Source organism: Filicampus tigris, chromosome 6 (assembly GCF_054856515.1).
Source record: "Filicampus tigris isolate MCC_2025a chromosome 6, RoL_Ftig_1.0, whole genome shotgun sequence".
Classification (NCBI taxonomy): domain Eukaryota; kingdom Metazoa; phylum Chordata; class Actinopteri; order Syngnathiformes; family Syngnathidae; genus Filicampus; species Filicampus tigris.
Window position 1 is genome coordinate 8,000,351 of NC_141222.1, and position 72,089 is coordinate 8,072,439.

The window sequence follows — 72,089 nt, forward strand, 5'->3', positions numbered from 1 at the left end:
CACAGCAGTTTTGCTACGGCGTATTTCCGGACGTAGGACAGTGCATGATGTGCCAGTGTCATACTTGAGTGCTGCGCGCATCTTGAATATAATCCCGGACACAAGTTGTTTTGAAAGAAGCCTAAAAAAAAGCCTTTCACCAAGTAGGCTGGGATTAAATTTGGCCGCCTCACGAGCACGCCACACGCATGAGGGCCGATTAGTGGGCCGCACTAACTAAAATACACTTCCGGCCATGCTTAGTCCAGCCATTTTTTAAAATGTGTCACCCCCCCACCCCTTCGCCCCAAAAATGAGCATCCGCCTGGGCCGGAGGGTCCGACCGGTCCGTCCCAGGGACGGACTGCCCAGCTCTGTGTTATTTATATATATATATATATATATATATATATATATATATATATTTTTTTTTTTTTTTTAAGCAAATAAATATTTTTAAGCATATTGTAGCTATATTGTGTAAATATGTTGTCACTGCCATGATGTAATGTATATCATATGCAGTACATACTGTATATACAAACAGTGCATTATATGATCCAGTCGTAATGTTGCCATTATAAAGTATTCTACATTTTCAATATCTAGACTCAATTTACTACTCAAATAATGCACAGACATAAAACCAGCTGGTAACTGCCAAACTCAAAATGAGTTTAAACTTAAGGTACCATACTTAAAATAAAAAAATAAAAAATCTGGAAACAGTTGAGTAAATCTGAGTGAAGGTGCACAGACATCTTAATTTGTGCCATCTGTGGTATAGCAACATCTTTGAAAACCTTTAGTGTAAATTATGCACGATTTTCCACTCATTTCATAAGTCTCCTAAGTTCTTGGTGGATAATGTTCAAAAGCTGACACATACACGTGAACAGAAATGGATGAAGTACTTTCCTCTTTCTAAGTGTGTCTCTTCATTTATCTCAAAGGTTGTTTTTTTAATTGAAAATGGCAATTATGGTTCAAACGGCTTGTGTTGCTCTCATATGTTTCTTATGTTCCTTCTCACTTGTTCGTATTTGCATGTGTCTGTGTTTGTGTGCATGCTCGTGTGTAGGAAAGTAGTCTGTCCTCTGACACACTGTGCAGTGGGAGCTTTGTACTAGGGAATCATGACATGGCTGCAGATGTCACAGGGGTTTGCTCTGAGGAAGGACCAGAGCTGGGTATTCCATCTATGTGACGGACCGATCCATCTATCCGTCAATGACGGACGCCAGTTTTGCATGACGAATGACGGGATCAATTTTAAAATAGGTGGACGAAGCATAGTCGGAAGCCCATGTAATCTGTCTTTTGCCTGTAGTCCGTCTTAAGTCTATTTTTCACAGCGAGTCTTCGATGGCCGCGCCGAGCGCGACGATGAACAATAGTGAGTTGTTGTTGCTTGGGGTACAGATTTGAGTGAGGGACCAAGCTGTGAGCAGGCTTCCATGACGCAGTGAGTCAATCTTTCTGTTCAAATATCAGCCAGCGCCGGGTGGTCTGGGGGGTTTGGTGCACTATTGAAGTTTGCAGTCGGAATCGCTGACGGAATCCCTGAAAAAAAGGTGAATGACGGACGACTGAAGACTTGTGATGAATAATGGCCGCTCATTTTTTAGTAAAATGCCCAGCTCTGGGAAGGACATGCACAAATGTACACATATACAGTAAATACTGTATGCACATTACAGACTAGCCAAGACATCAACACGTTTTTTTACAGCATCAAGTCTACGGGGGATTCAGGGATTAAATACAACATGCAACCTTGGAGACTTTGCCTTTTGTATGGATGAGGCATTTTCACTCCCAGCACTCCTGCGGGGTTGCTCGATAAAACCTAGAATGCTTGATTATGTTTAAAAGGCTTGAAGAATGCGACTCTAATTCTCCGGCCGAGGTAAGGACACACTTGTTGGATCATTCTGTCACAGTTGTGGCAGCGAGAGATCAGAGGAACGAGAAGAAAGGTTGTTAGTTTCATTTCAAGGTTTTGTATTTATGTATTCATTACAAAGACGACAAGGCCACACGAAAACACACACACACGCACACACAGTTGATACGAAGAAAATACTTACTTACTTAAGACTAACATATTACATAGAATTGCTTCACAGAGCTTCTTTGGCCTTGTCACCTTATATCTGCTTGTGATATACATTATTTATATTAATGTTGTGTTGACATACAGCACTATAACATGGGGAAACAACATGGGAGAAGTACCGGTATGCTTACTTTGATGAAGGACTCTTTTGATATAATGCCTTAATGTGCTGGTTTTAGTATTACAGGTATTACTTACATCGAATTCCTTCTCTCTGTTTACCATATTTTAATGTGTGGGATGCTATTGACATTCAATAAATTATGAAGCAAACATTACCGGGTTAATTTCAGGTAAAACAGGCAAATATACTCAATATGTTCCTTCATACCATTTTTTACCACTTATTTAAGGATATTGTTTGAGAATTAACTTTGCAAATGTTGAAATTTGTTTTTTTTGTAGTAAATATGGCAAATATACAAAACGGCATTTCCAATGAGCTCCACTAAGCATAGTGTTTACAACACAGGGTTCAAACGTTGTGTTGTCTTTGTAGTTGTTGCATGTGATTCGTGTACAGTCTACTGTAGCCTACTGTGTATTCCTGCCGCTCATGGGATCCACACAATTGTAAAATGGTGAGATTTGGCACCCGCTTGTGTCACACTGTCCTGATGATGTCAGCTGCAGTGGAGCCAGTTATGGCTCATGTTGCAGAGGGTGTTGCATGTGTCTGTTTTATTGAGTTTTGGGCACAGATGTAGTGTTGCTTTTAACATTAGAGTCCACAGCCAGCAAAATGTCTTCTTCTTAATTAACTTTGACAGTTTGGAACAATTTAAAATGTGTGACAACTACAGCAACAGGACTTGAAGTGGAACAGGGAAGGCGCTAATGTGCAGTAAGCAGTAAAGTTCTGTCGTGAGAACTTCTCTCATTCTGCACATCTGCAAAAGTTGACAAATCACCACAGGAAAAATCATTTCAGCCAAAATCGAAGAACTAACTGTTTGTTGCTCTATATATTTCTATTTTGGGAATTGTTTTTTTTTCCCTTGCATAAATACAGGTGCAAATTAGGTTTTCAATGAATCGTCTGTTCGCATCTAGTGAATCGCGAATAGGCAACGCATATACATTTTGTATTAAGTATTTATCTATTCATCCATCCATTATCTGAACCGTGTATCCTAACTAGGGTCACAGGTGTGCTGGAGCCTATCCCAGCCATCTTCGGGCAGTAGGTGAGGTACATCTTGAACTGGTTGCCATCCAAACGTAGGGCACAAATAGACGAACAACCATTCCAAGTCACAATCACACCTTTGGACAATTTAGTGTTTTCAATTAACCCATTATGCATGTTTTTTTGAATGTAGGAGGAAACCAGAGTATCCAGAGAACCTCTCTGAACTGAACTGTGAGGCCTGTGTCTAACCAGTTACCCAGTCAATCATGTGCCACCCCTACATAAAGATAGATAGATAGACGGATGGATGGATGGATGGATGGATGGATGGATGGATGGATGGATGGATGGATGGATAGATAGATAGATAGATAGATAGATAGATAGATAGATAGATAGATAGATAGATAGATAGATAGATAGATAGATAGATAGATAGATAGAAAGAAATTGTATGTATTTCAGTTCAGTCTGCCTGTGGTTTTAATGTTGTGGCCACTCGTTAAATACTCGCCATGAGGAGGGTGTCACTATAAATATGCTCAAGAGATTTTGCAGAGCAGTATTTTTTTTCTTATCAGTTGCAGTGTTACCTGACTTAACGACACTTTAAATTATGTCAAGGAAGCAGAGTAGCTTTGATCAGCTGTTGGGCATCTATTATAATTATTATTACATCAGTTTGGACAGGACTTTTATTATCAATAATGCAAATGGATAGTCTGGTTACTTGCTTACAAAGCACAGTGACTGAACTTAAAACCCCAGAGTCTGAAAAAACTTGTGGAACAAAGTTCATATTCAGTATGTCTTTGATCTTGTCAGCAAATCAGTGTATAAAAGAGGCTGCAAGCTGAGTGCCGACTTAACATAACAGCTTGATGTGATAAATCACAGCTGATTTGTCATTTATGACAACATTGCTCCATTACTGTAAATATGTTCATATATGTACATATATATGTTCAGGTTGGATCTACAGAACGACATAAACCATTTTTCACACACACACGCACACACACAAAAAAATAAAATACATCATTTTAGAAGGTCAAATAGCACACATAGTTATGGTATCTCAAACTCAACATCAAGGTTTTGAGTGCAATCACTTGCTTCTCCATTTCTATATACAGTACACATGGTTTGTTTAGGCATCAGTGTTGAGAGTCTGTTAATGGGTAAACGTTTTATGATTCTGCATGAATTCTACCTCCCTCAACTAGCTCCCTAGGCAGAAGACCCTTGTCTCAAGTGTGACAGCTGAGTGCATTCACAAGAAGGAGAGGAGGACAGTGACAGAACGAAAGAACGAGACGGAGTCTGAGTTGAAGGAAGGTGAAAATAGATTTGAAGAAATACGTACAATATTCATCACTCGATCAACATCTACCCTGTGCAACATGTGAACAAATCCTTAGTTTTTAGACGAAAAGCTTTCCTTCTGAAGGGATTATGCTCCAGTGTCTCACTTTGTATCATTGGAGGATTGAGAGGTTGAAGGGCATCAGTTAAGATTCGTCTCTCAAGAGGAATGCATTTGTTGGTATAACCCTCTGAAGGATGCTATCAGTTTCTCAGAGGGGGATTTCATTATACAGTATATATATATATATATATATATATATATATATATATATATATATATATATATATATATATATATATATATATATATATATATATATATATATATATATATATATATATATATATATATATATATATATACCATCCGCCGCATCCGAGGTCGGGTCATGGAGGCAGCAGCAGCTTCATCAGGGAAGCCCAGACTTCCATCTCCCCAGCCACGTTTTCCAGCTCTTCCGGAGGGATCCTAAGGCGTTCCCAGGCCAGCCGGGAGACATAGTCTCTCCAGCGTGTCCTGGGTCGTCCTCGGAGCCTCCTGCCGGTGGGACATGCCCGTAACACCTCACCAGGGAGGCCACCAGGAGGCATTCTAATCAGATGCATCTCAGATGGCTCCTCTCAATGTGGAGGAACAACGGCTTGACTCTGAGTCCCTCCCAAATGACCGAACTTCTCACCCTATCTCTAAGGGAGAGCCTGGACACCTTGCAGAGGAAACCCATTTCGGCCGCTTGTATCCGAGATCTTGCTCTTTTGGTCACGACCCAAATCTCATGACCAATGGTGGGTGTAGATTGACTGGTAAATCGAGAGCTTCGCCTTTCGGCTCCGCTCTTTCCTCAGCACAACGGACCGATTGGCTGGCCATCAGTTCAGGGTGTACCCCGCCTGCGGATCGGATGATGGATGGAGGGGTATGTATATATATATATATATATATATATATATATATATATATATATACTGTATATGCTCCCTCTGTGTAGGACTTAGGAGGCGGGGGGTGTGGCCGACAATTTGTATGTCTCTTCTAACCAATTAGGGAAGAGAGCTCTTGTCTCGTGTGAGCCTGCCTTTGTGCCGAAATGAAGCCTGGCACGTGCCGCTAATCATACAGAGGCTATATGTTTAGCCGAAAGAAGGTTTTACTAACATACAAAGGTGAATTACTTTTTTCTATTTCAAAAAATCAATAAATAAAAATATGTGGATGTGAACTTGATAGGGTGCACAAACTTTAGCGCACATTAACACAAAATATATAACAATAATAATAATAATAATAATAATAATAATAATAATAATAATAATAATAATAATAACATGCAGTCCACAGTCTACCAGTTAAGATCGACTGGTTGGGCCCTCATGTTTTAAACCATTTTCTAGTAACAGAATGTTCGTTTTTCTTTTCATGCATTTGTTTGCCACGGAAATATTTGCTCCTTTAAATCGTTCATTGTGGCTGTGTACTTAGTCTGTTTTGTCTTTGTCAATCAAGTTGTTAGCTCAATGCTGGAGGCTGAGGTCTGTCCTCTCCTGGGTTGTTTCTTCCTTGAGGGGGTCAGGGCATGAATCAGAGGCCTAATTCCGTCACCCCAGGTTACCAACTCACTACTTCCTATCCAGAATGGTGGAATGAGAGGGGATGGTGGCTGAGGGCAAAATGTTTCAGGCCTAATGAGTGAGTGCATAAGTACATGGGTGTGCGTGTGTGTGTGCGTGTGTGGGTGTGTTGGGGTGTGTGCGCGCATGCTATTTTTTTTTGTGTGCTAAAGTGGAGTAATTGTAAAGTAGGACAAAATGACTGAGCCCCGATGAGGGACAGATCCCGTTCTAGATTCAGAGTTGCCATTTTACCGACAGTATGCCATGTCATTTTTGCTTACTTAGGAATTGTATTATCAGGAGGTTATCTCATCATCTGACTATTATCAATGTGCACTGTATATACAGTCTGGGCTGCCAAACCCTTTTATTTCTGGCATCCTTGAAGTCGTTCATTTGGATGTGAGTTCTGTGGTCTGTGATGAATGTAGAAAAAATCTTTATACTAAATGATCGTTCTTGTTTTCGACTTCTGAGGGAGATATTGAGCTTTTCAGCTGCTCGGTGCGCCTCCTTGGTTTTAATCTTTTTTCAAAATTGGTCTGTTTTCCAATTTACAGGCATATGGGCAGGATGTGAACAGTGGATTAATGTAGGTCTGTCTTTGGAAGAGCTTTCTCCTATAGAGTTGACCTCAATGAACTATATTTAGATCTATGTTGCATGTAGATAGCTCCCTGCTTTATATGTAGCCCTGGCGGTGACACTGAGTCAGGCAAGAATAAAGCATTAAAAAGCTCAATATTACTGAGAGAACACTTTAAGTAAAATTGGAAAAATAATGGGTTTGTCAAGAGGAGAAACTCTGCATTATGTGAACATCTTGCAAGACTTGACTGTGTGAAACAAAGTAGATGGTACAATGTTGCCATCATTGGTTTAGAGATACTCTTTACAAACTCCAAACTACCTTACTATGTTTTTCAGGAGAGCAGATAAGGTAAAAAAAACAATCCAGCTAATTATGGCCTTGTCCACATTGTAGTGCAGCTATCACAGTAAAAGATGCTGTTAACAGCATCTTTCGTGAGATCTGGGATGGATGCAGACCACAATAAAAGCAACTTCTGCTTTGAACACTGTTAACTTTGTATCCACTCGAAGGGCTGATTAATTTGCCACATTTTATTTCATCAAACGAGTAATGAAAATGTTCTTTAAGAGTATTCACATTGAGTCCGGACAGTTATTTTGAGAACTGATTTAATTAAAAATTAATCTTTGGATTCAATATGCCTTGTCGTATCACTGCAACAAGTAGTTTTTCTAAAGGTTAAGAAGTGAGAAGGAAGTGTTGTTGTGGTTGTTTTTTATTAATCTTCGCGATTTCATGTGAATTGAGGATTTGAGGCCAATTCACACTGACTAATTAATTATCTTTGACATGATATTGTGGCATCTTCCAGACAATCGTAAGTATGTCCATGTCTTAAAGTGGAGCAAAATTACTCAGGTAAATGGTTGTTGTTGCAGGCCAACAAAATAGGAGGAGGATGTGAGGATGATTGTGCATTCGAGCACACACTGTAATAGCTGTCTGCTGGTGTCCGATGAGGTGGCGAGTTGATGTCGACCAGCAGTGTGTCTGTGAAAGGCTGTGCATGTGTGTTGACTGATGGGCCTGTAAAAAGATAAGGCAGCAGAAGAGGGGGGAGAGTAGAACATGTGTGACTGCGTGGGCGTGTCATGTTACGCGAGTGTGTGCGTATGGCACAGCGCGTATGTCTGATGAGGTGTCTGTGTTGAAAGGTGATAGGGCTGATGGGGTCTCTTGAAAGTCTATTTAGCCAGAGTAATGAAGTGCGTCTGCCAGGGATGAATATGAGGGAAAGGCTCGGAGGCTCAGACTGACAGCTAGGTCACCTCACTCAACCTTGTATAGTGAAAAGAAGTGAGACAGACACGATGATTCAGCTCCAATGACTTAGTCTGCTATGGAGGCGCCTTAAGATCAGGTCAACTCAGGGTCATTGATTAAAATGTCCGGCTCCACTTTAAGGTCATCTGTATTTGACTAAACAAGATGCTTACCTCGTCCTTCCTTTTTATGATTGTGCCTGTCGTGATTGGCCTTAATTAAGTAGCGGTATGTTGAACTTTTATTCTTAAAAAAAAAACAAAAACATGAATTCTATTCAAATGTACTACGTGGAAAAATGTATTGGAATGAAAGGCAAGCATATTCTTTCGACAAGATTTTGGAGTTTGTTTTTGCAGGGTAGGACCTTTAGGGGTGCCCCAATCAGAACGTCAAACATCCAGGACCTTGCAATTAGGACAGTCATAAAAAATCAAAATAGGAAATAATAGCCTTCGTAAATGTTCACCCAATGTTTAAAGCATAAAATGTTCACAAGTGTCTCTGTAAATAAAATTTAAATTTACATGATGGACAATTTGAACCAACTTGTTATGACAAAGGCATTATTTTCGAAACAAGAGTCAAAGGTGATAACGCCATTTCCTGCTAACGGAGTACAGATCTTTATCACGAATCAAAAATGACAACATAGCAATTAATACAGCACATGTTGTAGAAATACGGTACGTGAAAAGCAACACATTATGAATTATTACCATACGTATATCCCTTTTGGGTTTAGAGTTACTATAACCTGTCCACTTGCAGTCTTCAGTCTCATGCATTAGCTTTTGATTGAACGTTTCTTGATGAGAAGCTAATCCAAAAGCTAAAGGCCATTCATTCCTGCAGCAAACCATGGGATTAGTCACATGCGGCAGTCACATGAATCTCTGCTTCGAAAAGAAGGCAATCTTGTGATGGACACAAACAGATCATCTCTGTTTGCAGTCAGCCAATTGACTGAATCCTCCACGCCTTCCGATGACCTCAAATTCAAGAGCTCTCTCTCTCCTCTTGTAAACATCTACAAGGCCATGTGAGAATCACATTGGACTGAGGAGATGATGGAATGTGAGGGGGGAGGAGTTGGCGCCACAGAATTTTGGGGGATAGGCGTAAGCGGAGAGTGACAGGCACCTTAACTTTTCTTTTTTTTTTTTTACTTCATAGGAAGGTTACATCTTTAAAGTCCATAAGATTCATCAGGGATAATTCAGTGTCTCATGAAAATCCAAGCACTAAAAATAACAGCGAAAGCAGAAAAGGTGTTCTCTGATAAAACCAAGAAAAGAACAGGTTTCCCAGTGGACTTCTGGCAAATTATTCCCGACAAAACACACATTAGAGAACTTCAATACACGGTTTATTTATTACTTGACCTGTGTGTATGTGTGTGTGTGTGTATGTGTATGTATTTGTGAGCATATGATTGTAAAATCTCAGTAGTAATAGCCCCTCCCCTTCCTGTACATGAGCATATACTGAGTTAAAAATACACAGGCGACCAAGATCTCAGCGACATGGTGAAAATAATCAAATAAAAAAGTCAACCAATGCTCAGTTGACGTGAACGGGGTTTGCTTGTTTCTTTGTTTTGTTTTTTAAGTTAAAGCATTCCTCCTTTCCAATCAGAACAACGCTCCATTTTTTAGCACTTGGAATTCTTGATTGAATGAGGTGTACAAACCAATGGTTACACAGTTTTCGGGAAAACAAAACTTTTTGTTTGTATATATTTATATATATATATGTATATATATATAGTTATATATGTATAGATTTATATTCATTTCAACGCTTTTTAAAATAGCACAGTAAACACTTTTCACACATGATAAAAACCACTGAATGTGTCTGATTGTTTATGTATAGGCCAAAGGCATTAAAAGAATCACATCCTGGTAATTCATAACTTCACTTCCATTAATCATCACTAGTTCAGAAGTTCAGAACATTCTCATAATACGTAATGTGACCTTTCAGCTCACTTTCTGTAGTAAAAAGTCTTCCAGAAGAGGGCTGAACCTCTATGTTGCTGTTTGCATCTATATGTTGTAATAGGTATGCATCTATATTTCTCCACACGTGAACCACACAGAAAGAACTGAAACAAAAAAGTTATATAAAGACAGTCAGTCAAAAAACGAAAACACAGAATTTGTAGTCCGTTCTCCGCGTCCTTTTCGTCTGTGCCATCAAATACCTGAATAGCACCTGTGGCCCTCTCGCACACTGTATGCCACTCATTATTTAGACCCAGATAGTCTTTGTACAGTACCCTCACTGGTGACCAAAGAAATAGCTCAAGGGCTCCACATCACGTTGGTCCAAGTTAATAACACTTCATGTATGTAAACAGGCACACACAACTCTTCAGAGTCCAAACCACATATGGGAGTGAGCAGGTCCTTCATGGTCTGTTGTATTCCTGTTTCACTACTTCTCTTCCCTTTGCGGATAACTTTAAAATCTCCACAATGTCAAGAGTGTTTGAAGCCCAGATCTCAGTCCTGCTGAGAGGAATAAGGCCTTGGAATGCTCCTCAGATACCGAAAGGTTGACAGCTACTCAGAATTTCATTCTCCTTGCCTCTTGTTGGCAATTGCCACCCGAGAAAATGGCATTTATCCAGAGTTGTTGTCCAGTTTTCTGTTTATTTAGTCTTAGTTTGAGGTCTCTATCATCAGTGTGGTGGTCTGTAACGGAACTTCACGCTGTCTCTGACAGGTCCACATGGAATGAGCTAGCAAATCCTCTTGCGGGCTGTAAGACAGAGAAGAGTCATTAAGACAAATGACACTGTTTCTCATGTGGCTTTTTAGTAACTGCTCCAAATACAGCTCGTTGAAGGATACATGCCACTAAGGACTTTCTGTGAAGTTATTTATACACCATAAAAGTGCCTCCACACTGTGTGATACTAAACCTAAGGAATGTGATTAAAAACAACGGCAAAGATTACTATTTCAAATATGATGCCTGCATTATGCAAAAAAAATACACTTTGCATAATCTTTGTATGTATCCATAAATGGATTGATAAAGAATTATATATTATTTACTAATAAAATAATATTACTATGGCCAGAGGTGGGCATCGTCAGTCAATCACTAAATTCCCGTCAGTATTTCAGGCCACGTGGGCCCAGTCCGTCCCTTGTCGGCGACAGCCAGTCAGCGTCGAGAGCACAATTTCCACGTCAGTCACACGCACGCGCCGCACAAGCAGACACGCAGTCAAATAAAGAAAATAAATAAAAATAACAGACACTCACACACGTAGTGTGGTGATCGTTGCAATAAAAACAATGAGACACGCCATTGCGGTCTGTGGTACCAAAAAGTAAGCAACACTGTTTTATCTTATTTTGGCTGCGTGTCAAGTGTGCGGCACCTGCATGTGACGCGGTACCTTAAAAGTCCGTTCTGACTTGGACCGAGTGGCCGGGCCTGAAATACTGACGAGAGCTCACAGCGGTCTAACGTACTGACAAATGCCCACCTCTGGCTATCGCTACAACCAAAAAAGGTGCAACTTTAGCATAGCATCAACCTCTGGAGATGTTCTCCTTGTTTTTACACCCTAGTGAGCAACACACCGTCTGCTGTTCCAGTATGAAGCCCGATTTGAAAAAGACCAAAATCACAAATCCAAAGTGTATAAAATATAGTTCCATATTGCACATTTCTCATTACCCTGTGAGGCAGAAGACATGAGCAACCTGCTATATTTAGAGCAGGCTACCTAAAGGCTAAATAGCATTTTTTTTTCTTCCCACACAGGCAATTGTTGTACAGGAGAGAAATTGCTTGGCACAGTTTGCTAGGTGAAAAACAATCCTTTACCTGAGAGACAGTCCCCAGTCGGCATGCAGTTTCATGGAGGATGGTGGTGTGCATGCTAGTGACTTGATTGGAAATGACCTCTCTACTGAGTGTGTATATCGAATCCATTCTCTACTCTTAGAGCTAATAGATTATTCATGCTATGTGGGAGCACGGAAATGATTTGTTATCCTCTCCTAATGAATGCTGTAGAACTCTTTGGAGCTGGAAATTCCCTTTTATGTTCCAATTGATATCAATATGATGCAGCTCAACTTTCCGAACTGTAGATTTTTGAGTGTTGTTTGTCAGCATTGTTAGCTAACCCTTTTCCAGAATAGAGTAGAATGACGACTTCTTCCCGTGGATTTAAAGTCACATGGGGATTCATTCAAGTAACAATAAATCAGATTCAGATGAACGTGTGAGGTGATGAAACAAATAAAAACATGAGATGAGCTTGATGTAGATGACCTTTACTTATATGAGCATCAGATAAAAAAGATAGCTAGGCAAAAGATTTGTGAGACTTCCAGTGGGTGGGAGGGAGACAAATGGGCCACAGCAGATTCATAGGAGTCCAATTCTTCTTTCTTTTTATTAGTATTTTTGTATGTCACATTATTACAGACAGTAGGTAAAATTAGTGGGGAAGTCTATTTCGTGGATTTTGGAGAAAAAGGGGGTAAGCAATAATGGATTGCATTTTCCATTTGACAAAAAAATTATAAATTACAAGAGAACAATACAACAAACTAAAGTTGCACTTGTAAACTCCTTAAAAACAGGAGAACTAAAAGTTTATTGTCCAGATTAGAAAAAAGAGGCATATTCAGCACCCCCTCCTTTAGTATCTGTACTGGATCAGACCAAAGTCAAAGGGTCCGAGGGATTTTTCATACTGATACTCACAGAAAAAAGTGGATTTGTACGGAAGGGTCCCCCTATCATACTCTTTCCTCTCTAGCGTGCCGGAGCTGTACTGCTGCTGTTGCGGATGGAGGTGATGGTGAAGACTGTTGTGTGACTGTGACCTTTGACCATCCTTGCCAAAGGTGAAGAATGACCTATTGCTGGACGAAGCGGTGGACGATGTCAAGGCGACTTGGTCGGAGAGGTTGACAGAGGAGGGTACCTCAGTGTCTGGCAGTGTAGCATCCATTCCGGGCACATGGAGGTTGCTGCGATAGTCTGGCCCCTGGCGTCCATCGGATGGGACGAAAGATGGCATCCAGCAGCGGTCTGAGTGGCCCAGGGCCTTGCACTCTTCTGTGCAGTTGGAGAACAGATCAGCACCTGCAGTCATGTCAGTAAAAATACAAGGAGAAGATTGTAAGCACAACGGGAATGAAATAGGAAAAGGTGGTAATAGAGGACGCCAAATAACAGTGACACCAAGTAAGGAAAAAAGGAGTCCAAAGTGGATGACAGAGAGAAATGGCAAAGTTGTGGAAGAGGACAAGCAAGATGGGAGAAAAGACCAGGGGATGACAGGAATTAAGAATCATTCATGTGATGAAAACACAAAAAGTGTATGAAAACTATTAATCAAAGAACAAAGCCAACACTGATGAAACAAATAGTTTGTTTTCCTCTGAACCTTGTTCATTCTGTATGAAATGTGCAATCAAAGTGAGGCAGCATTTAAAAAAACATGCCCTCAAAGCACCATCACCACCACATGTAAACAAAAACTTGACAAATTATCCCAAGAAATGTGACATGAAAAGCAACAAAGTATTCACTTGACTAGCAAATTATACGTCAGTGTCAATCATCCCAATACAAGCAGACAGTCTGTAATTGACCTAGAGTTACTACCAAAAACAAAACAGCCACATAAAAAAGATTATATGAATATGGGAAATGATATAATAGAAGAAGAGGCATGAAAGGGATCCAACCTATGTTAATTACACTCTCTTAGAGAGAATAAAGAGAAGAGGGTGGTGGGATAAGTGTATGAGTGAGATTATAAAGTGGGAAAAAAATCAGAAAAAAGAAACATGAACAGAGTCATCATAATAATTACACCCTGCAGACAATTTTCTCCCGTGCAGATTGGATTTGTGTTTCCCCTGTAGCTGGTGAAATGTGAGAAAGCAATGGAATGGTGTGATCAAAGAAGGAGATGGGAGGTTGAGGGCTTACATCAGAAGGCAAAGGGGTAGAGTGAGAAAAAGAAAAGGGGACACTCTACGACCCCTCCACTCCATCCCCCCGAGGCCAAAATTGGTTTACTATGAAAGTGCCTGCAGTTGCAGAAACACACCCTTGTGACGCGTAACATATTCTGAATAGTATTATTATCCACAATGCAGGTGTACCTAATGTTTTGACCAGTTAATGCATTCAAATAACATTTTCATAAGATAAACACATGCCGAGCACTCCAAGTGTACAGGCAGGAACACGTAATATATTCAGACACTAACATATCCGAATGCATAAATTAGATAGATAAATAAATAAATACTATTACTATAAATTATGGTTTGAATGGCTATCCCTCCCGTTTTTTCCTCTTTACCTTTTCTCTTGCTTGGACAGAGAAATAAATCTCAAAGTAGCTGACCATTGTACTGTGAATTATATTTACCCACCATGAACGAAGAAAGCACAAAGAAAGTAGGACATGTCATAAACGCACCTTGTCAAATGTTCTATTTCACTTATGTTTGCTTTGACAGGATAATACTGCTCTTCTGTGCTGTGCACCTATCACAAAAATTTGATCTCCCTTAAACAGGTCACACTGCTAGAAATAAATGAATAAGAGACAGGCAAAGCATTGGATTATTATTGCGTGGGGAGGTGCGAAGATTTCAGGATAATGTTGTGCTTGAGCCCAATCCTCTCTCACTTTATGTTTACCCGTTTACAATGTGTGATGTCAGTGTGGGTGTTGTAAAGTTTTGTGGTATTTGTTTGTGATTTTATCCGACACTAACTTCATAAATTAGTCAACACTCCGTTATTTTGTTCTTTCTATTTTAAACATATTCTTTTAGTTATTGTTTGTCATCTGGAATCAGGGAGGCATAAAACAGTTGCATAGTTCTCCTTCAGAAAATTACAAAAGACACAAGCAAACCATTTCTTTTGAACGGTACATTATAACTAAAGCTGGGTGCACACATGTAAACATGTAATGGGACCTAATTTGAGCAATTTCCGATCTTCTGATCAAAGTTAGCAAGGGCCCAATTGTTGGATGTCTGTAAAAGATTATCTTTACTAATGGTTCCCGTGGTGTTATGAATGATCTTTTGGCCAAGGCTGAAAGACTTCAGAAAAAGAGGAGCAATTGTTTCTGCTGAGTATCAAGTCTCCCAAGTAATTAACAACAACGAAGATGACAAGGAAAGTGTTTCCAACTGTAATATAGGAGGAATAAAAGATGTATTTCACAAAAGATGTATTTCCAATCCAAACTTCAAAATGTTCTTTTTGGAAGTAATCCCCTTAAAGTCGAACACCCTTCCTCAGCCTTCTCTGCCACACCTTCATGCACTGTTGGAACAAGGCTGTTTCTGTGATCCTCTGCAGCTCCGTCGTCACGGCCATCATGATGTCGTCCATGCGCGTTGTCCACGGTGAAGCAGCCTCGAGTATTCCTCTCTCAACTCATGCCTCTTCCCACACACTGAATGAAAAAAACGCTACAGGATCTCTTTGATGGCGTGCTGGTTGATCGTCTGGCCCGCATTGAAGGGGAAAACTCATAGTTTGGTTTTGAAATATATCTATTGTGACATCAGTCTTCTGACACACCTCAGTGAATGTTTGCCAAGCTTCTTGAATTTCTTCTTCTATTACTACTTGTGTATTTTCTGTTTGGATGCCATCTTACCTCTCACTATGTGGTTTAGGTGAATGTTAGAGTGAATGGTTGTCTGTCTAAACTGAATGTGTCAGCCCTGTGACTGACTGATGACCGTTCCAGGGTGTACCCTGCTTCTTGTCCAAACATCAGCTTTGATAAGGTCCATCTCACCTGTGACCATGCTCAGGACAAGGAGTTTAAAATGTATTCATTAATAAATAAGCCAACAGTGTTTTGTGGGGATTTTTTTTTTACATACAAGTAACCTCTGACATTACAATGACCATTGCATGACATAGTTAAAATTTTAATTTGAGATGGTTTAAATTTAAAATTGAATGTACTCAACTTGCATTCATCTGACTCTGATTCCAACAAAAAATGTCATCCATGCTCATGTGAGTAACACTGGTCATAGCTGAGGCAGGCCCTTGTGTGTGTGTGCATTATGTTTGCAATAATGCTGCTACTGTAATTCTGGACACAAGGGGAGCACGGCAGGCCATGCGACCGCAGTGACCATGAAGTCAGATGAGACACAAGGCTCCCAGACAATAAACAGGGCGGGCCAAACAGAAGCGGGAGTCACAGATTTCTGGGGCAGCAAAGCTGCAAGAGCCATAAGGAACAGAGAGGAGGAGTGCAGAAAACACAGATGGGGAGAGCAATGGCCAAAAACAGACAGGGGGACACCGCAGATGGAACAGGGAGAGTGGTTAAATGCATACAGAAGTGGAGGGTTTATACACAAGAAAATACACTTGTCTTGATTTTCTCTTGTTAAATAATTGGCTTACAAATATTCAAATGGTACTGTTTTATATTACAATGACCTTTTTATCCCCATTACAAAAATGACTTGGGGGATGAAAACTCACATTTACAGGGATGCTATTTTCATCATTTCAGTATTACCAAATGAATTATTATTATTATTATTATTATTATTATTGTTATTATTAACTCTTTAACACTACTGCAAACCATCTATGCAGAGGCAACTAAATCAACGAGTGTCCTGGAGCCTTTTAACGATTTGTTGACATTTGCCAGTGCTGACCTCAGGCATTCTAATCTTCGCTAGGCCATTGTGGAGATAAGTGATTGACAGTCACAGTGCTCATTCATCTTAAAATATATACGTTTTAATCAAATCAAAGGCGACAATGGGCTATTGTGCTCTGGAGAAGAAGAGTAAATATAGTGTGCAAAGCCTCGGCAACCTGAGAGGGGTCTTTGCCTGTCAGCTTGCTCTTATCCAACAGCGACATCAACACATATGTTTGCAAACACGCAGGCTTAAAAGTACTCTTATGCCAAGTTATGTAAATGCTTGGAAGCAAACAGACAGACAGGCCATGTGCGCATGACACCCAGTGGCTGTTGATCCTCATGAAGCACCTTCACTTCCTCGGGCAGGAAGCAAACAACAACCAAAACAGTGAGTGGCAATGACAGTCCCTGCCAACAGCGCTCTCCCTCATCATGACCTCATCCGGCAGGCAAACACACACACACACATGCACACACGCACACACACACACACACACACACCCCAACACACACGCACACCCCCACGCACACGCACACACATTCACACAAGTATGCAAACTTGAGCACATGCAAGGGGGTAAACAATGCTACACAATGCAAAGACAATCTACTTTCTAATAAGCCATCAGCACATTTCCCCCTGACTATTTTGTTTTTCATTACATTGCTGCGCGTTTCAGAAATCCCATGTTAGAGTGATTTGACTAATTGTGCTGCATGACATACAATCAGCAAGTGGGAGCTGGAGGAAATGAGGGAAAACAAATCCTGTGGAAAAAAAAATGAGCCAAATGTTTGAATGCTCTGTGTGGGTACCCAGATTAGACCCACTCAATCCCCATGATCCGTGCCCTGCATTCACCCCTCTGTTCTTGACTTTCTCTCTCAAGCACTCTTTTTCGGTGTCAGTTTTCCCGCAAAAACAAAAACAACAAAAACGCCCCCGGTTGATGGTGTCTATATATATATATATATATATATATATATATATATATATATATATATATATATATATATATATATATATATATATATATATATATATATATATATATATATATATATATATATATATATATAGTATTTTTTTCTTCTTTGTTCCAGAGAGAATACAGGCATGGCAATATTTGGACAGCAGCTCAAGATGGCAGGGGAGTAGCAATGCTTCCTTGCACGAGCTGCCTAGTGATGAGTAAACCACAGACCTCGCAGGGAAAAAAACAGAGCAAGATGGCTGCCACTCTACCCAGCAATGACAGACAGAGAAATTGTTGGGAGCCTCGCAGAGGCAGCTACTAAATGTTTTGATGGAGAGCCGAGATGGCAGCTTGCCCATGCGCTGCCTGGTTGATTAATATCCCACCTTACTGTACAGGCTCTGGGTGACCACTGGTGATTGATCTCTGGTTTGTGTGTTGTTTGGATGCAACGAGATGTGCTAGATACTTTTTAATGAAATCAATACAACTCTCACTAAGTTGTCACACCTCCATTTGTTGCAAAATACAAATTATCTTTCTAAATACCGTATCTTTCGGACCATAAGTCGCCCTTAAAAGCCTTCAATTTTCTCAAAAATCTACAATGCGCCTTGTAATGCGGTGCAGCGTATGAATGGGTGAATGTCAGCTTTTCAATTCATCATCTTTAAACCCTTTGCAATCCCACCTGGCAGTTTTACCTGTACGAAAGGTGCACCAAAGCAAATTTGATGCTGTACTTGAACCATTTGGAGTATCGGCATAGTTTTGGTCTCTTTTTGAAGATAACACTTTGAATTTTTCTCCTCAACTGTCAGAATATTTTTAAGTGCTACTGGCACTTATGGAAGTTTGAATACATAAAAGGCCGTGGGTCGCCCATGGGTTGCCCTTCTTTTATGTATTCAAACTTCCATAATTCAGTGCCAGTAGCACTTGAAAATATTCTGACAGTTGAGGAGTGTTATCTTCAAAAAGAGACCAAAACTAAGCCAATACTCCAAATGGTTCAAGTACGGCATCAAATTTACTTTGGTGCACCTTTCGTTCAGGTAAAACTGCCAGGTGGAATTGCAAAGGGCTACTTCCTTGCTATTACGTTTCTCTTGTCATTCTCATGTGCATGTAATCGCTAGCAGGCTTCTATGTTTTTACTTTCTGCTTCTGTGTGTTAGAAATCTAATCATTTGAATCAATCATTTGAAATGTACCGGTAGTCCTATCAGCCTAATGCTGCGGTCAGCTGAGCGTTTCTGGCTGCACGTTTACAATGTGGGATAATATCATTGTGGTCTGTGGGACCAAGAAGTAAACGTCAAGTTAAATTCCTTCTATGTACTTTCACATTTTCATCCCACCGGATTTAGAACTACTTCTTGCTTTTGCACGTGAGAATCATGGGAGATGTAGTCTTACTAGCCCAACGCTGTGGTCGCTGGTGCAGCCAAAGCTTTCTGGCTGCATATTTCCAACGTTACAATGTGGGACCGGACCGGCACAAAGTAAAAAACATTTCCAATCGCTGTAGAGGCCAAGCAGAAAATGTTTGATAATGGTGACTGTATTGACTTATTTACAGCCCTTCAACTGTCAACCCTGATAACATTTAGCATTAGCCCCCCCAAAAAAATTAACACAACCACAGCCCCCCAAAAAAAAACACAACCACCGGTCACCAGATTGACTAGCGATGCATGTTCAAACTTTTTTTCATCATTTTTTCGCCCGAAGCACCCCCATGTAATTACACGGGGAACAAAAGCAAGGGAGACATGTGGCGCTACCAAATGTGTTCAGCCAGTCTGAACGTAGCGTAATAGCACTAAATCTATTAAATAAACATACAGTACAATTAGAATAAACTATTTCACATACAATGCTTCACAAAAATTATACACCTTATGACCCGGTGCAGTATGATTTATATTTTTATTTTTTTCAAATAGACTCGTTCATTGCTATTGCACCTAATAATACGGTGCACTTAATGGTCCGTAAAATAAGTTTTTTTTTTTTTAATGACAATCCATCCATCCATCTGTTTTTTATATAGCTTGTCCTCATTTAGGGCCGAGCTGAGCTTGGGCCTATCCCAGCTGACTTTGATCTCCTTTGAATGAAAGTGTTAAATATCATGCAAAAATATCATTACACAATAATACTACAGTATATACTATTTTGCTATAATAGTATTCCCTATGTGAGTTAGTGTCTTGGGTGTGAGCAAAGGTGGTTACTAAACCCAGCTTCCTAAACGAATTTGACAGATCAATGACAAGGAAACATGATGCCAGCTACTAATTCATAATCATCAATCTCATACACGCTTGCCACAGTGATTTAATTGGCCCATTTGTCATTGCGTTCGTTCTCACGAAAATGTCATCATGACGATAATTTTTGTTCTCCCTACCATATCACAGATCTCGGCATCCGCGTCTGAGATGCCTTTTTTTTTTTTTTTTGCTTGTTCACTCAATTTCCTATTAGGGAGACAAGGCAAGTAATGCAGAGAGAAGACAGCACCGTATTTGAATTAAACAACCTGAATGAGGGTGTGGGCTAGATAAGGGTGTGGCAGTCAATCACTTGTGCTTCGGATCCTGACACAGCAGTGTTTCACTGCAGACACACTGCTTTCAGGAAAGCTATTTGCACACTTTTTAAAAGCATCTGGAGATAACCTCACAGGCACAATCCCTTTGATTTAAAACAACAGCAGGAGCCTTATTTTCTAAAGTGTCAAAAGGGTGGCTGTGCGGTTAGCAAATGCAGGTGTGGTTGATGATATGCCAACTGCAGATTGTTTTCACTTGGTTTTAAATATTCAGAGACATACCAAAAGGGACATTGTGATGCGCGGTCCTACGAGGACAACCTGCCTCTAAACCCCCTTTGATAATTGCTATGCAAAGGCTTCAGAAATGAATTACTGCTCAGCCAAGTGTTGCGGAGATCCAACGTGTGGGGGAAACAAAATGAAGGATGAGACTGTGCCGCACATGTGCGTCACATAGCTGTTTGGATGTGTACACACTGGCAAATTTGCTTAAGCAGACAAATTCTGGAGAAATACACAAAACTGATGTGAGGTCTATGCTGGTTTTAGCTCATTCAGTGCATTCTCTTCTAGGAAATATACACTCAGCACAAATGCATGTTAGCCAACACACACTGCCCACATTAGACAAGGAGGAATAATTGTATACAGTACTGATGTTCATTGAGTAAAAAAAAGACACATCCATCACTTAAATGAAAAGATCCATATGAGGTCAAGAAGCAATATGCAGCGGACCACACCATATTTGCGGTTCAGCTCACCTAGTGACAGATTTTCTATTTTAACTTATCCCCTGTTATTTGTGTAAAAAATCACCTATTCAACATTATCCGTGACGTGGCAAAAAGTCTGAAAATGGTTTCTGTTTTACTTTCATGTCACAGTGCTATCTCCAACAGGGGTCACCAACCTTTTTGAAACTGTGAGCACTTCTTTGGTACTGACTAATGCAAAGAGCTAGTAGTTTGATACACACTTCTGCATGAATGTGTTTGCTCAAATTTTCCTTAACAATGTAATTATTATGTTAATAAACTATTCTTTTATTTGAAAACATTGATTGTTAACAATTCCTAACAACAATTAGTAAACGTAGAGTAAATATCAACATGTAACTGTATCTATAGAGCTCTGCCAGTGTTTTTTTCAAATGATCACTTCTACAAAATTCATAGAAAATCACAATGACCCTTCACCATTGACTTATTTTTACAAAAGGCAGCGGGCTACTCATGGTCCTTGGGGACTACCTGGTGCCCGCGCGCACCACACTGGTGGCCCCTGGTCTACAGTATGTCTGAAATGTTATTGTAATTGTACTTTCACTTTAACTGAGACAACAAATGGTTATTGTCGACTGTACACACGCAAAAATATCAAACTAGTTGTCCACTCAACCTATCTTTAGCGATGGAAGTGCTGCCGATAGACACATACATTACACTCACATATTATATTGTAGTGTCTGATTAATTGAGATGATAAACACTGTTGGTTGTAACTATACACTGCTCAAACAAACTTCCATTAAACTAAACAGCTATGTTAGATTTGTGACTGAGTCAGCAAGAGTTGTTTATTGTACATGGCGGCGCCCATGTCTACTAGAACTAAACAAGGCCACCAGTGGAATCTGTAACAAAAGGTCAGCAGAACATCGCTAAACGTACGAACGACTGCCATTTTGTGTTGTTCCAGTGTGGATCCAGAGGTTTCAGATCAGTAAACACCAAAGTGCTAACTGCTAAATCGACCCAGCAGTCTACAAAGCAACATACCGGGTACTCCTAGGCTGGCATACCGATATCTACTGGCTGCCCCAGGAGCGCTGGCACCATAGATGGGACTGCTGTACTTGCGGTGCAGTCACGAGTTTTACACCGGACTGCACCACTATAATCATTACCAGAATTGTTGATGTGTGTGCTTAGCTGTAAAGTAATTTTTGAAGATGTTTATTAGCATCGGAAATGCTATTAAAGTGTTTTGGCATAACAGTTTGGGGTTTACTCATGGTTTAAACTATCAACATAGGCAATTATAATCACTTTTAGGGGAGCGTTAATCATTCGCGGTCGGTTCGATCGCTGTCCACCCGTAGCGGTGGTCCACTGTATACACCTGGCAGAGTGCCAAGTACGTAATAGACTGTGAATCTGACTACAAAATAAATATCTTTTGAGATTTCTGATATCTAATATTACTGATATTACTGAGAAATTATCTGTGAAGAGACCATGGAAGCTCACATAAAGGTATCTTATATTATGTGCCATACATAACGTGTACATAACAACACATTAAATTGTAATATTTGTAAAGCACATACATACCCTATTTAGGTTCTTACCATATAGTTTTTCGTTCCATTTGCTTCAACTTTAAGTGAGTAAGACATGACAGATGTTTATAAAATTAAATATGACTGAACAACTGACTCACAAAAAAATGACATCTCTTTCGTGTGCTTGTTTTACAGCCAATATCTGTCCAAAATCCAAACTAACTACTAACCTAACAAAGGAAAAGTCCATTTGTACTGCGGTATTTGAAAACTATACAGCACCATACAACTATAGGGGGATCATAACAAACAAATTAATAAATGAAATAGCAAAAATAGAAACCTTATATTGTATTGGAATACTTCTCCGCAAACACACACTGACTTTGAAGTTTGTGAAACTTGAATGCCCCCACATTCAAAAATACCACTAATGTGCTATTACCTCCCATAGAGTGGTCATCTGTTCATTTAAAAATCAAACACAAAGGAACAACAGCGATATTAGAATATAAAACACAAACAGTGTACAGTATGTTCTTGGACTTGTGCCAAACTGGAGCTGAGGATACTTGTTACTTTTAGTTGCCATGTAACATTCCACGCAAAATAGATGGTCAAACCATCTTCCTAATCAGCATTGAATTATCATATCACGACTAAGATGTCATAAAACATTGTCAACACTATCTCTTCCTCTTTCTGAAGTTCTTCCTTCTGCTTTGTTGAGTAGAACGGCTGACGGTTGTATAAGGAGTCAAATATTTAAATTTCAACTGCTGCCTTTCTGATTTACACAGTGTGACCTTCCTTAAGTGTTTGATAAGCGAGAGCAGAGAGTTACACTATCAGTTGCGTGTAGATTGCTCTCTGTTTTGCCTCAGGTGATAAATAATGTCAAATGCCACAGAGCCTGCTAAGTACCGTTCACTGTCCTACAGCACAGATCCAAAGAAGTCTAGTTTATATTCCCAGCACTGATATGATATTTGGCAGACTGCGGTCTAGTCGGAGGTCTTATATGGGCTGTGTGGAGTGAAGCCTCAGAGGAAAAGGGCAATTCAATATGAAATGTGATTTTCTATTGCTCCTCTTTTTGTCTGACTCCACTTGGATCAATAAACGGGTACAAACCTAATCGAATGTTTGCATAAACACAATGACTGCTATGGTAATCTGTGTCTACAAAAAGGACTCTTCAACACTGCAAAGCAAATAAAAAAAGAAGCAGTAAATAATCTGAATAGCAATATGTTTATCTATTTTATAAATTATACAAATATTTCTAACATTCCTTAGTATCACATTAAAAACTGGGGCCGCACAATCTATTGAAAAAATATCGATATCACGTTAATGGCCTTTACAATATGCATAGCGCAATGACATACAGTCATTTTCTAATGGAATTGTATGATTTTATCTGAATTTGACCAGTCAGATGTGCATCGCCATCCAGTAGTTGGATATTATCTAGGGGAATTACAATTAATTAGCTGAGAACACATTGAGCTTGCTTATCTTGCTGCATGAAAAAATGTACTTCTTTCATTAGATAACAAAAAATGTCCTTTCTTTAGGTACATGTTAAATATTGCAACAATATTGATATCGCTAGTCAACATCCATATCATATATCACATGTCTTTCCAATATCGTGGAGCCCTATCAAAAACTACATGTGTGTACCTTTAGGGATACAATGACTTTGTTTGTCAAGATATCTAATCTTCTTTCACATTGTTGGCCCTAAAAATGTTGCAACAGTGGCAGCTTTAACTCATCTATAAGAACTTGAGCTATAGAGCTGGAAGGTCACTGTTGAAGTCCTGCTGGGGCTAAATATAAACGTAAAATGGCACCACACATTATTGGAGGGATGCTGGTCCAATAATGATAATACCCATTAATAAATTATCCTAAAACACAGACACAATTACCTTTACTTCCAAACATACAGTAACTACTTTTTTTCTTTTTATGATTCAATACTTGAATGTATACTGAAGGCCAAATATAGACTGCAACTCCATTTCTTCCAGTGTTGCTTGGCTGACTGGTCGAAAAAGGGGCAACGTAACAATTCAAACAGATGATTGAAATACCGTATTTTCTGGACGATAAGCCACATCTTTATATAAGATGCACCCACTCTAAAAACATATATAAGCTGCACCTTTATATAAGCCGCACCTATCTATGTTGAAAAATGTAATATTTACTGCATTTACAGAACAATTTTGAACTGTAAATGAACATGTATGTACCTGAACATACTATTTCCTAACAGTGCCTTTTAACACTGAAGCAACTTTGCTGATTAAAACAGAACAGTACCAAGAGAAAATAAAGTACTTATCTTCATTTCACTGCCCGCTGCCACTTCAGTTTGTTAGTTAACTTCCGCATACCAACTAATTCATAACCGAGTGCATAGTGCCCTCGCCTGTTGAACTCCTCCACCTGCAGTCACATCCCGTTAATGGCAATTGTATTGTATTGTAATTCAGGCTAGAGCACTTATTGTGGTGGAATAAAAATCCACAGAATAGCTGCACCTTTATATTAGTTGTATGGTTCAAAACCCAGCAAAAAAGTAGCGGCGTATAGTCCGGAAAAGTACGGTACATCTCATTACGTCACTTTCGCTTCTGTGCCTTTTCCTTTCACTTGAGTGAATTTATTGATCAATGCCACAAAAGAACTGCAAGCCTAACACTTCCTCCATGTGAGTTGCTGTCCTGTCAGTGCCACACGGCGGCACAGCAGTGAGAGGACGAGAGGAATGTGGGAAAGCAAAGAAAAGTTTTGCCAAACAATCTGTCTTTTCATCGTCTACAGAGAATGCAATCAATACCTTTTGATTCTGGTCATGGAAGCCAGTTACATCACACGGCCATGACAGTCTTAGTTACAACAATTAAAAAAGTCCCCTGTCTGCTGAATTCACCACATCCCGTGGACAAACATTATTCTGAAAGCTATGCATGATCATGTTTAGCAGAACTCACCGGCAGAGTGGCCCCGGTTCGTGGCATCGTGGTCACTGTCACCTTGTTCACTATCACCATGACCACTGTCTTTAGAGCTCACGATGTCTGCTTCTTGGAATGCCGAACTGGAGGAGAGAGGTATAATACAGTTAGTCATAGAGGTATGGGAGAACAAAACGAATTCATGGGTGGAGACTGAAGTCAAACTACAATACTGGGATGGGGATTAAATGAAAGGAAAGAAGAGTACAAGCGAGAGAGAGAGAGAGAGAGAGAGAGAGAGAGAGAGAAAGAGAGAGAGGGCGACAAGAGAGTCGGAACCCGCCAACGCATAACTGCATTAATACCGTCACGGCGGCCATCACGATTCTAAATTGGATGTTACACATGGCATGTAATGAAATCCAGTCTTAGAGCTTTAATAGGCACCGCTCTGCCAGTTATGGGACTGGTGCCAAATTGAAGAGCTACATTACGGACACATTGGGAACCATGTCGTCTCTCAGAGCCACAATTAATGATGCAGAATCCACAAGACTAATACTGATGGGTGTAATATTCACTTTTATAGATCTGTGAATAGACTGGGGTTCCCTTTGGCCAGCTGGATGTTAGCGGTCCTCAGGTAGTGAATGGTTGTGCGGTCCGCCTTGCTCAGCACATTGCTACTATCAGGATGTGAGTGTGTGTGTGTGTGTGGGGGGGGGGGGATTCGTGTGCGTGAATGTGTGCAAGAGAGACAGAATGTGTGCTTTTCATTACCTGTTAACACGTCTTGGTCTGTCCACCAGGTAGCTGAGTTCTGCACGTTGGTGTTTATTCTAGAAAACATGTAAAAAAAAAAAAAAAAGCTGGTTATCCCAACTAAAAATAATACACAGGTGAATATATCAATGAAAGAAACACAAGTGACCACAAATGCATATATTAGCATAGCTTGTTCAAATCTATTTATGCTACGGATGTTGAACGTATCCACTTGCAGGCACGCACACATCCACTTAATGACTGGGTGAGAAGAGAGCAGTGGCGAGTGGGTTAGGAGGCGATTGAATGTGTAAATGATTGAGCCAGCCTACACTGGGACTGAACAACCTTTGTTCACGCTGCTGCCATGCTGGGTCGTGCAGAGAATACTTAAAGCACAGCAAAGGCAAGACTGTGACTGGCTGTCTGGCAAAACTCCAGCCACACCGCAATCAACAAAAAGCTTCAAGTCCTCGACGCTCTCCGATGCAAAACGCACAGGCTGAGCACAAAATGGGGCCATCACTTTTCTCCTTTTGTCTAATGTTTGCCGCCTCAATATATTTTGCTCATTTAAGCATATGCAGTGTATGAATTATTCTTTAGAGAAAAGGGGGCATAATTAGAACAATCTATGATGTCCTCCACAAAGCGAGTGTGGTTAGTGGCTATTTTTTAAGCAAAAATCATCATAAATGAAGTTTCCTAGTAGTGTAATTTCCATGAATAAAATCGAGTCTGAAGATGATTTCTATCACATACAGTATTAACTTCAAATGGGCTTGCAACACTGCATACACAATATACATGTGAATGGTCTATTTGTGCCCTTTAGGTCAAATGAAACTGGTCAAAGCAAATCAAAACAATAATTAATATAAAATATACTTTGATATAGAGATTTTGAGTCGGACAAGAAAAACACTCACATGAACTCTGTCTGCTTTATATGATATGAGTGAATAAAATCTAAAGAGCCACAGGAGATTTAACAATTGACATGTACAATCACCATTAGGCATGATAATAATTAAAGGCCACAGCGCAAAACAGTCAATCAATATAATTTCCATCTTTTGAAGGGCTTTGGTTTGACAGGAATAGAAAACATGAGACATATGGTTGGCTGATTATTTCTGCCTAGATGATCATGTTAAATGGTAACATTATAATGCATTGTGGTCAGGTGGATTGGGGGGTAACCTGTATTCTTACCTCACTGGAAAGAATACTGCCGTTGGATATGATGTCTGGTTGTTGGTCGCTGTAACCAGTAACTAAGGTGCCACACGGGTTGGTGTGATCCGTTTCAGTGCTTCGTGAGGGGCTGCACGGTTTTAGGAACATCAGATCAGTTTTGGCAGATTCTGGTGTCAGACACACTTGGTAGCAGTAGGAGTTCTGGTTCTGGTGGTGGTGGGAGCCGAATCCACCCCCCACACTCCCCACTCCCGACTCCTCCACGGGCACCTGCCCCACGGGCCCGACACCTGATGTCACGTTGGTACTCTGAACCAACATGATGTCGGACTTGCTCAGCTTCTTCTGCTTGCGGCCTCGAGCGTGCCTGCTGCAACAGGAGCCGCAACACATGCAACAGTCACCGGCCAACAGGCAGGTGTACAGGTTGAGTTTCTTGTCCTTTTGGCAACGCACGGCCAAGACAATCATAGCCAAGAGGAAGATAAAAGACACGGAGCCGAGGGCTATGATGAGAATGAGCGTCAGGTCAAGGGAGGTCTCCTTTGCCTTGGAGGCAGAGCCACGATCCCCACTGCGACCTTCGACCACACTGTCCACTAAGATCACACTCACACTGGCTGAGGACGAGAGGGGGGGCTGCCCGTGGTCCCTTACTTCTATTAGCAGGTCATAATGGCCCTGAGAGTCCCGCTTGTGAGAGATCCGCCGAGCGGTCCTCAGCTCTCCTGTCCTCCAGTCCATGCGAAACATGCCCATCTCGTTGCCCCTCAGGATGCTGTAGGACAGCCGCGCGTTCTCGCCGTCGTCCGCATCCATGGCCACCACGCGTGTCACGAGGTAGCCGGGCTCAGCAGAGCGTGGCAAGGGCTCCTTAGCCGTGCCGTTTTTACCAATGGGGGCTATGACAGTTGGGGCATTGTCATTTTGGTCCACTATTATAACGTTCACAGTGGCATTTGAGAAGAGCTCAGGTGTTCCCGTGTCCTTCGCCTGGACCATGAAGCTGAACTCCTTCAGCTGCTCATAATCGAACGAGCGCAGTGCATATAGGTAACCGGTGTCCTGATTTATGGAGACATAAGTGTCCACAGACATGCTCTGTATGTCACACTCCAATATGGAGTAAGTAATAAGAGCGTTCTGTCCAATATCAGGGTCTAAAGCGCTCACAGCGTGAATGAAAGCCCCAGGCACATTATTCTCAGTCACATACACGTCATAAACCACCTGCGTAAAACGGGGCGCGTTGTCATTCTCATCCGAGACGTGCACTTTGATGGACTTGCTGGTGGCAAGAGCTGGCTGGCCCTTATCTTTTGCCACCACTGTGATAGTGTACGACTCTGTCGTCTCTCGGTCCAGCGGGCCATCCGTCACGATAGTGTAGTAGTTCTTAAAAGACGACTTGAGCTTGAAAGGGACATCTCCCAAGATCTCGCAGCTCATTAAACCGTTCTCGCCCGAGTCCCGATCCGCAACGCTGAAAAGTGCAATGACGGTGCCCGGGGCGTCCTGCTCGCTCACGGACTCGGTCACGGTGCTGAAGCCAATCTCCGGAGTGTTATCGTTCACGTCCACGAGTTTCACCAGCACTTTGCAATGAGCGGGGACCGCGTTCGCTCCCAAATCTTTTGCCTGTACGTAAATCTGGTGCGTGTTGCTCTCCTCGTAGTCCACCTCACCGGCCACCTCTATCCTGCCTGTCCTGGCGTCGATGCTAAATAAGTCTTTAATCCGCGGGGTATTGTGGTTGCTGAATGAATAAATAATTTCCCCGTTTTGGCCCTCGTCAACGTCAGTGGCGTTGAGCTGAATCACTTGGGTGCCCACGGGGGAATTTTCCCGCAAGTTAACAGTGTAGACGGACTGGTCAAAAGTGGGCGCGTTGTCGTTGGAGTCGAGAACTTTAACGACCAGGAGCGCGGTGCCGGTGCGCTGCGGGTTGCCTCCGTCCACAGCGGTGAGCACGTAGCGGTGCACAGCTTGCTGCTCCCTGTCCAGAGGCTTCTCCAGCACTAGCTCGGCGAACTTGTTGCCGTCACTTTGAGTCTGCACGTCCAGGTAAAAATTGTTATTATTGGTGATGGCGTACGTGCTGAGAGCGTTTGCGCCCACGTCCGGGTCGAAGGCGTTCTCCACCGGGAAGCGCGTCCCGGGGATGGCGCTCTCGGATATCTCCACAGAAATGTCCGCCTCGGGAAAACTGGGTGGATTGTCGTTGATATCCATCACTTCAATCTCGACGCGAAACAGTTCCAATGGGTTCTCCAAAAACACCTCCAGGTGCAGTAGGCACGGGATGGTCTGCTTGCAGATTTCTTCTCGGTCAATTTTCTCGCTTACTACAAGCGCGCCGTTTTCTAAGTTCATTTCCAGGTAGGGTGTCCGTGAACTGGGCACAGTCTGGAAGCGGCGAGCGGAAAGTTTGGTAATGTCCAGCCCCAAATCCTCCGCGATATTCCCAACAACTGTGCCGGGCTCCTGCTCCTCTGCCACCGAGTAGCGGAGCTGAGAGAGCGCTCCATTCAGGACGGAGACCAGAAAAAGCAAACGAATCATATCTGCTGTCTCCCTCCAAGTACACTTCAAGAAAGAAAAAAAGTTGCTTAAAAAAAAACCTTTACTCCTGACTTTTTACAAGCAGCGCGCATTCCCAAATTATCTGCCCGAAAAAGCGGTGATGTTAAAAAAAGAAAGAAAGAAAATAAAAGGTCTCCGGTTGTGCAATACCCCTCCTTTGACTCGGGTAGTATAACATTTAGTCGTTTGAGCGGTGTGAAGCGCAGCCATCTGATCCGAGCGCCTCCGTTTTAATCAATTCCTCACTGCACGGCTGAGTTTTGGCGTCAGGCTGGTGCATAGTCAAGAGTTCCTGTGCGCAGAAACACACTGACCCCTTCTTCACAAAAAGTCAGCACAAAACATCAAATTACTGGATGGTAGGGGGAGGGGGGGTAGAAAAAAATCTGCAATTTCTACATGAAGACTATGACGAACAGCAGAGCGTTTTTCCCCCCCTCAACCTCGTTGCTTGAATTTAATCAGTGTGTCCGTGCGCTCAAAGCGGATGATGTTCTCAGCTCGGCTTCTGTCAGGCGAGTGTGAGCAGCGGGTTGGTTTTGCACACTGCTTCTTTCCCCACCAGCCAATGGTGAGCTCCAAGACCGCGCGTAAAGCCACCTGATTGGGGCTCCGCGACGCCAGCCTGCGCGCACACTGGAGCCTCGCAACAAAACCAGTTAAGTGCAGTTGCGCTCCTCATCGTCTTCCTCTCTTCTCCTCCAGGCCAAGCCCTTGGTAGTTGCAGGGAAATTAAATGTTCTACACTTCGGCGAATTAAGAAAGTCCAATAATAGAGAGGGTTGGAACCAACTTCGCGCGCACCCAATAGAGCCCATGCAGCTGTCGAGGGAATGTTGTGTTGGTTAAAATTGTACCTGTTAGAATGAAACTGTCATCACACGCAGTCAAAACAATTACATTTCGCAACAAGACGATTCAATGTTGCCAGCAGCCGGCGGTGCAAATATTTCACCATGTTTTCGCAGTGCTCTGAAGTAGTGTGTGAGTCATAACGGAGCCTATACACACAGCTAATTAAGGGGCACCGTGCACGGAAACATCCAGTTCACGTAAAGCTGCCGACTGAAATGTATGCCTCTTTTCCCTTGCAAGGGTCCACGCTCAACGGGTAGGCAGCATTTCCTATGTTTTGGAGAGTTGTCACCAAAAGGGTTTCCCATCAGAGCACGATCACACATGGGTTGCTTTAATTCAGTTTAATGAAGCATTATGCTTTAGCCCCACCGTGATGTTAATAGCTTGAGTCTATTAGTTCCCCCTATCTTCCACTTCTTATCATTAACTCTCCTCACATGCTGGCCTTGGCTGTACGTGCAGTTGCATCATGTGCTAATTTAATAGACAATGAATATATTAAGTGTGCAAATAGGCGGTTTCCGAGGGGGTGGCATAAATAGTTGAGGTAGTACTTGTGCGCATTATTTTTTAGACGGTGATCACAAAGAGGATGAAAAGGGGTGTAATTGAAATTAATTAGCATAAGTCTCCAAATCCAAGTGTATTAGACGGGACGCAACAATATCGACCATAATGCAAAGCGACGTGCCCATTGTGGAGTGGATTAAACAGCGATTCTGCATCTAGCCACGCAAGTCAGAAGAAACAAAGAGCAGACGTTGGATAAATTTTCACCCATGTCTGAGCCAGAGCTGTGTGACTGAATCGAGCTGACACTGAAGTGGGATCTCTCTCTCTCTGTCTCTCTCTTCTCCCCCTTGTGACAAGCTATTTTAGAGACCAACGACGCCCCCTGGTGTCTGCTCCTTTTTCTCAACATCCATTTTTGACCACTAATTCAGTTCAGGGTCACGGATGAGCTGTGGCTTTAAATTTACATTATCCACTTACATTATCCAAATCTGTCTCTGTTTAAGTACAGTCCTGGTTAAGATAGCATCAAATAAAAACACTGAAATGTTTCAGACATACTGACATATTTGACCCATACCATGTGGCCCTCATGTTAAGTTGAGTAAACATGTCATGGGTGCATGCACATGATGATAAATGGGGATACAATTTGGAACATACCTCTATCCTTATTAGTACTGGAAAAGATAAACTAGTTCGACTCATATAGACACATATAATGCACTGAACAGACAAAGAGAAGAGAGATGATGCTTAATGATGGTCCATGTCACCATACGGTATAGTCACGGAAAGTGAACCAAACAATTTCATGTACCTATAATTTACAGTGATGTGTACTTGTACGCCGTGCTACTGTAGAATTTGGCTGGATCTTGAGGCAGCTTTGTATCCATTACAATGTAGCAAATTGTGAAGGTCCGTCAGTCTGTGACTGTCGGATGCCCGTAATCGTCACTAACCGGGTCAAGTACGATTGGACTCCTCGGTCCATCACTGACGTAATCCGCCAATGAACTAAGGAGAAGAAGTCGTAGAAGGAGAACAAAACATCCATTTGTAGACAGGAGGAGACGTGCAAGCTAAGGTCATAACTTCGAGCCGCGTCCTGGTAGTGTCGTAAGCAGACACGGTATTTGTTCATTCATTTCCACCATGCTATCGTCCAATTTTGCGTGCATTGCTAAAACCACAGGTCAGTACTATTAAAATCTAATAAACATGACTTACATTTATGTGTTTCCCACGTCTGCTTGTTCGTTGAGGTGCTCGTTTCCGCAGCCATTTATTATTTGTTGCCGAGGGGGCGTGGGTAGAATCTAGAGAGGTCGGGCTCTGTCTTCGTGCTGCAGGGCCATACACCCCTTGTATATGACCCTACCCCTAAAGATTACGGAAAATTGGGACACATCTCGGTTCTCGTGAATGCGCACTTCTAGGGGGAAGGGACAAGACGAGACGTAAGGGGTGGTATTGGGATTGAGTCTTGGATTGGATTCTACCCTTGCTTGGCCACAATGCAGATTGGGACTCTGGTTAAAGTAAGACATTTTAAACTTTAAAGTAAAGCTTCTCAGGTGTTTCAGGAGTTAAAACAGAGGCAGGCAGCCACCAGTGAGCTCCTGCTATACTTAACAGTTCAATACATTGGCAAATACAGTAAGTGTATGTGTGTGTAAAGCTCTTTGGCTAGCCACCGTATGATGTAGCTAGAGTGATAGATGGCACTACATTTACCATTTTAATCAAATTTGAATTTTCATCTGTTGGATTATGACCTATTTTGGGGGGGGATGGGGTGGGGGGCACTGACGGATTGACGATAGACGGACTGTCGGAGCAGTGAAATTTACTGACAGAAGCGATGGCGGAAGTGCGATTAAAACGTGCTGACGATTACAGTTTGGTTCGAATTGAAATAATGATGGACTGACAATGACGGATGGGTGCCCAGGCCGCTGACAAATGATGGACTGACAGAATTTTGTAAATTGCCCACCTCTGAAAATAACAGTAAGATACTGGCAGCCGGGTTGTCAGTTTGTCCCTGTTATTTTACAGCCCCCCAGCTGTTCTCAACTTTACTGTATGTTACTGTTGCTACTGATTTCACTGAATTACTGCATCTTTCTGCATTTTCTGTCATTATTGTAAAATACTGGCAGCAGCATTGACAGTATTTTACTGTTACTTTACATTTTGTTGTTTTGTACTTGTGAGCATTCTATCCATTCATCCATCCATCCATCCATTATCTATACCGTTATCCTCACAAAGGTCGCGGGATTGCTGGAGCCTATCCCAGCACAATGGGCAGTAGGCGGGGGACACCCCGAATCAGTTGCCAGCCAATCGCAGGGCACAAAGAGACAAACAAACATTCGCACACACAATCCAAGAGTGTCCAATCAACCTACCATGCATGTTTTTGGAATGTGGGAGGAAACCGGAGTACCCGGAGAAAACCCACGCAGGCATGGGCAGAACATGCAAACTCCACACAGGAAGGCCGGGGCCGGATTCGAACCCACGACCTCTGCACTGTGAGCTAACTTAGTCGACCACCGTGCCGCCCGTGACCATTTTACTTTTACTTTTTCTAATTTGATTATCCTAATTAATTACTCTTAAACAGTCTGAAATAATTAATTTTAATTAAATTAACTAAACAATTTTAATTTAACATCATTGATAGATAGTTATTTAATGCATTATGAACCCCACTGTTTTCTGGTCACCTCTGTGTGATTAACGTCATCATAGCAAGCCCACCATTTCTTTTGGAAAAGTATTTAACATATTAAATGAAAATACAGTAGTCCAAGCAAATATCATCCGTTGTTTTATTTCTCTTTAAAGAACTTGAGCATGAACTTTCAAAGACAACGAGATGATTTTATTCTATGTCACAGCAATATGAGATCTCAATAATTTAACTTCATTTGATTAACTTTCTGCAATGTCAAAGATAACAATCTGAATGAACTCCCATACCTTGGCGCACGGGTCTGGGTAATTGAGATCAAGGACATTAAATGCTTTCAAACACCTATCAACTGCACACAAAAGAATTGGGTGCTCCAAGGGTGCCCCCAAGCATAAAAATGTTGTACTTTCGCTTTGGTTGCTGTGGCCAGGTACTGTACCAGTTTTTTTTCCAGGCTTTAGAAGGAAACAAGTAAAGAAAAAGACTATCACAGATTTCCGTGTTGAACATTTTCAATTTTTAAACTTAAAAAAAGATGAAATACCAGATCTATAACTGACGAGTTGTAATGACAATTATAATAAAAATAATAACAATTCAACAAATATGTCAGTATTTTTTCATTTGAGTCACACTGTAATCTTGTACATTTACTACGTTTTATAAAGTTCCAATACTTAGCATGAGTATAATAACTAAATACATATACAATACAAAAATAAATTACCGGTAAATGGAAAAAAAAAATCTATGAGCTCTAAATGCATCGCAATGCATTGTATTTACAACTTGTGAATGGGCTATTTTTGTGTGAAATACGAGAATTAACCCCCCCAAAAAGTTTCCACTATAGCAATGATATGCAATGTGGCCCCCTGAACAGAGTGTGGAAATTCAGTGGCTCTCTCCATCAAACTTGCCCACTTGGTATAAGCATCCAGATGTTGGGAATGTATGAACATGAGGGATGAGGGACTCAAAACAGAGCTCAAATGTTGCACTCAGTTCCAGGCATATGTGTAATGTGCATACCTGCTGAGAGCAAACTATGTTACCCAGAACATTTCCCATCTTCTCCTTCTTGGTCATGTGTATGATCTTGGCAGAGAACTCTGTGTTACAGTTTTGAGTGAATTAATCCAGTACGCTCAGGATGTAACACAAAGAAATCCTTAGAAATCTAGAGGCAGGAAGGACAAAGACACGGAAAAATGTGTAAGGAACAGCAAAATTGATTTACTTAGTCAACCTTGTTATGTAAAATGTAAGCTCGATCACCATGCATGGAGTGTCCACTCGATGCAAGAATTATGGCTTGGATTTTTTTTGCCACTAAATTACCACCATTTACAAGGCTTGCTCTGTAGTTACTGTGCATTTCATTCTAAGTAGAATACATAAACAATGGAAAACACACAAGCACACATAGAAATCAGCCGTAGTCATAAAATGATGATGATGGCAAAAATACTAAAACCATTGTACTGCTTGTACAGTGCCATCTTCAAAGGCTGGAAGTAATGTACATATTTTGTTTGTGTGGAACATTTTCTCACCGCCTGTTTGTTTTTTTTAATCCAAATTAGCATGCAAACTTTTGTTCACACATTTCTGGTACGGTTGCCGCATCCTACAGACTCACCAACATCCTCAATCCAGGATCAAAGTCTCTGCCATCAGAATTTGAATGTGAATGAAAATAGTGCAATACATAGCTTTCAAAAGAAGAGATCCATTCAGTCAAATTCCATGAAAACAAAGTCACAAAGTCGTTCATCCTTTGCGAAGGAATACAAACATAATTTAGGGCAACAAGTGGCCATTTCTCACTAGCTTTGAGCAGGCCATTGCACTTACAATAACACACCCAAATAATAAATTGCCAAAGTCACTCTTGTGCATACCAGGGATTATTGCAAACTATAACTCACTTTACCATCTTTGACGCATGCGGCCCTGCGACTGACTATTGGTCACTTGTATTGCCAAATATTATTGTAAGTCTACACTGTAACTAAACTTGGCATTCTCGAACAAAAATGACAAAAATGAGCACAGTGGTCCCTTATCTGAAATTTTATAGGTGCAAGTAGAATTAGGGGCGCAAACTATGAATTCATTTGAAAAGTAAACATTCATCACACATTTTTTGATGATTTTACTGATAAATGGGCTTAAGTGTGGAGCAGAAGTTTCTCATCAACAAAAAATATTCAAGAATAGTCATTGTGAAAAAAAAACAGTTTATACTGTATGATTGATAGTTGTTTAAAAAAATGCTACTGTGAGGTTTTTTTTAACAGGAATTTGTCAGAGATGGGCATTCCGTCCCCATCCCAGACAGATGCCCATTTTAGGGATGGAGGACAGACGACGAGAAGTTTTTATTTATAAAGGATGGAGTAAGCAAGGACGGAATTGGGTTTTCATCGGTCCATGTAATCGTCCTTAACCGGGACAAATACAGGCTTACGTGTTTTTGGGTTCTTTTAAAAAGAAAGACCACTGTTCTCTTCTGCGATACTCCAGAGCCGCCTTGATTAACTGCCCGCAACAACACTGTAGTTTCCTTTTTTTTCTTTTTCAAGGGCGTTTCCTGCAGTAACATTGCACTCACATACATAGTCTGCCCTCTAGTGGTTCAACACATGTAATACCATAAATGATGCCATAGGATGCTATTTTTCACTAACAATTGACAGAAACACGCCCAGCCTGTCTTGCGTGTGTAATCCGGGATAGGTACTATGCATGGGGCGTAGGAAAAAGGTGGATTGCAAATTTGTTTTGTTAAATAACTGTTAACATTTAGTACATACCTTATCCCTTTGCATGTGAAGTATGGCCGGAGGATGGACCGGCAAAATAGGGTAAAGTACCCATCTCTGCAATTTGTTACAGTCTACCCAGTGTTTCATGCGGGATTTAATATGCCTGTTACTGTACAAAATGTTACGTACTAAAAAATAAATAAATAAATAAATAATGACTGAATGCATTGTATGTCCGCTGATAGTGTAGTGGTACACACGCCTGAGTTGTGTGCGGGCAGCGTGGAATCGATTCCCGCTCAGTGACAGTGTCTATGTGTGCCCTGCGACTGGCTGGCGACCAGTTCGGGGTGTAGTCTGCCTTCGCCCATTGACGGCTGGGATAGGCTCCAGCAACTCCCCGCGACCCTATATAGGATAAGCGGTTTGGAAGATGACATAACATGACATGAATGTATTGTCACACCACTACTACAAAATGACATACATTTATGTTTTTGTCATAATTATTTATAATTTGGATCGTTAGAAAAATATCTGGTCACTATGGTGACAAATGGTTTGTACATTTTTGAAAAATTATACTGTATAATAACCAGACATTTTGGGAGGGGCAAACAAACAAACTGAGGCCAGTCGATTTGCTCATGCTCAGTAGTGCACTACAATTTCACAATATGAACAAAAATGGAATTAAGACATCATTAAGGGGTTAGTACCCAAAGGATATACCTCATGCCTATGATAGAGTCCTCCAATAAACCTGTACCAAATTGCAGTTACAAACAAAACAAAATAGTACTTTGGAGAGTGCAATAGACCTGTGTTGTGGATCTAAGAAATGGTAGTAAAAGGGAATAGAAGTCCCTTTGTCCACTGGATGTTTGCATTCAAAGAGAATGTCAGCTAAGTTAATCGAATGAAATTCATTTGTTGATCTATAACAACTCTTAACTCTTGTTAACATTTATGATACAAAGACATTGATTTTCAAAAGCTCTGTGGTCATAAATGCTGGAGGGTTTGTAAAAAGAGCAGAACAAGTCAATAAACAACCAATGTAGATGAAAACACGCAAGCCTCACACGCTGGGCTATCCAAGGCAAAAAACAAATAAAAACACTCACACACTAAAACATCACATAACATGATCAGTTTCGTTAGAGTTTTAAAATAAACCGTGTACGTTGTTGGATGAAAATTGGATACAGCTGTATAATGAAAAAAATAAACACTTTTTAACTATTTGAGTTCCTATTAGGGATTCACAGTAAGAGTGCAGTGTACCCAGATCAAGATAGGCGCATGTACAAAATGGATGGTTGTACCCTCAGCTCAAAGTGACTGTGTGTGTGATCAGTGTCTGTCCCAGACAGCTGCAGGGTGACTCCTGGGCCTTGGGGCTATTACTCAGGCTGATGGATGGAGGGACGGCAAGAGTGGTGGTGGTGAGAAAATGCAAAGGGCGGTAGGAAGGAAGCAGGGACAGATGGGGCTCAAAGGAAAGCAGGGACAGTAGATTAGGGCAGGATGAGAGACTGGTTGGTGTGAATGGACGAACAGGGGGCCTCAAGAGGCTGAGGTGTTAAAGTGTGTGGAGGAGAGTTGAAGAAAAAAGGTGGTAGAGTGATGGCAATCTGGGTGATGGGCTTGACAGCAGTGAATGGTACTGACATGAAATAGAAAAAAAAAGGTCGAAGAGAACCAAATGAAGCTGGCGTTATTTGAAGTGGTTGCTTTTCACAAAGGATAAGCATGATTTTTGTGTACCGTGCTATATTATATATATTTTCATATTTTGTTTTTAAGTTTAACCCATGTAGGCTTGCACAATACAGATTTTAGCATGCGTTGTAATTCATAGCTATGAAATTTCACACAAAAGTGCAACTGTTGCTGAACCTAACCCTTAATGCACAAATATTTTATATTATTAAATATATTATGTATTATATTACCGCTATTGTGTTATTAACATTATGACAACCTGGTGTGATTGAGAAAAAACTAGGGCAGATTCGGAATCAGCACAATTTTTTATTTATTTATTTATTTATTTTAGGAAAGTTTACTGACATCTCAGATTTTTTTAAGGGGGTGGTAAAAAAAATTGTTGACCAGTGTTATTGATTCATCAGTCGTTACAATCATGGGTAGGGCATCAAGATGGCGAAACAATATAAAGTACTTGGGGATACACATGAACTAGTCAATGAACTGGATGGGAGTATCAATATGTAAGTGTATACAAGGACGGAATAAGCAGACCATTTCCTAAAGAAAGTTCAGATCCTTCAATGTGTGGAGTAAAACGTTGGGAGATATTTTACTACTCAACAAATGCCTTTGATTCCGCTGTTGTCTGCAAGATATGACGACCACCAAATGAAAAAAGACATATTACGCATTTTTCATGTCTTAATAACATTTCTGTGGCAAGATTTTGTCAACGTTAAAGAATTTATTAAAAGTATCAAGAATTGTAGACATTTTGACTGCATTTATCATGCTACAGTGAAAAAAAGCTCTATTTGGGGGGCTGATCTGTATCATGGAGTGCGCCAGTCCTCATCATGTCATCTTCCAAACCGCTTATCCTATACAGGGTCGCGGGGAGTTGCTGGAGCCTATCCCAGCCGTCAATGGGCGAAGGCAGACTACACCCCGAACTGGTCGCCAGCCAGTCGCAGGGCACACATAGACACTGTCACTGAGCGGGAATCGATCCCACGCTGCCCACACACAACTCAGGCGTGTGTACCACTACACTATCAGGGACTCTTGCGCCAGTCCTCATCCTGTCCAAATTTTTTCTTGGCCAATGTCAAGCAGTCGTTAGCTTGACAACTAGTGAGTACTTTTTGCCTTATTCGGCAGCCAGCTGCATGCTTCTACTAGCTGAAGCTGAGCCCAGAGTTTGTAAAATCAGGCAAAAGCAATTGTGTATGCACATTGCCAAACACAAACGACCCAGTGCCCTCCACCTCGTCAACACCTTCATGGAACAATCAACTTGGAGCCAATTGTTTATTAGCAGCTAGGGTTGATATAATGCTGATTTAACCATATCTCTAACCCCCGTAGAGATTCAACTGCATCGTCACAAGTGTAGGTGTGACCATTTCCTCACTAAGTGGCCGAGTTACACTTGTCAAATAATGTAGCGGTGTGGTGCATGACGTCTCTAAACACATACTGCTTCCCCCCATGTAGACAACTCAGCCAAACATTATTATACGAATATTATCAGAAGCCATTGCCATTAGCTCGTGCAAATCTGTGATTAACTTGCAGCTCTGCTTGCCTTTTGGCGTTAGCATACAAGTCATTCGTGGCCAGGTTAAATTGTTATTGGTTATTTTCCCCCCGGAACTTCGGCTAGCCTAGCTGATCATAGGTCCATTTCACAAAGCAGGTATAGTGAAAACTCAAGAATCTGCTAACCCTGAAAAGAGGGAAATTCTGACTTTTCGGTTTCAAGAAGCAAGGTAACTCAAACCAGAGAGAGGTGATAACTCGAGACGGTTTCAGAGAGAGAGGTCCTGGTCAGTTACTGCAGTAACAGACTCTCTGAAACTAACCTGGTCGAGAGCAGGTTTATCTCAGTGAACCTCGAGTTTCACTCTGTCTCGATCTTCTTTCTGAGCCAGACACACACTCCTTTTCATTTCCTCATTCCTTCGGTTTGGCCAGGTGAGTTTTGTCGTAGTATAGTGCTGCCGTCTCTCTTTACAAAAAATCTGAGTCAGTATATCGTCGCTTTCCTGTGAAAAACACTTATCTCCAATTTTAGAAACGTTTTTAATTTTGACTTTAATGCGATGTCTTTAATGCGATGTCTTTAACATGGAAACATGATTCAGGTAAAAATAAGAAAATGAAAATAAAAAGGAGATAAGTGTTTTTCACATGACAACGACGATATGAGAAGTCCATTAGGCACAATATCACTGAAAAAAAGTTGAATTTTATTTGGTCAAGTGGTTGCATGAAATATAATCATCTGAATTAAGAAACATTTTAGCTAGACTATACATCTACTAGATAAATGTATCTGGATCCAGATGATTTTATTTTGTGCAACCACTTGTGCAACCACCAATAAAAACTCAGACTTAAGGATTAGACTCATAGTTTGATGAACCTGCTTTGTGAAATAGACCCCTGGTCATATGGTGGAGAAGCTCAGCATGGAGGAGGTTGTTATGTTAATTACCAGAGATGACCGGTCTGTCAGTCCTTCACTGATGGATGCTTGTTTTTCTGAGGATTGACGGGACACTTTTTTAAAATGACGAACTAAGCACTCACGGAAGTGAATTTTCATCTCTCAGAATAATCGTCAGGAACCGCGTTTGTCAGTGAGTCAGTCCATAACTGACAAACACCTGTTTTGCTGACGGTTTTATTTAGGGGGTGAAGGGACGGATTGACGGGTCAACGGACTTCTGACGGACTTAACTGACGGACCAACCAACTAACGATTACAATTCAGTTCAGCTTGAAAAATGACGGACGGGTACTCAGGCCGCTAACAGATGACAAATGACGGACCAAAAAAATGTTGTAAAATACCCACCTCTCTTGGCGGCACGGTGGGCGACTGGTTAGCTCGTCCGCCTCACAGTTCAGAGGTCGTGGGTTCGATCCCGGCCCCGGCCTCCCTGTGTGGAGTTTGCATGTTCTCCCTGTGCCTGCGTGGGTTTTCTCCGGGTACTCCGGTTTCCTCCCACATTCCAAAAAACATGCATGGTAAGTTGATTGGACTCTCTAAATTGCCCCTAGGTGTGATTGTGAGTGCGGATGTTTGTCTTTATGTGCCCTGCGATTGGCTGGCAACCAATTCAGGGTGTCCCCCGCCTACTGCCCGAAGACAGCTGGGATAGGCTCCAGCACGCCCCGCGACCCTTGTGAGGATAAGCGGTATAGATAATGGATGGATGGACCCACCTCTCTTAATTAGCCTCAACATTATGCACCAGTGGGTGAAGTGCAGATCGAGTCGCTCACCAACATACTTTCAAAATCAGGCACTTAAAAAGATTTACTTGGTTGTTCTAATTTTGTCTATCTATCTATCTGGCACCATGCATTCCATCTCTGAGCTAATACATGTGGCCTGAATTGTAAAGCTTATAGTGTATTTGTTATCAGTCATACTTAACTTGCTGTCATGTATTATAGGGACCATAGGCCGGCGAAGTGTAAAACATGTACACTGGGGAATCGGTACTTCTGCTTTGGCATCTTGCATAAATGCTGCTGATTTCCCTAAAGCTGGCTCCACTTAGGAGTGTTTGGTGTACTCATTATTTGTTGTGCAAAAATGTGTATTAATCATTTATGGTAATCTTTTCTTGTTTTATGAATGTGGAATGTTTGGGTGAGTGAAGTCTATTTTATCTTTTTCTCTAAGGGTTTCTTTTGAATGCACTACATTCATGTGATTAGTGTGGTATCTTGACTTACGGACGCTGCACTAATGTTCTTGTAATACAACATTCTGCCATGATTGTTTTGATTGTTACAGTATGTATTTGTGTATAGCCATACGCACGTACGCAGTAGTGAACATGCATGTGCATGTTATCTATTTTCACAGACGATGGTTGTCAACGGTTCCTTGGAAACAGTAGTAGGATCATTTTCCAAAACTTCGACTTAGACATGTTTTCAGGCTCTAACAAGTGGTTTTAATGTGAAAACATGCCAAAAACAATACCATTTACCATTTCAGTTGAAATGCTTACATTATGGGTTTCTCTTGTACCCTTTATTTTCCCACCTTTCAAGTGTTTTTACTGTAGCTGCAACTCCCGCCCTTGTAATTCTCTCATTATTTTTGTTAATAAATGGCAATTTAGACACAACAAAGAAAACAAACAAACATTTTTGATGACTTTATGTCTGTTCCAAAACTGCCATCATGAACTCTATTTTGGTGGCGCCCGGCTCAAAAACAGGCGCAAATTCATTTTCGTGTCGGGGCAAGTCTAGTTTGTGTTGCTCACGATGGATACATCACAGCGAGTACACAAGTTTGATTGTACGGTTCGTTTTGAACTGAGGCCAAGCTGCGGTGAAGAGCTTGGTCTTAGTCCAGACCCACTTTCTGAGTGGGTGTGGCTTGCCAGGCTAGGACAATCCCTCTGAATAATTGCAGAAATTAATTCATTGAATGAATTATTATCACTATCATCACTATCATCATAAAAAAAATGTGTACCAAGCACCCCTCAACCTCAAGGCAATGAGGCTTAACTATGGTGGGTGGGGGGTTTGTCACACATGGCCGCACGATAGGGGGTGGATGGCGATGTCCAAGTGCTCATCCAATGGCCAACCTATAACATCATCCGCAAACGGAGATCTTGTAATTCCTTGTAAGACCACATGCTGTGCCTTTTTCTGTGCTAAATTTATAGGGAAGTACAAGTTCTTGAGTGTTTTTGTCCATTGAAGAGTAATAGCCCTACATGTGGCACGCAACATTGGTGGCAGCGGTCGGACTTGTACCCTGGCATTTATATCTATTTTCTCTTCAGACAAAAACATTCAGGATAGTCTACTTACATTTTTGGGGGGGAGAAAACATGCAGATGTTTTTGGTGTTTGTTTATTTTTCCTGAACATTACAACAGGCACTGCATGGTTACTGGTTCCTTAGGACCTCATCCTGGCCGCAATCCTCACACTGTATAAAAGGCTGTCCTGATCAAATAAGAAAAAAAAAATGTAAAAGCTATTTCCACAGACATTTTTAAGCTATTTCAATTCAGCTAGTCAAAACCCAATAGTTTGCCTCACAACCATACAGCACAAAGTAGATGATATAAGATTTTTTTTTTTTTTTTGCAGTAGTTATTACCACCACTCTAAAAACTCCCAACAAGCAATCTGTGTATATCTCAGTTTGGCCCCTGGCTCTGATGTGCTCTGCCCGGGGTCTGTTTGGTTATGCAGTGATTGCCTCCTCCATTGGCCCTCCTCCCCCTGTGCCTCCGAGTCTCACAGCTTCAGCATACACAAAACTGCATTTTCCGAGTCTCCCCAGACAGTAGCCTGATCTGTGCGCTCATATTCATCTTAGCTGGAACTTTCTTCTCCATCTAATGCACTGGCCTTTTCCCCTCTGGGTTAGGTGAGGCTCCCTCCATCACGTTCCTCCCACATGCACTTTTTCTATCACTCTCTTGCTCTTAGAAACAATGAACGCTTTAGTCCAGTAAGGACAGTAGATATGTTTAAACAAATGTAATACGGTCTGTATTTGTACGTGAATAATGTGCAGTATGTGCTGTGAATGTATTGTATTTAAAAAAACACTAATTATGAGTACAGCAATAGATTGATAAAGTGTAGAAAGAGTAGATGTTTGGTATGTTTTTTTTCCACCCTGCAACCACACTAATCACCCATCAAAACCACATAAAAAAAAAACTGAAACTATTGTGTTATGTAGTGGGCATAATAATGTATGATTGATTTTTCGTGTTCATGAAAACCTTCTCTCTCAGGAATGTCCATACAATATCAGAGACAAAGAGAAAACAGTGTAACCCGACACCCTTGCCACAGTTATCACCGGAGGCTAATGGGTAGGCAAACCATGGCAGTATTCACCATTTAAGTCAGCATTAGGTGTGTGTGTGTGTGCGTGTGTGCATCTGTGTTTGTGAGAGACAGTCAGAGCGAGAGTGTTTGGCATTCAAAGAACCGACCAAAATATGAAACGCTTCAACTTCAAACTGCTATGGAGGATGCTCTCGCTTTCCTTTGGGCTTTTTTGGATGTTTGAGCATATCTTTGTTTATTCAAGCATTGTTGCATTCAAAGTTCACGACATTGAATTGGTTTTGCAGCAGTGTTCTGTGTAATTCAGTATATCCGTAAACCTCATAATCACTAAGATACAGCTTGCTTTTTCTACTGTATTAAAGCCTCAAAACTCTGGCAGTCAATTAGCAAACGCTGTGGGTGTCAATGGAGTGAGGAAAGTTTGCTTGCTGGTATTATAGCTAATTAGCCCAAACTCAATTCCCCCAAGACAGAGAGGGAAGCACCAATGTATTGTTGTGCTTTCAGTGCCATTCCAGGTGGTATCTCTTACGTTACGACACCATAATCCTCTTCTCTACATTTGCTTGGAAGAGTGGAGTTCATTTGTATGGTTCAGTTCAGACTTGGATGAGTTTGCTGAGAGTCTGCTAGAGTACGTTATCTGCCTCTTGGTTTATGCCTACCGGTGCTATCATGGTCTCTTTTAAGGTTTGTGAAGTGTACTAAATCATTCGTAAATTTATTCATTAATTGTTCCTGAAATAATCAGTCTGCTTTGTGCAGAAAAGCTGTAGTGCTATACTATACTGCACGATCATTCTTGTCAACGCGGTCATTCCATTGTAGGTCAAAATTGAACAACTGTTTTGTGATGGTTACGTATTGTATTTACAGTTTTGACTCACCAAGAAGTCAAAACCAATGCCACAGTAGCCAAAGAATACACAGTAAAAAGTGAATTAATCACTACCCCTTAGAAAGATAGATAGATGACTGGGTAGGAGATGGAATGGGCCCTAGTCAGGAGTCTCTGCCCTCAACTGAGGCATTAAACACTAATTGCTGTTGGGACAATGGACCTCCTGAAGTGCTCAGTATCAAGATCAGCCACCCGCTGCAAATGTTGTCCTGTCGCACTAGGGTGTGGTGAAGAGGATTATTGGCAAGTCACCCTTTAATGAATAAAATACAATTTATTCAGCTTTAAACATTTTGAGGGCACAACTTTGCCTCCAACATTAGAGACCGAGTTTGGGGAAGGCAGTATCTGCGACACCATTTCTCCGCAGTGTGAGTTAGGGCTGCAACAAATGACTATTTTAAGACTTTATTCATATGTTGATTATTTTGTTGATTAATTAATGAATCAGATAAAAAAAATGTCATTTCCATCCCTTTATTCCGAAACAGGACATTACAGAAAACGTGCAGACATAAACTATGATTTAGTTACTGGTTTGGTCTGGAACATGAGAAAACGGTGTACTTTCGCTGTATAGCCATCTCACCTTAAGTCAGCTGATTAAGGGTTGTCTTCACTCAAGATCATCTGTTGAAAATGGATGAATGGAGTTTGGTGTGGAAGATCACCTGACTTCATCCACATCAAACATAATGAATTGTGATGCAGATTGTGAGCCAGACCCTCTTGTACAACATCAGCGAGCTCACGAATGCTCTTCTGGAGATGCACAGCACTCCCCTTGTACAAGGTCTGTCAATACTCTCACAAGCAAAGTGGAATGTCCCACCACTTAATGAAAAATCTGCATTGCTTAAAGTGGAGGTCAACGCAAAAATGTTTTCTTCAAGAATATGTTGTCACTCAAGCCCACTAGTTGAAACAGGGCATTCTGATAAATATTGCATTTGTGGAATAAGTGTTAATCCACTCGTTTTTAGCCATCTCTGGCCATTTTGTCTTCTCAACGACTGAAAATGACATCACAACTGCTCAAAACGACCAATCACGGCTCAGATTCAGAAAACAGGTCAGCCGTGATTGGTCGTTGTGAGAAGTTGTGATGTCATTTTCAGTCGACAAAAGACAAGGTGGCCGCCCCCGCAGATGGCTAAAAACAAGTGCATTTTGCTACTTATCTTATATTACACAAATGCAAAATTAATCAGAATGCCGTGATTTAACTAGTGGGGCTGCTGGTAACATATTCTTGAAACAAATATGTTTGGGTTGACTTCTGTTTTAAATGAAGGCAAGACATTAAGTAGTCGCTTTGTTCAATGAGCAGAACATCTCATATATATTTCTATGTAACTTTACATTGCCCAACTTGTGATCAGGCTAATGTACACAGAACCGAGTTAATTGATAGGAAAAGAGCATTCGTATACGCTAAAAAGATTTGGGTTAAAAATAACCCAATTCTGGGTAAAAGAAAAAAGATCCACTAGGTGGTTCAATAAACCCTAACCCTAAACCAAGTGTCTGGGGTGTTTTTGCATCAAACAACCCCCCAGAAAATGGTAGTTTTGTACCAAACAAGCTCATAAATTGGGCTGTTTTGCACAAAACAATGCAAGAAAGTGGGTCAAAAACCCAATTAGTGGATTGGCCCAAGATTGTGTTATTTTTAACCCAACTGTTTTTAGAGTGTAAGAATATGTTTCTGATGGTTTGTAAGGCCATTAGTACAAGGCATCACATTCTCCCACTAGATTCTTGATGCTAGAGAGTTTAATCAGCTGTAACATTTCCCCTCTCAGGGTTGTGATGTATGGTGAGTCTGGGCAGTGCTAGTGCGGCAAATAATTCTTCCATTAGTGTCCTTGATTCTTTCATACTGCAGAAACAACTTTATGCAGTCTACAGGGGAAATTCTCACTAAGCAATATTAATATGAGTCAAAGGCCCTCTTCATCTCAAGTGCTTCCTTTTACTACATAGTCTACAACATAAATGATACTCCAGAGATGAGATTCTTCGATTCAGTTGCATGACGTTGTTGTATACAGGTGCACTACAATAGTTTGACTTTCATCCTTAATTGTATTGCAACCCACTAATACATAAATTATTGACACAAATAATACCAATAATACAAACAATGACAAGTACCAGGACAACATGATTAAGTTTGACAAGGTACTTTAATCGTTCAACAACAACAACAAAAAACAAAAATGCTCTTTAATTACACTGACTGATGCTACTGCTAATATGCAGGATGACGTCATGACAATGATCTCAAGAATTATTTGTAGATTTGTGTGAATACAGTGGCCCCTTGCATATTTATGGTTCGGCATTTGCTAATTCAACTCTTTGCATCTTTTTTTTAAACTGCTGTCTGTCCTCTGTTATGCGCTGAAATACTCACCAATTTGCAATTTACTTTAATGTAGCAAAAAAAGGCAAAATATAAATTTGTTGTTTTGATAGCAAAATACTGTTGTTATGTATGATATTTACTGTGTTGTAGTTACCCTACCTACTACTGTATACCTACTTTTGCACCCACCTGTATATATCAAACAATGTGTAAATACTTACATGGTGTCAGAAATGAGGACGTTTTCGCTGACTAATTACAAAGGTCGCAATTAAAACTAATGTAAATATATACCTTTTTTTTTATTACAAATACTACAAATAATAATGCGTTATACATCTGTGCAATTTACTTTTCATATTTTTGTCAAGTGCTTTCATTTGTATGTTGTGATTAGACTTTTGTCGCAGCTCTGTTTCAGTGGTGGCATCTCGCATTAACAGAGTCCCCCCGAGTCAGACGGTCCAGCTGAGGGCATGTACTCGTCGTACATGGCTGTCACCGCTGCATGTACATCCCCATCTCAAGACTTTTGAAGACTTGGAAACATTCTACACGGTCGGGGATAAATAAAAGACTTATTTAATCGATCTACAACCGTTTTGGTGAGTTTAAAGTTATCTTACCGTAACTTTCTTGTATGCTACATGTGTGAATGTTAGCTAAATGTTACCATCGTAGCTCGGTGGAAATTATGTGTACTAAGAGCACAATTAATTTTCTCCAAAAATGCAACTTATACTCCAGTGCGACTTATATATGTTCTTTTCTCCTTTATTATGCATTTTATGGCTGGTGCGACTTGTACTCCGGAAAATACGGTATATATATTTTTTATGAAACTGCACCGCTGATTGCGCAGGCATTATATAGGCATTTGGTCTTAGTGTAGTTGCCGTAGTTAGCGATCAAAGATGGTCGACCTTCTGCGCATGTGCGAGTTCATGCAGGGGTCACAGATCGTGTATTAACTCGAGATGAGATTGACACGAGACACTGAGATGTCTAAAAGATGTCTGGATTTAGCTGTTTAACTCATATTCCACAAACGCAATATTAATCAGTCCGCTGATAGTGTAGTGGTACACACGCCTGAGTTGTGTGCGGGCAGCGTGGGATCGATTCCCGCTCAGTGACAGTGTCTATGTGTGCCCTGCGACTGGCTGGCGACCAGTTCGGGGTGTAGTCTGCCTTCGCCCATTGACGGCTGGGATAGGCTCCAGCAACTCCCCGCGACCCTATATAGGATAAGCGGTTTGGAAGATGACATGACATGGCAATATTAATCACAATGCCGTGTTTTCACTAATGGACGCTCATAGAACATATTTTTGTAAAGGCATTTTTGGGGTTATCTTCCTTTTTAAAATAAAATTGTGACAAGGCATTGATGTCCATATATTATTTGCTTTGTAAGGTTATTTTGAAGCTGGTCTTCTCACCACATTGGTTGTGCGTTACTGTAATGCATAGCATAAACAACTGTCGCTGTGGTTGATTTGACTTCTTCCTGTAAAAGTCTCAAGAGGTGTTCTTGAGAAGTTACAGGAGGTCCTCAATGTATTCACACAAGTTAATTAAAGTGCAAATAGTTTTCTTTATAATATCTATATTCAGTCAGCTTTGGATTTCTGGCAACAAACAGCAAACACCTTGATGAAATCGGTAGGATGCTACTTTAAGTCAAAAGCCACTCATTTGGTATCATGAAGCTCTTCCACTTTAGGAAGAATACTAGGAATGATTGTACGAAGCTCTCTTAGTGGCACAAATGTACTATAAGGGCAAAAAGGACAAAGTATTAATTGAAATTAGAACTAAATGTCATTTTCCAATCAGTATGCTAACATTAATAAAAATAGTCAAAACATCTACTGCCTACCATGTAATTTGTGCCTTGGCAACGCTGTCAGTGTACCTTAGAAAGGAAAGCAATAGAGGTGGGAAGTTTGAAAGGGAGCCCAAACATGATGAACTGGGGCTGACACACTGCAGTTCTGGTTGGCTGGCTGAGATGAAGGAGGTTGATAAGGGATGGAGGGCACAATTTTATGAGTGGGAAGTAAAGAGCAACATATATCACATTCTATGACCATGACCACGCACACACCCACGCACACGCACACACTCACACACTTTTATATATACATATATATATATATATATATACATACACACACATATATATATATATATATATTTATATATATATAGATTTATATATATATATATATATATATATATATATATATATATATATATATGTGTATATGGGCGGCACGGTGGACGACTGGTTAGCACGTCCGCCTCAAAGTTCAGAGGTCGTGGGTTCAATCCCGGCTCCGGCCTCCCTGTGTGGAGTTTGCATGTTCTCCCCGTGCCTGCGTGGGTTTTCTCCGGGAACTCCGGTTTCCTCCCACATTCCAAAAACATGCATGGTAAGTTGATTGGACACTCTAAATTGCCCCTAGGTGTGATTGTGAGTGCGGATGTTTGTTTGTCTCTGTGTGCCCTGCGATTGGCTGGCAACCAATTCAGGGTGTCAATATATATATATATTGTCACGGGTGGAGCAGGAATTGGACCCAAAAGCAGACAGGAGACTAAAATGGAAAAGTAAAAATCTTTATATGCAGAAATTCAAAGTGAGTCAGAGCAGGGCATGGAAGGCAAAATGTTCTGACAACGTGTAAATGAGTAACTTCAGCTTATATCCAGAAAACACACGCCAAACGCCCTTTGTGACCAAATAAAGGACAAAGCGACTAGCAACATCAAGGAAGGAATGACCCAAACCCAGACACAGTATCATAACAGTACCCCCCAAGGGGCACCACCTGGTGCCTTTTCTGGCTTGTGAGAGAACTCACGGTAGAAGTCCCGGAGAAGGGAAGGAGTGAGGATTAGGGACCTAGAGATCCAAGACCGTTCCTGGGATTGTAACCTTCCCAGTCAACTAAATACTGAAAACTCAGACCACGGCGACGTACATCCAAAATCTTGCTAACATTGTATGTTGGGTGACCATCAATGTCTAGCGGCGGAGGAGGGTGCTTGGAAGGAGGACTGAGTGGGCAAGAGAAAAATGGGATGGACTTGGAGGGAGGCAGGGAGCTTTAGGTGGACGGCGGACGGGCTAATGACCCTCTCAATTTCAAAAGACCCAATGAACCTGGGGGCAAGCTTACGGGAATCAGTCTGTAGGGGAAGGTCACGGGCACACAGCCAAACCTTTTGTCCCAGCCTATAGTCTGGGGCAGGAGACCGATGTCAATTGGCCAGGTGACGTTTGCGCTGGGCTGTGCAGGACAGGGTGGCTCTGGCATGTCTCCATCGGCATGACATCGACGGAGGTGAGCATGAACAGAGGGAACAGCGACCCCTTGCTCCTGGGAAGGGAATAGTGGGGGATGATACCCATAAGTGACCATAAATGAAGACATGCCTGTGGATGAGGAAGTGAGGGAATGGTGGGCATACTAGACCCATGGAAGATGTAGGCTCAAGAAGGCCGGATGGCAGGCCAAGACACACCAAAGGGCGGACTCCAGGTCCTGATTGACTCTCTCTGACTGTCCATCTTGGGCGGGTGATAACCTGAAGATAGGCTAGAGAATGCTCCCCAGAACTCTGCAGTAAGCCTGCCATACCTGGGATGTGAACTGGGGACCCCGGTCAGAAACAATATCAATGGGGATGCCATGAAGATTGAAGATGTGGTTCACTAAGATGTCTGCAGTCTCAAGGGTGGAGGGAAGTTAGGGCAATGAAATGAAGCGAACCATCTTGGAGAATCGGTCAACCACGGTCAATATGACCGTGTTTCCATCGGAGGGTGGCAGACCAGGCACAAAATCGATCAGCAGGTGGGACCAGGGACGGCTGGGGATGGGTAGAGGTTGAAGGAGACCCATGGGGGGACGGTGAGAGGATTTCCCTCGAGAGCAGACGACACAAGCTGCAACAAGCTCCCTGACATCTTGGACCATTCGGGCCCACCAGAAGCGTTGCCGCAGGAACTGGAGAGTTCAATTCACCCCAGGATGACAAGCTAACTTGGAGGAGTGTCCCCATTGCAGGACTTGAGAGCGGACGGAATCTGGAATGAACAGCCGATCCATGGGGCCCGAGCCAGGACCTGGTTGCTGTCGTTGGGCCTCCACGACCGAGTGCTCAATGTCCGACACAGCCGCATCGATGAAGCAGGAAAGGGGCAGAATGGTCTCAGGATCTTGCCTGTCTGAAGGTGGATCATGCATACGAGAGAGAGCATTGGGTTTAACATTACAGTAGCCTGAACGGTAGGATATAGAGAAATTAAAGCGCCCTAGGAACAAGGCCCAACGAGCCTGCCGGGAATTCCGGCGCTTGGCAGATTGCAGATACGTGAGGTTCTTGTGATCTGTTAGTATCAGAAAGGGGACCTTAGCTCCCTCCAGCCACTCTGTGTCTCTACTCCTGAAGGGCAGACACCAGAGCCAACAATTCACAGTTACCAACATCATAGTTTATCTCGGTGAGGGACAACTAGCGTGAAAAGAATGGACAAGGATCAACCTTTTGATCTCTGGAACTTCTCTGGGAGAGTACAGCCCCAACCCCAAAGTTAGAAGCATCCACTTTGACGATGAAGTGGAGAGCAGGATCTGGATGGATGAGGGCTGGGGCAGAGGTGAACAGTTGTTTGAGGCGTTTGAATGCTGCATCAGCTTTGGGGTTCCATGCGAATGGAGAGGCTGTCGAGGTGAGTTGGGTGAGTGGTGCGGCGACCTTGCTGTCGTCACGGATGAACCTCCTGTAGAAGTTTGCAAAGCCCAGGAACTGTTGGAGCTGTTTGCGTGAAGAAGGGACTTTCCAATTTGACACTGCCTCAATCTTGGTAGGATCTGGCCTAACCTGACCCTGGCCAAGAATGTAGACGAGAAAACTAATAGAGGAGACCCCAAACTCACATTTGTCTGCTTTGACAAAGAGTTTGTTTTCAAGGAGGCGCTGAAAAACTAATCTAACACGCTGGTCATGTTCTTCTGGGGTTCAAGAGAGAAACCAATATGTCATCAAGATAAACATACACAAACTGGTTAAGCATATCTCATAGACTGTCATTAATGAGTGCTTGAAAAACGGCCAGAGCATTAGTGAGACCAAAAGGCATCACCAAATATTCAAAGTGGCCGAGGGCTGTCTTACAGGCTGTTTTCCACTCATCGCCCTCCCGGATTCGCACCAAATGATAAGCATTGCAAAGCTCTAGTTTGGTGAAAATAATGGCTTGATTGAGAGGCTCATAGGAGGGGTCAATGAGCGGAAGCGGGTGCTTCTTCTTAATGGTGATGCCATTTAAGTTTTTAAAGTCGATGCATGGTCGTAGGCTCTTTTTTGTTCCCGACCCAAGGGGAGAGAAGGAGGGGCGGATAATACCGGCAGCCAAGGACTCACTGATGTACTTCAACATGGCCTCCGTCTCGGGGCATGACAAATTGTGAAGTCTACTAGAACGTAGGGAGATCCGGGGGAGTAAGTCAATGGCACAGTCATATGGTCAGTGAGGAGGAAGGGAAAGCGCCCAAAATTTATTAAACACCTCCCCCAAGTCGTGATATTCAGAGGGAACCAAAGAAAGATTGGGAGTAGAAATGTAAGGGAAAGGATGAGATGTAGGAGATGCAGAACGCAAACAATGAGCATGACAGAAAGTGCTCCAACTATGGATGAGGAAATCCAGTCTATGTGCGGGTTATGAAGTCTTAACCAGGGTAGTCCAAGAACTACAGGAGCAGAAGGAGAAGTGATGACCAAAAACCTGAGCAGAAATGTGAGGAGAAGGATGAGATGTAGGAGATGCAGAACGCAAACAATGAGCATGACAGAACGTGCTCCAACTATGGATGAGGAAATCCAGTCTATGTGCGGGTTATGAAGTCTTAACCAGGGTAGTCCAAGAACTAAAGGAGCAGAAGGAGAAGTGATGACCAAAAACCTGATGTGCTCCTGATGTTTACCCGAAATTGTGAGAGAGAGTGAAACGGTCTGGTGTGTAACAATCTCTAGAGGGATTCCGTCGGCTTGCCTGATAACTGATTCCAGTGTCTCTGACAATAGCCCCTTTTCCGCCACAGAAACCTTGGGAGGAACCTTTCACTTTACCCTGGTAAAGTGGTTCCGCCTTTTGTTTCCACCCGAAAAATTTACCAGGGTAACGAAATGGCCCTGGGCTATTAATGGGGCCATTGCCGCAAGCGACCAGGGCAATTATGGCCCAAAAGGAATTCTTCACAGGGCGGGCTACGCTGACGAACGCAGATTGGTCAGTCGGACTTGGGGGCGGGGGGGTTCACGACGCCATTAGCCTTTAGCTCCGGTAACTACTAACTGTGCCGTCGCTATGCTTGCTCGTCCAATATTACAAATGTTAAGGAAAAGTGGATCAATATCTAGATGGACGAATATGTGCAGGCTCTTGTGAGCATTTTCGGGGGACAAAGACATCCAACCCAACTTTGAATCAGCGACAAGGAGTGACCAGTATGTACCATCTTATTACTGCCGAGCGAGGCGAGTTTAAACTGTTTACACGTCAAAACAAGTCCGTGGATGATGTAAAGTTAAAACAAGACGAATAAAACGCTCACAGATCACAACAGCCCGAGTGGAAATGACCGTCGAGTGAGCAAATTGTACGATCAACTAGACGCTATGGGTTGGACACGCGTTCTTGGACACCGAAGCAATGGATTCTGCTGTGGCACTACTGACGAAGGTAAACACGAAATAGTTCGTATATATATATATATATATATATATATATATATATATATATATATATATATATATATATATATATATATATATATATATATATAATGCTTTATATTTTTATTAAATAACTACAATGCAAACTTTAACAGTATAAAAAAAATAAAATACTTCTACTACAACAACTGTTTCAGAAGAAAAGTCAAGAGAGTCAAACCAAAAAAATCAGCAATGTAACGAAAATATAAATAACAATGTCAACATGACAACTAAAATACATCTCATTGCAAAATGTTTTGAAAATAAAGTCAGCAGTTCAAATAGTGTAAACAACACAATGTAAAAACCTTTAACAGTAGAAAAAAATACTTCTACAACTGTTTCAGAACAAAAGTCAAAAGAGGCAAACCAAAAAAAGCAGCAATGTAATGAAAATACAAATATAACAATGTCAAGTTGACAACTATAATACCTTCCATTGCACAATATTTTGAAAAGAAAGTCAGAAAGTGCAAATAGAGTAAACAATACAATGTAAAAACCTTTAACACTATAAAAAATAAAATACTTCTACTACAACAACTATTGTTGATTTTTTGGGCTGAAAAGCCTCTGCCAGAGTACGTCGTCTCTGTGTCCGCGGGTGTGTCCTGGCTTGGGTGAGGGGCTAAAAGTCTGGCTGGGTCACTCACTCAGGCAGAGACTCAGAGAGTAGCAGGAGGCCCTGGGCGAGAGAGAGAGTGGGGGAGAAGTATCGAAATCCAGGACAATAGTATAGATCCCATCCAAGTACTTGCTTAGTATCGATAATATCGATATTTGGATCGATCCGCCCACCCCTATTAGCCACTGTAATATTCAGTTTGAACATAAAACATTGCGTTTACATACAGGGAAAACGTACCGGTACATAAATAATGAAGCATTGGATTTTGAATAACTTCCACCTCAAATAAATGTCACAAATAAAATGCAAACGTAAGGCTTGAATTACAGGCCCATATAATCTAATAGTGAACTCTGGCCTTTTTTGGGCATGTATTTTGATTTAGAGCTGTTCGGGATGGACATTTTGAGACAGTTTCAAGTGAAGAAATCATGAGCAGTCATTCAATGACAGGCTACAAATAGGTTCAGCTTTTATGTGTATTAGGGAAAATCTTTTTCATAAAAAAATATATACATAAATATGTCTGTAAATCACTGCCTCAAAGACCGTTTGCAGCCTGGATGACACTGCAAATGAGAATAGTTTTCAACTGCTTTATCGAGATAAAGAGTAAATAAAAAGGTAAGTTTACATAAGCATTAAGCAACAATACTTTCACTCGATTTTCATGTTGACACACTTTAATAATATATTGATTGTATATTTTAAAGTTAACCAATATTAAATTTATATTATTAATATGCTAGCTCTAAAGGTCACTTAATTATTCTCTACCTGCAATGATGTTGATGTAGGGTGTCAGTAATGAGTAGGGAAGTAACGCAATATTTCCCACTGATGTGTCATCATTCTCATTTGCATAATTTACCAAGAACTATTTGACGCCGTGGAGACCTGGGCCACAGGAACCTTTGTTACCAGGAACGTATATCACCAGGAACAAAAGGTTCCTGGGCTTGTTGGTGGAGAAGGGGCTTTTAACTCACACAAAGAAGTGGCCCACTTCCCTGCTCTTCCCTGAAGCAAGTTAACCACATAGGCCAACTTGGCGCGATTGTCTGAACATGCGCTAGGTTGTTGCTCAAAAACCAAGGAACATTTCAACAGGAATCGGCCACAAACTCCTACCTCTCCTGAATAATGTTCAGGTGAGGGAATGTTGGGTTACCGGTGAAAAGACACTGCAGTAGTCAGTGAGTCGATCCCTCCCAGATTGGAGGTGTGGGGCTGGGCTGGAGTATGTGATGAAGTCTGTAGTTTAGCGCTGGATGTCTCTCGAGTGGCCATTGAGTTGACGGTCATGGAAAGGTTCTGAATAGAGTCCATAACCTCCCTCAGGAGGTGATCATGTGATCATGTCATACAATACAATACAATTTTATTTATATAGCGCATTTCACAAAAGAAAGGTGGTCACTTGGAGGCTGTTGAGTTGTTAGTTCAAAATCTCACAGCCTTTCGGCTGTGCTCTAGACTTTATGGGGGGGTAAGAAAACCTCAGTCTTTCTAGTGTTTAGGAAAAATATATTATTTCAAATAAAAATTATTATTTCTAATCCTTTCAGCGTCCTGACTGTATTTTCTATTCATTTCACAACTCATTTGATAAATAAAGTGTGTTTTCATCAAAAACGATTGATAGTATATATATATATATATATATATATATATATATATATATATATATATATATATATATATATATATATATATATATATATATATATGTATATATACACACACACACACACGCACACACACACACACACTCACACATATCGATTTCCATCCATCTATTGTCTACCACTTCCCTCTACCCGGCCACATCGTCCCACTCCTCCTGGGGGATCCCAAGGCGTTCCCAAGTCAGCTGGGAGACATAATCACTCCAGCGTGTTCTGGGTCGTCCTCGGGGCCTCCTCCCAGTGGGACATGCCGGGAACATCTCACCAGGGAGGCATCCAGCTGGCATCCTGACAAGATGCCCGAGCCACCTCATCTAGCTCATCTCAATGCGGAGGAGCAGCAGCTAAATTCTGAGCACATCCAGGATGACTGAGCTTCTCACCTTATCTCTAAGGGAGAACCCGGACACGCTGCGGAGGAAACTCATTTCAGCCACTTGTATCCGGGGTCTTATTCTTTCGGTCACAACCCACAGCTCGTAAACATAGGTGAGGGTAGGAATGTAGATGAGCCGGTAAACTGACAGCTTCACCTCCCGCTAGCTCCCTCTTCACCACAACAGACTGATACAGGGTCCGCATCACAGCAGATGCAGCACCGATCTGTCTATCGATCTCACACTCCATCCTACCATCATCAGACCCCAAGGTACTTGAACTCCTCCTTGAAGAAGCCAACAGTACCACATGATCTGCAAAAATACTGAGCCCATCAAACCGGACCCCTTCAACAACTCGGCTGCGCCTAGAAATTCTGTCCAGAAATGTTGTGAACAGAATCGGTGACAAAGAGCAGCCTTGGCAGGGTCGAATCCGACATACTGCCAACAATGCAGACCGAACCCTGACATTGGTGGTACAGGGACCGAACAGCCCTTAGTAGGGGGCTCTGTACCCCGTACTCCCGAAGCACCCCCCACAGAACTCCACGAGGGACATGGTCGAACACCTTCTCCAAGTCCACAAAACACATGTAGACTGGTTGGGTGAACTCTCATGCACCCTCGAGGACCCTGCCGAGGGTGGCAAGCTGGTCCACTGCCAGGACGAAAACAACATTGCTCCTACCACAACATCTAGAGCCTTTAGGAACTCCGGATCTCATCCACTCCCAGGGCTTTGCCACCGAGGAGCTTTTTAACTACCTGGGTTACTTCAACTCCAGAGATAGGCGAGCCCACCTCGGAGTCTCCAGGCTCTGCTTCCTTAATGGAAGGTGTGTTGGTGGAATTGAGGAGGTCTTTAAAGTATTCTCCCCACGACTCACAACGTCCCGATTCGAGGTCAGCAGGACCCCATCTCCACTATACACAGTGTTAATGGAGCACTGCTTCCCTCTCCTGAGACGCCAGATGGTCCACCAGAATTTCCTCGAAGCCGTCCGGAAGTCATTTTCCATGGCCATCATCAACAATGCTTATCTGATTTACTGTAATTATATGCACACATGCGCGCCAGTGTGCAGTTCACACACACATACGCACGCTCCTCACTTCTTCGCACTGCTAGCTTCACAATTAACGGATCAATTTTGCCTCTGATACACCCTGGTCCTCAACCTGGTTTGAATGCACACACCTCAGCATGTCGGCACGTGTATGTGCTCTTGATTGCCACAACAGCAACAATCAACAAGGGGGCAATCCATCAGCTGTCAGCCCCACTGTGACGTTTTAATTAATTACACAGAAGGAGACAAGGTCAACACTGCACACCATGGTGGACTGTGGCCTTGCCTCACTACGGGAGATCAATAGGGCTTTACACGCACGCAAAGATTGAGACTCTTACAGAGAGTTATTAAGGAAGTGGCAATCGGTCTTTTGTGTGTTCCGAGGACTTGAACAAGCATAAAGGATGTCAGAATGGTATGGGTTCACAGTAGGGAAGCTCCTGAGTGGGACTTAATGGAGCTAATGGCACTCTGAGAGGTGGAGTGTTGAAGAGGTAAATCTTGAGCAAAAGAACGGTAAAAGGGTGGGAATTGTGCTGCATACATTGTGTTGTAGGGATTTTATCATACCTGATATGGCTTGACTCTTCCTTGTGCCTGTCTCCAAGTCTGGGTTTAGATCATTGGAAAGCTCCAAAATGTCATCGTTAAATAAACTTATTCAACAATATTTTTTTGGGGGGGGGCGGGGGTGGTCGGGGGGTGGGGGGGTCATTTAAAAAATGTTTACATGAGTGGAAAATATCTTTTGTCTTGGTCACATTTCATTTTGTCTGCACATCCTGCAAGTGCTCCGGGAAAAAAGCACACTTTTTCATGTATGGAATACCTTATAAAAGTGTACATTTAAAAAATAAATAAAGGTTACATACATATGTTGAATGCTCCTTTTCTCGATCCTTTTCTGCCTCACTCTTCTTGGCATTATGCTATAATTAGTAAATAAATTGACCAATTAGTAGCCAAGCAGACCAGGGGTATTAAAATGAATAAGAATGACTGTTGACATTACAAAAAGGCAAATGGGTATTTTTCACAGGCAATTGACAATTCCGAACATCTGGGCATTTCTGATATTTTCACAATGCAATTCAATGCAAATGCTTCCTCTACTCAGTGAAAACAAACAACCGTCAACGTATTGTATTGCTTTTGCCTGTGGCTAGCATACAAATCAGGCAGATTGTAATAGTAGTCAAACGAATTTTCATCACGTTGAAGTCAAAGTAATGCTCACATATCAAATTAATAATATAATATAATGATTGTAGCAAAAATCGGGGGTCACTCGTAAGACTGTGGATAGTTAATAGCGACCGGGAGCAATGCTTGCATTACTCCTGCTCGCCTCTAGGGGCACTATGTCAAGATTTTAGGTTATTTAGAGCGGAATTTGACGAAAAATCGGATTAAATCAGTCTTGAAATGTGAAGCTGCAACAATAAAATAACTTGTGAGTTCTTTTAACAAAGAACGTTTGGTCCGCAGCATGAGAAACGCTATGGAAGTGACGGGAAGTAGCTTTTCAAGAGCAATGCACTATTCATTGTAATAAAGCACACATCTTATGGCTATAATGGAAATATAATTTTTATCATTAGATCATGCAAGACAAAGACAGTATTTTTTTACCATGTCACTGTCTCACTGAGTCATACTCTACTATTATCGACCATAAATGTCAGCCTCCCGGGGACCTGTCTGAAAAGGAAAAGTTAAATGTATTAGGTAAGTACAAAATACTTTAGGTCACCTGCATATCCATAGGAAATGCTTCCTTACTTATTTTTCCAATATAAATTTCAGCCTCAAATCAGCCAAATTTCTCACAAAGGTGCCCCTTTATAGATTGGAGCACCGTTTGAGAACAGTTACTCAAATGAAGACATCTTTATGTATTTGAAAGATTTGTAATTTGAAGTACTCTCAAACCTGATGAATGATGTTAAAATCATGATATGAAGGAGAGCAGACAACGCCTTGGAGAGTTGTATTAAGGATCAACCAGTTTGTCAATGCTGGGAATATGAATGTGTTTTAAGTGATTTATTTCCGCAAGAAGGTTTGTAGCATGAAGAATTATATTCTGGATAAGCACGAAGTGTGTTTCTTCTTTGTCAATACTGACAGATCCAGTTAGACGTTTGGCTCTGGGGGGGCTTAGCTAGTCTAAAATGCACTAAAGCGAAGAACGCCAGGGGGCAACTCTCAAATGTCTGTCTATTTATTGCAGAAGGAATATCAACACACACATGCACAGACACGCACACACACACGCGCGCGCATATCAGGATCGCTCTCACTTTAAACATTTCAAAGCACTCACAAAAAGTGTGCAGGCCTCAAAATTCCCGCACTCACGTCAACCTCCTGAGGTGAATCAAACCAGCATTTCAACATTGGTCGAGTGATTTTTTTTAACCCCTTGAGACCTGAAGTGAAGTAATACCGTAGTCCTTCGCCACTCTAATTCCAATACCTGATTTTGCACATAGTACCCACCATGCCTTAAGGCACTAATTGAAATAGCATTGGCGGTCTTTTGATTTTTTTTTAGGTTCATCCCTCAGGTAGGTGTAATCCTCAGGTCCACTTGTGAAGGTGGTGTAAAGGGTGAAGTTGTAGGTGGGGAGTAAATGACACTGGGGGATTGAGTGTCAGGCTCAGAATACATCAGGCAAGTGGTTAGATTTGGAGACGTGTCCTGTGCTCTAAATAGATGGATCTGAAAAGCTATAGATTTGAAAGAAACAGAAGAGATGAGAGGCTTTGGTGTCATCTGAGTAACACGTCAAATATTTAAGCTCAGAAAGAGCTTGAACTCCTGGTTGTGAGGGGATGTGTAAGAATGTGTAAACTGGCACAAGCTGCATCGTGAGAAGCCAACCCTAACAACGTGATTGACATATATATATATCTATATATCTATATCTATATCTATATCTATATATATATATATATATATATATATATATATATATATATATATATATATATATATATATATATATATATATATATATATATATTAACCAAACAGTCTGTCAGCAAGTCATTTTGCCAACCAGCTAGTGACTAGCCTTTCACCTTTCTCCCTGGTCTTACTTAAACATAAATCAATGATTAGTTTAAAACTGTCACTCAATAATACAATGCACTGTTAAGCTTAAGTACAGATGCATAGTCCGGCTGGACCAGAGGTCCGTTGTAGAGGGGATAAAAAGGGACGCCTTTCAGACGTTGAGTTAATTGCTCACGAGTTGTATTGTACATGCGGGGCACACACTACACTACAGATCTATATTTGCCCGATTTATTAACTAACCGCTCACTTGCCTGAGGAAATAGTAGAATCGCCGGTAGCGCCGGTGTTGTTGTAGTTTTTCTGGACTGCGCGCTCGTGGCAGGAAACGGAAATGCAGAGGAAACTACGGTGGCTTAGATAGACCAAAAATAAAAAAATAAATGGAACGTGCCGATTTGAACGTTTTTAACATTGTTTTATCCAGAAAATTCGGTTTCGGTTCAAAATCGCTTAATCGAGCAGCCCTAGTGTCAAGGCTCTCTCTTAGCGATAGGATGAGAAGCTTGGTCATCAGGGGGAGACTCAGAGTGGAGCCGCTGCCACATAGACAGCAAGCTTCACTGCACCTGGTTGGTTCTTTCCCAATGCAAGCAGAATGTAACAATGTAAAGTGGGGGTGGGAGGGAAACTTTATATCGATACACACCAAAAATGTAAATAGTTCTTAATTGCCTCCCCCCGACCCCCAGGGTAAATGAATGTATTGTAGGTCCAATCATTCATTTTTGTCTGGAAGTAGGGTTGCCAACCGTCCCTTCAAAAACTAACTACGCGTCCCACATTGAGTTGTAAAGGGACACACTTTGTCCGGTAATATTGTCACAGTATAAAATAATCTGTAAAATGTCGATGGAATTAATGACCATCAGTTCCCTTTATATGACAACACACGGTAACGGTCCTAGGCCCTCCCCTGCTCTGTGACCAATGAGGTGACAGCACATTCGTGCATATCAGGATACAGAATCCGCTTATCTTATTGGTCTAGGGAATGTCGCTTGCTAAAGTAGATAGCGGAAGTCAACAGAGCAGCATGACAAATTTGTTGTCCACCAGGCAACGCCAGAGATAGATATGGTATGTAAATAATTATTTGTATTTTAACCCTCCGATCAAGGTTAATATGAGAATGTGCAATGAATATCAGCAATGTCAGTTTGGATGGACAAACAACATATAATAATTTTGGGCTGCAATAAACAAGTACAATTGATTGACAAGTACGTTAAATAGATTCATAATACATAAAAGTAATACATTGATGAATAATAGATACAGAATACACACACAGCCTTACATTTATTACAAGTTCAAAAAGACAAGCATAATTTTTACTGTACAGGCAGTTGATATACTACACTAACTATAAACATAGTAAAAAAAGAATGTAAACAACTGTTTACATTATTTAAGTTTTGCTGAACTGATTAAAGGTGAGCCTCATTTTGAGCCTCAACTACAACATGTCTTGCTCAGCGTTTTACTCTGCAGTAGTCAAAGACGTTTCTGCCAAAGCAGAACGCTCGTTGCCCTTGGCAACAAACAGTGGAAATTCTGATTGGATGACAATACGAGCTTCTAAATGATAGATTAATAAATATATTATATATATATATATGAATTAATTGCAAATGTCATTACTTTATCTTGATCGATACTTAAAATTGAGGACCCTGGATTGGAATATTGATATTTTGGTATCGATACGCCCATCCCTCTTTGAAGGCAGTCAGGTAGACCATCCCTGCCGACGAGGTGTCCCTTATTTATTTTTCAGGGAGTTGGCAACCCTATCTGGAAGGTAGATGGTTAAATGACCCTTCAAGGTCAATGATAAACTGAACTGCTTGCAACTAAGCTAGGCATACAACAAGATAATTGTTTTGATTAGCTATGAGTGCTGCTCCGTTGCCTGCACTTAGCCTCAGGGCTCATGATTTTAAAGAGACATAATTTTCAGCATCATTCATCATCTTGCTACCTGTAAAAACACTTGGGCAGTGTAAAACCTGAGGCTGTTTATAATAATCCCTGATTTTCAGACATTGTGTCAGATTTTTTTAAACTCATTCAGTGCCATACATTTTCAGACCCCCTTTTACCTTAACGTAAAACGTAAACGTGAAAAATATTTAAAAATATATAAATAAATTCGTGGGATTGAATGGCTGGACTGAGAAAAGTTAAATATTAATTTATTAATTTATTCAATCCCATCCATCCATTATCCAATCCACTCATCCTCACAAGGGTCGCGGGAGTGCCGGAGCCTATCCCAGCTGTCTACGGGCAGTAAGCAGGGGACACCCCGAATTGACTGCCAGCCAATCGCAGGGCACACAGAGACAAACAAACATACACACTCACAATCACACCTACGGATAATTTAGAGTGTCCAGTCAATCTACCATGCGTGTTTTCGGAATGTTGGAAGAAACCGGAGTACCCGGAGAAAACCCACGCAGGCACGGGGAGAACATGCAAACTCCACAAAGGGAGTCCGGGGCCGGGATCAAACCCACGACCTCTGAGCTGTGAGGCGGACATGCTAACCAGTCAACCACTGTGCCACCTCAATTAATCTCAAAGAGATATTTATATGTCGAGACATATAAATTGGCAGTTGGCACTGAATAAGTTCATGTTTGTGTTTTTTCCCCCACTGAATTCATTAAGAAAATTAGAGGATAATACTATTATTGGAATGTTCCCCAGACACACTGAAAATTGATTTTTTTACACCTAGTAAGCCACACAGTCGGCTTTCCACTTGACATTTCTGAATTTTGGATGAATGGCTATATACCTAATGCATATTCCTCACCATAGTGCTGTATTGCTTGAACAAGTTATTGGAGTGTGGTATGGTAGAGTGGATTCAAGAACAGGTGGACGCATTACTCATTCAGGATGTGGTTCCGGGGTTGACGTGACTTATGAACATTATAGTATATGAAACATACAGTACAGTATATGAAAGTGCAATGGGTCTACGTGTTAGTGGTCGTGTTGGAGCATGTGGAAGGGTTTTCTCCAAAGTTATGTAGGTTGTTTCCTAAAAGAAAAACTGACTTGAGTCCAAGCACCAGTAGAGGTAGGGTTGCCAACCGTCCCTTGAAAAACGGAATTGTCCCGTATTTAGAAATATAAGTATTAGGGGTGCAACGATACACAAAATTCACGGTTCGGTTCGGTTCGATACACTAGTGTCACGGTTCAATATTTTTTCGATACAAACAAAATATATATATATTTTTTAAACTTCTAATTTATTGAAATTACCAACATTTGCTTCAACTCAAAAGTACAAACTGGTTTAGCAATACTTGGTTCATTTTTAGCTATGCATACTTAGCAACTTATTAAACAAAAACAGCACCATGAAAAAAAATAAGAATACTGTACTAATACAAAATAAATTATCTGATGGAGAAATTACCCATCTTCTGTGGCGCATTCTATGCAACAAAGTATAGTATATTTTACAAATAAATAGCTCCTTAGAAAATAAAAGTTAGACCGTACTTATCCTGTCAATTATATATTCAACATCAGCAAATTATCAAACAAAAACAGAGCCTTAAAATAAATCAATCTTTGGTTCAATCAATCTAAATTGGAACCATATAGACTATATATGGGGGTTTTTTTCTAAAAGAAAAATACACCTTGAAAAAAATAATCTCCCTTAATACTGTATAATTTGAAACATCTTTTTTTTTTTTTTTTAAACATTTCAAACATTGTAACACAAAAGCATCCAAATACAGTAGTGTATCATTAGGGTCCCTGACTGTATTTTCAGTAGAGGCAGAACATAAAACAAACACACTTTTCCATTCAATTATTTTTTTAAACTGTTGTATTATGGTGTACAATACAAAAAAATAAATGAATAAATGTAACAAATGAAATATCAGGTGCAGCTATTCCTGACACAATTTCTGCTGTGCATACTTATCAAAATATTCAAATAAATATTCAAATAAATATTCAACAAATACCGCACCATGAAAAAACAAGAATACTTTACTAATACAAAATAAATTATCTGATGGAGAAATGTCCCATCTTCAGTGGTGCATTCTAAGCAACAGATTACAGTACAATTTACAAATAAATAGCTCCTTCGAAAATAAAAGTTAGTAAAATAGGTTCGCGAAGGAACCTTATAACGGGGCTCAAGTGTCCACAGCAGGTTAAGAAAGCCGGCATTTTCCACAACAGAAAAGGGTCGCATATCGATGGCAATGAAATTAGCCCTGTCGATTTCTTTTCCCCTCCTGGAATCATGCTCCAATGGCTGTCTAAGCGACACTGGTAAAGTTTGTTGCACAGGTGCTTTTCCTGGTTCCACCTATTTTTACATCGGGGTGATGTTGGCGTAAATGTTTTGCCATGTTAGTTGTATTTCCACCGACGTAGTTTAGCATTGTGTGACACTTGCGGCATACCGTTGTAGTTTTGTCCACGACACGCTTTCCATCTGGGGAATACTTAACACGAAAACCAAAGAACTTCCAAACGCTAGATGTGAAGTTTGGTGGAGCTTCTTCGACTTCAGGTATGCTTGTAGCCATGTCGCAACTGCCAGCTAGCTCCCCATGTGACCACTCAGCAGCTTGAGCCAAATTAATGTGGGAGGATCAGTACTGTACTGTGAATAAGTCTGCGCTCGCCAAAGCAGCATATAAATAGGCGGAGTAGACTGAGTAGCTTCTCTTCGTAAAAATCTTGTGTATTTTTCGATACAGTGCGCACCGAACCGTGACCACTGTATCGAACGATTCAATACAGATACACGTATTGTTGCACCCCTAATAAGTATGCATTGAGTTGTAAAGGGACACACTTTGTCCCGTAATATCGTGAGAGTCAAAAATAGTCCGTGAAATGTCGATGGAATTAATGAGCAACAGTTGTCTTTATAAGACAACTTACGGTAATGGTCCTAAGACCTCTCTGCTCTATGACCAACGAGCTGACAGCATATTTTTACACGAGTATGGCGATACTGAACCACTTATCTTATTGGTCGAGGTAATACTGCTTGCCAAACTCGATAGCGGAAGACAAACAAAGCAGCGTGAATGACACGGTGACACTCCTTCAAGCAGCAATGCAACCGGCAGAAGCACTAGTCCTCCGCAGAAATGATTGCAAAAATACAGAGGACTCAAAAGCAGAAAACACATGCGTCGAAAAAGTGAGAGAAAATATCTACCAAGTGCACTGCACTGTTTGCCAGCGCACTTTTTCCATAGTCCATGGTGGACTGACTGACCTCAAACAAACATATTTTCAGTGGTGGAGATATACGGAAGGCTCAACAAAACTAGGGGAAACCGAGACAAATTTGTTGTCCACCAGGTAACGCCAGTGCTATATATGGTATGTACAGTATGTAAATAATTATTATTTTAACCCTCTGATCAAGGTTAATATGGGAATGTGCAATTAATGTCAGCATAATAAGAAACATAATGATTTGGGGGTGGAATAGACAAGTACATTGAACAGACAGGTAATTAATTGTTTGATTGACATTGATGAATAATAGCTAAAGAATACACACACACACACGCAATCACCCCCCCACACACACACAGCCGCCTTACATTAATTACAAGTACAAAGAGATATGCATAATTTTTACTGTACAGGCAGTCGATATACTACACTTTAATTATAAATATAATAGAAAAACTGTAAAAAATATTTTTCACTTTTATGATCGCTCTTCATCCAATCAAATTTGTTTACAAAGTTCTGGTGGGCGGGACCAGAGCCAGCAGTCTGGTTCTGCCAAGGCAGAACGCTCTTTGCCCTTGGCAACACATAGCAAAAATGCTGATTGGATGACAGTACAACCTTCTAAATTATGGATTAATAAATATATTATACACTATATGAGCCATTCTACTGAATTGGTTGAAATTGCTGTCCCACAATGAAAATCAAATTTTAAAAAAGTGTTCAGACCTTGCATATTTAGTAATATCTTGTTATGATCTATTTTACCACAAGGCATTAATTGAGATACTATTAAACTGAATCTATAAAAAGTCAGCTTTTATATGTCACTTCCTATTGGGAGGTGGCTGTCCCAATCTCTAACTCCTAAATTTCAATTCATGAAAAAAAAAGTAGAAGATTTTTGCCAATTTAAAAAATACTTTACTTTCATAGAACATTTTGGTTGCTTTTAAATGTATGGCAATTTACATTGATTATGTAGATTTTTTTCAAATTAGAAGTTTTTATGTAAAAAAAAACCTGTCCCAAAAACCTGTCACTACCGAAACGCAAAGAGTATTTGTCTGTAGGCAGGGCTTGGTTTTAGCCACATCCCCAGAAATTTCACCAGTAAGAGACATTACCTTCATGTTCATCACTGGGCACATGGCGAGTAATTAGTTGGCAGCATTATTAAGTTATGTGCCCTCCAAAGTCTCAAAACCAGCATTTGGTTTTAAGGACCGTCACTACCGAACACCTCATATCGGCAATGAAATGAGCACTTTTGATTTTAATGCTAAATGTACAGTTTTCTATCTCTGTACATGTGCTCAAAACTTTCTGTGGTAGCCACGTTGTGCCTAGCATTGTTGAGTATTGTCAACTATCATAAAATGTCACTACCGAAACGTTTCGGTAGTGACATTCTGTTAAAAATTCATTTTGATTGGTTTTAATGTCAAAACCATATATATTAATTTATAAAAAATACTTACTCCGGTTTCCTCCCACATTCCAAAAAACATGCATGGTAAGTTGATTGGATACTCTAAATTGCCCCTAGGTGTGATTGTGAGTGCGGATGTTTGTCTCTGTGTGCCCTGCGATTGGCTGGCAACCAATTCAGGGTGTCCCCCGCCTACTGCCCAAAGACAGCTGGGATAGGCTCCAGCACGCCCCGCGACCCTTGTGAGGATAAGCGGTACAGATAATGGATGGATGGATGGATATAAAAAATACTCTGTAGAGGGGGGAATGGAAAACAATATGAATCGGCGAGTAGAATTGTTTTTATTCTTCTGTAATTGTGTGTTTCGGTAGTGACACATTTTAGGGACAGGCAAGATATTAGGGAAAAGCTAGAAAATACTATTTGAAAATTGACTGTACTCTTACTATATTTGTGCCTCTTAGATATGGTGCAACATGAATACAATAAAAGTTTTTCTGAAATAAAAAGCACATTTCACACATTTTCCAACTCTGAATTTGAACCAATTCAGTAGAATGGCCCATATATGAAATAATTGCAGATATCAATACTTTAGCTTGAGGATCCATACTTAAAATTGAGCACTCTGGATCAGAATATCGATATTTTGGTATCGATCTGCCCATTCCTAGTTGAAGGCAGTCCGGTCGGCCGTCCCTGCCAATGAGGTGTCCCTTATTTATTTTTCCGGGAGTTGGCAACCTTAAGTAGAGGAAATATAATCTCTTAAAGTTCTTGACATTTTAGAGTCAACGCTGACTGTTTTATAAATTCAAACACTCGTAAATGTTTTACATGTGATTGCCTCAAGGCCTCACTATATCCTTCACACTGCACTTGAACGTATAAAAGTAATGATCAACAGGTTCAATGAATTTTGAGTGGTTTACTCAACCTTGTTACTCTTGTGTGTCCACATCATGTGGACGTGTGTGTTGATATCTCATTAAAATTCCTGGAGTTCTTGAATCCTTTATCAATACTGTATGTTGATACTTGAATTTGTGTGTACGCTGCAAACAAATGGAAAACCGCCTCAGAAAATAAAAGTGTGTAACTAATAAAGGATCAGTTTTTGAAAAAAAGTCCAACACATCTTTTACCGAAGCTGCATATTATATTGAAACTAGTCTTTTTTAAAAACAATAATAATACCTAGCGATAATTTAATTAGTCAATTTCATTAATTTTGTCAACTACAAATGCCTCTTTGCAGTGCTATATATTTGTTCCTTACTGTGTATTTGAACAACTTATGCGGTGTTTGTTCATTCTCTGCTCTTAAATAGTTTCTTGGTGAAGGTTTTATGCCACTTTCTCCAATTTGATTTATGAATGAATTAAAAATGATATAATTATTATGTGATGCCAGTCTCTGTGTTTAGAAAGCTTTCCATGATAGCAACTCATTTGGGCGCCATACACATAAAAAAAAAACTCCAAGGCAGAGCTCTTGCATGACCACACAGGGCAAGGAAACACTTTCGGGTATGCTCCGATGGTGGCCGAGTGTTTCCGAAGCTCACCGGAGGCGGGAGCGATGTAAGATGTCAACAAGAAAAGACTTGCTTTGGAAAATATTTCCTGCCACCTGGGGAGCTCATGTTAATACAAAAAACAACAATGGGTAAGACATCCATCCATTCATTATCCATACCGCTCATCCTCGTATTTTGTTTTATTTACTGCGGCCCCCTTGTTGGTTAGTTAGGGCATTTCTTCTGCTGCTTTAACTCTTAAAAGTTTCACTTAACCCGAATCCCGTGTCACATTGTTGCCAAAGGTGCAAATCTGGTGGATTAAAATGCTTCCTGGTCCTTGTGCACAACGAAATAAAGTAACCATTACAATAGATGAATGTTTTTCTTCTTTGAATTTGTCTTTTTCTTCTTCTCTTTCTTCTGTCTTTACGTGGATGGCATTAAGTGGTTGGCAAACAACTTTCGGTGCATTACTGCCACCTGTCAGGATAATCTGGAAAGTTTCCAGAAAGAGGTGGATTCTACAAACGCAGACCACGATAAGAATTTGAAAAACAGTTTTATTTACAGAAAAAAGAATGTAGGACCGACAAAGCACAAATTAAGACGCTGGTTTCAATCAACCCGGAAAAACGTGAGAAACAAAAAGCGCTTAAAAAAGGCCACTGTTGACAAGATGACATGGAAGTGATAACAAAATAGTTCGGAGTAGTTCGGTTCAACTGATGATGTATACCCTCCCACTGGTGTGAGCGCAGCAGCAGTACCTTTATCATTTTGTAATTGTTGAATTTCTGGGAAAACTTCAGGTTTTCAAGGGTAATTCCAAAGCCTACCTTAGGTTTTGGGGCGCTTTTGAGACGGGCGCTTTAGTCCTTAATGGGTTAATTAAAGAAGCATCTGGATGCAGAGGTTCTGAGAGTGGGGAGCTACTTATGGATGAGAAAGGCTGACTAAAAGCACTAGCAATATTGAGAGGATCTTTAATTGTACCCAAACCTGGGCAGCGACCCTCTATCCCTGGTTTCCGTCCCACATATTCAATCGACCCACATGGTCCCAGTCGGTTGGAGTCAGCCAACCGGCGTCAAGAACGGACTTTACCGATACGGCGTCACATGCATGTGCCGCACTCCTGACTCGCGGTCGAGTAGGGAAACAATAAAAAATAAAAGGGTGTGTGGTACCTTGCGGTCCCACAGATGCGATGACGTGTCATGATATTTCATCGATGACGACGCTGTGCGTGTGTGTGTCAGTTGTTTGTGTTTGATCTTTTTTCTTTGTTTGGCGGCGTGTCTGCTCGTGCGGCACCTGCGTGTTACGTAGCGATTATGTAATCGACGCCGATTGGCTGTCGCCGGCGAAGGACAGGCCGGGACCACGGGGGCCGATTGAATATGCAGGACGTAAACCCGGGACGGAGGGTTGCTGCCCAGCCCTGATTATAACATTACCACATGTAATATAATTTGGATTGTTATTATCTTTAAATATCTTTTTTGCCTTCCGTTTATCTGCACCACACATCTACTTTTCTGGTGGTTCCTGTAAGCATCTGTGCAATTGCAAATTTGCAAATTGCATTTGCAATTTTTTTCCAGAAAAAGAACGGTCGCGGCTGAGCCAATCACATTCAATAGATGCACGGATCAGTTCAAATTCGTGTGTGTGTGTGTCTATGTGTGTGTGTGTTGGTGTGTGTGTGTGTGTGTGGGGGGGGGGGGGGGTGCGGGTGTGTGTGTGTGTGTGAGCTCATATCCCCCAACACAATGCAGTGACACAGTCTGATGTTTCACTCCGTGCTACCTGCCTCTGCAAGTGTTGACTGCGGCAACAATATGTTTAAAAACAAAGTTTGACCACCAGCGGGTCCATGGGTTTCCAAAATACACTAACCCCATGTAGTCTACACTACTGGTAGTCACAGTGCTTGGTGACCAAATAAGTTAAACTGTTTACATCTCATTACAACATTGTATTCCAAATCTCTTCAGTATAAGAGTTCCATCCATCCATCCATTGTCTATTGCTTATCCGAGGTCGGGTCGCGGAGGCAGCAGCTTCAGCAAGGAAGCCTAGACTTCCCTCTCCCTAGCAAGGTCTTCCAGTTTTTCCGGAGGGATCCCAAGGCGTTCTCAGGCAAGCCGCGAGACAAGGTCTCTCCAGCGTGTCCTGGGTCATCCTCGGGGCCTCCTGCCGGTGGGACATGCCCAGAACACCTCATCAGGGAGGTGCCCAGGAGACATCCTAATCAGATGACCGAGCCACCTCAGCTGGCTCCTCTCAACATGGAGGAGCAGCACAAATGATGCTAACTGTCATTTAAATGTAACCATTGACGATACGCACTCGTGCATGAAAATACTTAAATGTTGTACTCTCATGTAATCCAACAAA

General features: G+C 41.3%; 1 protein-coding gene across 4 annotated transcripts; it reads right to left on the reverse strand.

Moving 5' to 3' along the window:
* Positions 1-9,423: 9,423 nt before the first annotated feature.
* pcdh10a (protocadherin 10a) lies at positions 9,424-30,632 on the reverse strand. Of its 4 annotated transcripts, none has more exons than XM_086034273.1 (5): positions 27,560-30,632; positions 26,360-26,418; positions 25,616-25,722; positions 13,034-13,194; positions 9,424-10,836 (listed from the first exon to the last, which is right to left on the reverse strand). In XM_086034273.1, exons 1-5 carry the CDS (start codon positions 30,104-30,106, stop codon positions 10,783-10,785), a joined length of 2,928 nt encoding a protein of 975 aa, XP_085890399.1. In that variant the 5' UTR covers positions 30,107-30,632; the 3' UTR covers positions 9,424-10,782. The 4 variants fall into 4 exon arrangements, with proteins under 4 accessions (XP_085890399.1, XP_085890398.1, XP_085890397.1 ...); XM_086034272.1 differs by having other exon boundaries at positions 12,811-13,194; XM_086034274.1 differs by lacking the exon at positions 9,424-10,836 and adding an exon at positions 12,824-12,971.
* Positions 30,633-72,089: the final 41,457 nt, after the last annotated feature.

Excerpts from the sequence above, each read along its gene's own strand:
- pcdh10a (XM_086034271.1), bottom strand. The coding sequence starts at position 30,106 with ATGATTCGTTTGCTTTTTCTGGTCTCCGTCCTGAATGGAGCGCTCTCT. Across the intron at positions 25,723-26,359 it reads AGACCAAGACGTGTTAACAG|TTCGGCATTCCAAGAAGCAG; the intron begins GTAATGAAAAGC and ends TCTCTCCTCCAG. Across the intron at positions 13,195-25,615 it reads GAACCGGGGCCACTCTGCCG|GTGCTGATCTGTTCTCCAAC; the intron begins GTGAGTTCTGCT and ends ACATGACTGCAG.